This window comes from Sapajus apella, unplaced genomic scaffold (assembly GCF_009761245.1).
Source record: "Sapajus apella isolate SASKATOON/1434 unplaced genomic scaffold, GSC_monkey_1.0 scaffold14, whole genome shotgun sequence".
NCBI classification, from domain to species: domain Eukaryota; kingdom Metazoa; phylum Chordata; class Mammalia; order Primates; family Cebidae; genus Sapajus; species Sapajus apella.
This window is the reverse complement of record NW_022436954.1, coordinates 13,584,010-13,656,098: the sequence shown is the minus strand read 5'-3', so window position 1 is coordinate 13,656,098 and position 72,089 is coordinate 13,584,010. Positions and strand designations below refer to the sequence as shown.

At 45.8% G+C, this 72,089-nt stretch overlaps 1 protein-coding gene across 2 annotated transcripts; it reads left to right on the top strand.

Moving 5' to 3' along the window:
• The first annotated feature begins 32,181 nt into the window (after window positions 1–32,181).
• On the top strand, window positions 32,182–43,527 carry LRRC55 (leucine rich repeat containing 55). Of its 2 annotated transcripts, none has more exons than XM_032283403.1 (3): window positions 32,182–32,553; window positions 33,435–34,935; window positions 39,138–43,527. In XM_032283403.1, the coding sequence occupies exons 2-3, from the start codon at window positions 34,236–34,238 to the stop codon at window positions 39,371–39,373; spliced, it is 936 nt and encodes a 311-aa protein (XP_032139294.1). In that variant the 5' UTR covers window positions 32,182–32,553; window positions 33,435–34,235; the 3' UTR covers window positions 39,374–43,527. The 2 variants fall into 2 exon arrangements, with proteins under 2 accessions (XP_032139294.1, XP_032139295.1); XM_032283404.1 differs by lacking the exon at window positions 32,182–32,553 and adding an exon at window positions 32,575–32,721.
• The last annotated feature ends 28,562 nt before the right edge of the window (window positions 43,528–72,089 follow it).

The window sequence follows — 72,089 nt, the reverse complement described above, 5'->3', positions numbered from 1 at the left end:
CATCCTTCCACATTTAGGACGGTAGTTCCTAATCAGGGGTTATTTTGCCCCCCTCGGGGAAACGTTTGACGATGTTAGGAGACATTTGTGGTTGTCTCAACTTGGGAGGCTGCGTAGTTAGAAGAGAACGATGTTGCTAAGTATCCCACCATGCGTACGGCAGTCCTCTAGAGCAAAGGCTTATCCAACCCAAGGTGTTCACAGTGCCATGGCTGAGCAACCCTGATTTAGAAGCACTGCCACGGGGGCCTGTAGCTACCAACACATCACATGCCCTTTACAACTGAAGTCAGGACAAAATGTATTGGTACACTGGCTCCCATAGGGTCCTATGCGGTCCAGTGATTCCTAAGGAAGATAATTCCTGGCATTTCCCTACTTCTGTGCCTTTGCTTGAGCGGACCTCCTCTGAATGGGACGCTCCCCCGGGCCCTGCTTATGCCACTCTCACTCATCCTTCCCACGCTGTTTGGTGTCACTGCCTCCAGGAAGGCAGCCCTGGTTTCTCCTGCTGGGAGTCATCTCTCATCTCTGAACTCCAGGAGCACTTCAGCAGTACCTCTTCTGACACTTACAAGAGTTCACCTTGCATTAGAGGTAAGAGGTAGTGTAAGTCTATATTAAGTTTGTGGGCTCTGGAGTCTGAAGCCCTGAGTTCAAATCCCAGCTATCCTACTTCCTACATGTGTGACTCCAAACAAGTTACTTAACCACTCTAAGCCTCATAATCCTTGTCTGTAAAATGGGAGTGAGGATGGTAATAGCACCTATCTCATAGGATAGTTAGGAAAATATCATTAATTAATCCATGTAAAAGGAAGTGCTTAATGCAGTCTCTGACACATGGGTTGGTGTGCAATAAATGTGAGCGATCATCATAATTATCTAAGAAATAGTCTTGGCTGAACTACAGCATGGTCTCTTTCAACAAAGGACCCTGGAGTCCCACATCATTGTCATTTTACCTAAAACATGACCCTGCAAACTATGGAGTTTTTTTTTTTTAATGAAGGCAGATGAAAAGTGGCAAGAGCAATGGCCCCTAATCCAGCTAGATCATGGTCACACACATGACACAGGACCTCCTTCACGTCCAGCCTCCCTCAGTGCCTTTACGAAGCTACCTTGACCCACACTGACAAAAAGAAAAAAGAAAAAAAAAATGCCGATGCATCTCCCACCTCGTCTGATCACTAGGACACAAGCACCCATTTGAGTTTTGAGGGGGTCAAGTCTCTCTGATGATGTGACAATTTTGAGCAAGAAGTTTTTTCATTTTTCCCAGCTTATAATGTCAACTAAACCAGGTCTTTATAAAAATAAAGGAAAAATTGTATGCTATCTATATGCTTTCACACAGGTTTAAAGGCTTCTACATCTGTAGAAAATAAAAGCACAACATGTTTTCAAAAAACAAAAAAAAAAAAAAAATGATAACCGTAGCAAGATCTCTCAACCTCATCACATTTGGGGCTGGATAATTGTATGCTGTGGGCGCTCTCCTGTGCATTGTAGGATTCTTGGCACTAAATGTCAGTAGCACTGCCCTTTGCCTGCATACGCACGTAAAAAAGCCTCCAGATATTGCCAAATGCCCCCTGGAAGGCAAAATCACCCCAATTTGAGAGCCACTTGTCTAAGCCATACATTCTCAATGGAGGCAAAAATTCGTTCTTGGTGGGCAAAAAAAAAAATCTTATCATCTCTATATATAAAGCATAGATATATGTATAGTACACAAACAGATATACAGAATATTTGTGGTAATAAAAATCCAGGGGGCAGCAGACTAAAGGAGAGGAATGTGTAAAAATGTTCCTGGAGGAATGATGATCATGGAATAATAATGAGAAAAGGCTGAAAGCACTGTTCTATGCAAGTCATCCTTTGTGGAAAGTCATAAACTGATCAAACCACACATTGCTAAATGACTAATAATATCTCCCAACCTCCGTGCTAGGCTCTATGCTCACAATGTCATTACCTCTGCACCTGCTGTTTACAGGTGAAGGTCCTAAGGATTAGAAATGTCCTTTCACGGCCAGCCGCAGTGGCTCACACCTGTAATGCCAGCACTTTGGAAGGCCGAGGCGGGCGGATCACAAGGTCAGGAGATCAAGACTATCCTGGCCAACACGGTGAAACACCATCTCTACCAAAATACAGAAAATTAGTTGGGCGTGGTGGCGTGCACCTGTAGTCTCAGCTATTCAGGAGGCTGAGGCAGGGGAATTGCTTGAACCCAGGAGGCAGAGGCTGCAGTGAGCCAAGATTACGCCATTGCACCCCAGACTGGGTGACAGAGTGAGACTCCATCTCAACAAAATAATTAAATAAAATAAAACAAAAAGAAATGTCCTTTCATAAGACCTAAGTACCACTGCTGTGAAAAGACAGGACCCAAGGCAGGTCTGTCTGACCCCAAAGAGCTTGTGCTTGCCTGCTAGGCCACTGTGCCTGTCATCTCAGCATTGCTGGTTGCTGTACTCCTCAGTTACGGAGCCTTTCCCAGATCCCCACCCCACTTGTTCATGTGCACCCAAGCCTTGCCTTGGGACCACCTGCGGTCTACAGGACTTTGAGAAGACAGCAATGACTAATCATCGCTGGCTAGGTACCTGCATGACCTCATGCTGTCCTCCCAGCAACCCTGTAAGATGGATACTGTTGTTGCTGACTTTCTCCAGACAACGAAGCAGAGACCCACACAGATGTAGTTACTTGTCCCAGACAGAGCTGGGCATTGAATCCTAGCAGGATGGTTCCAGTGTCTGCAGCATGGCCGTCATACCACAGGCCTCCCTACCTTCCCCACACCTACAGCACAGGCATCCGAGGATCCAGAGGACCTTGGAATTCCTCAAAATAATGTTAGTGTGTTGCACTCCAGGCTCCAAAGGGCAGTGAAGAGCCTTGCCTGTCTGTCCACACACACCCTGGTTAGGGAGGCAGAAAAAGCAAGAAGGTAGGAAGGAAATGCAGAAAGGGGAGGAAGGAAGAGGGGCCTGTGGAGGAGAAGAGGAAGGAGAACAAATGAGGGAAAGGGGCAGGGGAGGGGCAAGGCCCTGACGACCTGCAATGAAGGAAAAAGAAGTTAACAGAAAGGTAGCAGGGACCAGGAGCAGGAGCTCAGATGCTGGATGAGAGGGGGAGGAGGGAGCCGCATTGCTGAGCTATTTTTATGAACCTGAGAGTGGCTGATTTACATCTTTAGCGTCTCTTTCCATATTGAGGTCAGAAGGTCTCAACTTCTCATGTGAGAAGGAATAAAAATTCATTAGTGTAGCCTTCTGGAAAGTTCTTCAAGCACATTGCGTCTGGTTCTTCCCATACAGAGCAAAGGGAAGGGGAGGAGGAGAGCCAACGACCAGGCATCAAGGGTATCTTGCAAGGGTATCTCTGGAACACACGTGTGTGCCAGAGGAGGCGGCACTGCAGTCAGAGTTAGTGTCAGCAGGACCCCAGGGCCACTACCTCCTCACGACATCTCCCTGAGCAGGTCACTGAGCCTCTGCGGCCTCGGTTTCCTCATCCACAAAAGGAAGGAAAGTGGACTAGAGGCCTGGAAGGAGCAGACTCAGATTAAGCAAATCACTCCATGAATTAATTCATAGGACAAGGTCATATCTCTAAGGCAGTTAGAGAGGAAAGTGACTAACTTCTTTTTCCTTCATTGCAGGTCATCAGGGCCTTGCTCCTCCCCTGCCCCTTTCCCTCATTTATTCTCCTTCCTCTTCTCCTCCACAGGCTCCTCTTCCTTCCTCCCCTTTCTGCATTTCCTACCTACCTTCTTGCTTTTTCTGCCTCCCTAACCAGGGTGTGTGTGGACAGACAGGCCAGGCTGTTCACTGCCCTTCGGAGCCTGAAGGCATTCCAGATACCTTCCCCTTTGTCCTGAACCTTTGACTACAAAAAAAGAAGGGAGGAACGGAGAGAAGGAAGGAGGGAAGAGAGGAGGGAGAAAGGGAGGGGGCAGGGGTGGGTGGAGGAAAGGGGTAGGGAGACAGGGAAGGAGGGAAGGGGGAAGGGGGAGACGGAGGGAGGGCGGGAAACCGGAAAACCTTGGGAAGCCTTCCCAAGCTAACCTGTGCACTTGTCACTTCATTATCCTCAAGCTGTCCTATGAAGTACTCATAAAATCCCCATTTACAGATGAGAAAACCGCGGCTTACTTGGTTAGGTTACTTGCCCATACTCACGGTCTTAGGGACAAAACAGCTGTGATTTGAACCCAGTGCAATCTGAGACCATAGTTCACACTCCCAGCTATTGCACTTTGCTAACTGTGCTAACCAGGCAAGCACACAAAGATGGGCAACGACGGAGAGCTTGGGCACATAGAATGGGAAGAGGAATGTGAAAAATCTCTCATTAGCCACACCGTCCCTCCCCATTCCCTGCATATCTGCCCCCTTAGCCTGGAGCAGATCAGTCTTGGAGGTTACTTGAGGCTCCTCTGCACTCTTCAAAACCTGCGGTTTGACACAGTTTTGATTTATCATGGCAGGAACTCTGACCCTAATTCTATGTGACCTCTGAGTTCAAGCCCCTCCATCAACTAACTGACTTAGTTCCGTTCGTTCAGTTCCAGTTCTCCAGAGACAGGATGCGATTTGCCTAGCCCAGCCTGTGGACTGGTTCTCCTTGGGTGGCCTTTCAGATGTCCACTCCTGCTTTTCCTACGTGTGGCCTGGAGGCACAAGGACAAAGTGTACGAACAGGAGAATTAGAGGCCACAGGCATACCGGGAGGGGTGGAAGAGATGTGGCAGGTGGAGGCTTGATTTTCTGGTCTTCGGATCAAGCCACCGGGTGGCTTCTCCAGGGGGATCACTCTTAAAGCCTTCTGCTCAGGGCCACCTTTGCTAGAATGGGGGTCACAGCATCTGAGTTTAAGCATGGCTGAAGAAGAGAATACACAGTGGAGACAGAAAAAGTTCAACAAAAAGAGCAAGTGACTGCCCGCATGGGAAGACAGGAAAAGCACTCAGGGTCCCTGTCAGAAAATGTCTGCCTAGCGCCTGAAGATCTACCATTAGATATTCCTGCAGAATCTCATTCAGGTCCTTTAAGCTCCCGCTGTGTGAAAACATGAAGACGTTTTGCTCTGAGGAGAGAGTAGAAAGATTATTGGGTGGTCGTGGGTATACACGTGAAGCTCCAAGCAGAAACTGATGATTATCTCCCTGGTATCTACTCTCCCTTTCTTCTATAAACAGGTATCTTATCTGGACACACAGCCACCCAGCTAACTGCTATCTTTCCTAATCTTCCTTGCAGCTAGCTGTGGCCAAATGTTTGCATTGAGGCTAATGAGTTATGAACAGAAGCCATGGGTCAGGCCTAAAAGGAAAGAAGCATGCTCTCCCCTCCCGATAGCTCCTGCTTGCTGGACAGAGCCCCGTGGTAGTGGGAGCTGAATCAGCATCTCAGCCTCTAGATGGAATGTGCATTTGGAGGATAGCAAAGAAACGGGATAGAAAGAGTCAGCTGCCCAGGACCACTGAGCCAGGTTCTCAGCCCTGGGCTGACATGGATGAGACCTAAACTTCCTTCTTATAAGCCAGGATTATCCGACTCTTAATATAGCAATCAATGTCTTTCCCCACCTCAGGTAAAGGCATCCCTGGTGCCCACTGCCATGCCATTTGGTAAGCACAGCTTGGTGTCTTTCACAGAGAGGGAAGGGAGCACCTGGGCCAGGTAGCCAGAGGTCAGCTCTGATCCCAGCTCAGAGCCACACCCCTCAAAGCCCTCTGCTGCTTCACTGTGGAGGCTTGATTTTCTGGTCTTCAGATCAGGCTACATAGTCTGAGAAAGGGTTTGGAGGTATCTTTTGAGAACAAGGAGCCCTCTTCTATTTTTTTTTTTTTTTTTTGGAACACTTTTAATTTACACTGTTAGTGGAAGTGTAAATTAGTTCATCCATTGTGGAAGACAGTGTGGCGATTCCTCAAGGATCGCCAGAAATATTTGACCCAGCAATCCCATTACTGGGTATACACCCAAAGGATTATAAATCATTCTACTATAAAGACACATGCACATGTATGTTTATTGCAGCACTATTTACAATAGCAAAGACGTGGAACCAACCCAAATGCCCATCAGCGACAGGCTGGATAAAGAAAATGTGGCGCATATATACCATGGAACAAGGAGCATTCTAAGGCATATAGCTTCGATGCTAAAATGTTGGTATTTCTGGGACATTTCAAACAAGTATAGGAACACTAGCTATGTTAGATGCTGGGTTGCAGTCAAAAACCCAGGCTCTCCAATACTTTGTTTAGGAGAAGCCTACACTCCCCACTGGCCTAACCTTCCTCTTTTCTTCACTCCACTACCTCACGTATTTAAGGCACCTATCTGGACCAAGAAGGTATGAAGATACACCCTTTTTTGTGAATAAATCAAAGTAGAAAGTGGCCTCAAGGGAGAATCTAGGAATCCGAGCATAGACTTCCCCATGAGATACCCAGTTCAGTCTTCAAAGACAGATTCGCCAACCATCTCTACACCCACAGTCATAGACTAAATACTTTAAAACCCAGAAAAGAAGTATCCACTTGCCCGGGTTTAGACACACGCCTTCTCTTGGCTTTTCCTAAGACTGGGAAAGAAGTAACTGGTCCTCCTTGGCTCCCCTAGGAATCAGAGGTGAGCACTGGGAATCATCTTCCCACCAAATCTCACAGATATAATGGTAGCAGATTCCTATACCACAGAGATTTGGAGAAAGCAATGAATGCCAACCAGTCAAGAAATGGAAAAATGACCACTAGATTTACCATACCCTCTCAAGAAAGGAAAGTAAAATCAAATCAAACAAGAGAAGAGTGGGGCTCCAGAGAGAAACTCTAAAACCAAGGGAATTTCCTTTCCCACTGAGATGTATTAGCAGTGGCATAATTTGATTTTCTAACAATGCCTGTGATTCAGAAAAGAAGGAGTCAACACTGTTAGGAACACAAGCTGCAGGAGAATATCATCTGGACATGACCGCATCACCATCCTCCAGAGGAAAGCTTGCAAAAGGGAGGTGGCAGTAAATTCCCAGGTGTCACAGCTAAGGCAAGGAAAGGACTACCTAGGGAACAGGACTGGGTGCAATGGTGTGGGTTTTTTTTTTTTTGCTATTTTCCTAGGCATACTGTCTGGTGAGATTCCATGGCGCCACCTTCTTCCACCTGGATCCAAGATGATGTCTCTAGAAATGTAGTTTATCTCATTACATACCTGAATGCCACTCAGTTGTTCTTGTAGATGATAGAAGGGACCGTGTTTCCTTCCATTACCATCTGGCCACCTGCTATGCTTCACAGTAACGCCTCCTAAAAATACTCTTCTCCAGTATCCCCTGTGAATTTGACAAAATAAAGAAAAAAATCAAAGTTAGTCTGTTCAGATTGGCTTTCCATTGAGGAATACTTTTATGATGTGCAATTGAGTAGGAAAGCAGAAGACTTAGAGACAGACAGGTTTGGATTAAAATAATGACAATTTTTTAATTATACCTAATAGGTATTACCACGTGCTGGCCACTGTTCTATTCACTTTTTGTAGATTACCTCATTTAATCTTCTCAATAACTGTCTGAATTAAGCAACATTATTATCCCCATTTTATAGATAAGAAAACTGACACATAAGTGACTTGGCCAATGGCATTCAGCAAGAAAACAGCAGGGTGGGTCTGACTCCAGAACCAAGCTTGCAATCCCTCTGCAAAAAAGCCTCTGATTAAATAGTTGTCTGTTCCCCATCTCTCAGATCCTTGGTTCAGACCAACTTAGGCATGAAGCAACTAGACCAGTGGAAAAGGGAAGAAAGATACTTCTCTCCGAGGACAGAGGGATGGGAAACACAGTCTGGTCGTCTTGAGGACAGTCAAATAACATGAAGCACATGAACAGGTCTGGGAAGCCACCGGTATTCAGGAAGAGCCTATAAGGCAGCAGATGGTCCCTTAAATGAACGGTTCCCAGCATCATGGCTCTGGACACTAACAAGGGTCAGACAGAGTGGCAAGTTATAAGAAATTTAGGAATGGATGCAATCCCAGCATAAGTAGATAGGTAGGTAGGTGGGTGATAGATAGGTACATACATACATATACACATACATAGATGATAAAGACATAGATGATTGATAGATAAATAGATTAGATAAGTGGAACATAGATAATAGATGATGGAGAGATTAGATAGGTGATAGATACAGAGATAATGGAAGATAGATAAGATAGATTGATAGATAATAGTAGATAAATAATTGATAGATGATAGAAGATAGTAGATAATAGATGACAGAAATTAGATAAGTGATAGAGATATATAGATAGATGGAATATAGATAGATGATAGATTATGATATATAATATGATATGATGATATGATATTGGACCAGAATGATCTACCAGATGCTTAGTCACAGAGACAGAATAATCTATGTAGAGGTAGGCACATAGATGACATGGGCGGGTACAGTATTAAGTATTACCAGGCACCAGACACCTGGCAGAGAGTGGGCTGAGGCAGCTGATACACTCCCTTATCTGTTCAGGATGGCCTCTAAACTTGGATTGGGCTGAACCTCCTGACAGGTGCACGGATGACTTCAGCCAACAGGATTTAGCTAATTTGAGATTCTACCTTCCTACGTCTTCCCACTTCTGTGCACAGCAATGTGGGGATCCCCATCACCTCTCCAATCATACAGATCATCACTATTGTCATCATTGGCATCTATTGAGCCTTTATTTTCTAGAAGGCATGGTTTGAAATGCCTCACATCTGATTCCTCATTAAACTATCACAGTAGGCATATGCAGTCAAATGTAATTTTAGGGTCTTGTGTTGCAAATAGCAAACACATCACCTTCCTTCACTGTCTCTTTCCTTAACACAGCCTCCTTGGAGGCCACATATGAGACAGAAAAGGTAAAAAATGTCCCAACCTCTTTGGAATTTAAGAAAGTGAGAAATAGGCCAGGTTCAATGGCTCATGACTGTAATCCCAGCACTTTGGGAGGCCAAGGTGGGCAGATCACCTGAGGTCAGGAGTTCAAGACCAGCCTAGCCAAATGGCAAAATCCTGCCTCTGCTCAAAATACAAAATATTAGCCAGGTACAGTGGCACATGCCTGTAGTCCCAGCTACTTAGGAGGCTGAGGCAGAAGAATTGCTTGAACCCGGGAAGCAGAGGTTGCAGTGAGCAGAGATCACGCCACTGCACTTTAGCATGGGCAACAAAGCAAGATTCCCATTTCAAGGAAAAAAAGAAAAGAAAAAAGAAAGTGAGAAATAAACTTTTATTGTATAAAGGCACTGATGACTCAGGGTTAATTTGTTATTGCATCTTTGCCTGACTAATCCACCACTTTCACATAAATTTGCTGTGAGAATTGAGTTAATGCGTGCAAATGATATAAATCTTGCCTAATATATACTCACTTACCTAATACGTGAGCACGCCATAAATATTGCCTACTATTGCTCTATAGAATCTTGTCCAATATGTAGTAAGCACTCCATAAATGCCAGCTGTTGTTAATATCATTCCTGGATGACTGGATATAGACACTGATCCCCAAAGGGCTTAAGACCTTACCATTGTTGACATTTATTGCAACAAAATGAATATCCCCTGAGCTCCTGTTCATAACAGCATAGAGCTGGGGCTGGAAGCGTATCATATTTGCAAAGGGTTTTATTCGTTTCTTTAAGAATTATGTAACAACCGCAGATTCTTGGAGCTGGAAAGGATCTTAAAGGTCATCTTGCCTATCCCCCACCTGAGGCTTAACTCTCTTCTTCCCTCTCCTTTTCCCTCATCTGAACACCTTATCTTGAGCCTGCTCGAGAGCTCTTGCTCCAGGAAAGTTCTTCCTTATGCTTGCCTGGATCTATTCCCAGCCCCCACACGGGCCAGTACACCTGCCCAGCACATCCATCCTCAGTGCACCCACTGGCCACAAACACATGGGCCAATTTGTCTAATTCATTCAGCAAACAGGCATTGAACTCCTAGCTCCTGCCTTGCTTATTGCCCACTGTGACTTCAGGCAAGTTACCTACCCTCTCTGAGCTTCCAATGTCTCATCTTTCAAATGACAGTCATACTGACACCTAATTCCCAGAGTTGTTGTCAGATTAAATGAGGCAGCATACACAGGGCATGTATCACAGATCCTGGCACATAGTGAGTGTCCAGTGAATATTAGTCTTCACTGTTACCTTTGTTGTGGTTTTGGTGTATTGGAAAAAATAGAAGTCGAGTGAGTATTTGCAAGTCTGATAAGTACTGCAAAAGAGAAAGTATGGAGTGTTACAGAAATACTGAATGAATTTGAATTGGGCTGAATAGTTCCATATGAAGAGACCTCTTTCCCAATGTAGGGACATGCAGTTGGTTAGCAGGGGGTCCTCAGACAGGCCTGGAAAACCAAGCTGAGAAAGCCACAGTAGAGAGGCTATTGGCTGTTCCTGGGATGGCAGCAGAACAAAGTTGGTGGCATCAGAGCCAAGAGAATAAGGGCCACTCAGGATATAGTTCAAAGGGTGACCCGGGAACCAGAGGTGATGAGGCCCAGAACCTGCTTTCATGTGGCATGGAGTAGTCCCGGCAGCTTACAGGAATTGGGCAGGAGGACTGCAATGGATGGAAAGCAGATGAGGTAGAAAAGCCTTACTTCACCTTACAGCTGCCTAACAAGGAAGTCGGCACAGCCCAGGGACTCAGGGCGACAGGAGAGATAAATTCCAGGCCCCTGGGTGCTGTCTGCAAACTAAATTCCGGCTTCTGAGCCAAAGCTTTAGGTCAACAGAGGAGACAGCTTAGGGTGGGGCAAAGGGTGGGGAACAGATGGAGCCAATGAGGAACCCCTGCCACCCTTGCCTCCACCTCCTCATCACTACCCAGCCCCACTATGAAGCCAGACCAGCCAAATGAAGCACACACAGGGGGAGGTGGTTGGCCCAGTCCTACCCAACATGCTTCCAGAGGCTGGTTTGTTATTCCTGTTGTTTTAGATGGTCGTTTTCTTTATGAGAAGAGCCCAGGAGAAAGGCTTTCTTCCCTCCCTATTCATGCTGCTTGCCTGCTGGTTCATTGATTGTCCTTCACATGTCCTGGCTGTAGCTAGGATGTAACCAAGGAGGGTAGGCAACCCAGGGTGGGGGCTGGCAGTTCCTCACCTGAGTCACAAAGGACATCTCCACCCCCACTTAATTCCCAATAAAACATAAAGCACTGGTTCTCCCTGGGAAACAGCAAAGAATCTTGCTAAACCCTACTTTAAAATAGGGTTGTTTATTTTTTTTTTCCTGTTTGGATTTTTAATGATCAGGAGGGAAAGACTCTTTTTTGCTTTAAGGAGGTAAATTGTCAACTGGTAGTCCCTGCCCCCATCAGAAGCAGGAACCCTGAGTGGGTTGGGAAGGAAGCAGAGGAGTGGGTGTGTTGGAGAAATTCTACCCATTGGGCCACACAAACTGGCACAACTTTCCAGGTGGCTCACTTCCAACATTGAGGCACAGGGCCAGGCCCCAGTTAGCTAATTACAGTGACAGACACTGACAGTCCCTATCAGGTAACCAGCATGGCTGGGCGCCTCCACCAAGCAGGGGTCATGGGAAAAGGCATGATGTGAGTTTGATTACCAGTTCCATGCTATACATTCTGTGTATACATGCTGTACATTTTGCATACATTCTATACAAATGTATAGCTGAAATGCTATACATTTCAGCAAGTCATACCACCTCTCTGAGCCTCAGTTTTCTCATCTGCAAAATGGAGCCAATAATAATGACCTAATAGGATTCCAGAGGAAGATTCCGTAAGATGAACACCTGTAAAAAGACCAACACAGTGCCGAGTCCATTGTAAATACTCCAAATTGGCATCTATTAAAATCTCTAGCTATCATGAACATGTCACTGGCTGTGGAAGGCTTCACCTTTCAAAAGGAAACAAGGGACCCAGGTGTGTGTCACTCTCTGAAGTGTGACGAACTCAGCCCCTAGAATTCTAAAGACTGCTTCCTAGAATGACACAGACTTAACAGAATAACTTCATGTTATTGATTCCTTAGACTTGAGACTCCTCACTCAAATCACGTTTGTATTCCCTTTACCACAACAATATTGAAAGCTGGTGAGGATCCCCACAAACATGGGCTGCAAAGTTGTGTTCTGGCAGATGCCCTTGCTTCCTAAGGGAGCAGAGGATGTAAGATAGATGGGTGTCATTGTGGCTGGGCTCCTGTGAATATACTTTAAAACTCAGTGGAGAGAGCACGTAGCATCTCAGCTGACATTTGCAGACAGAGCTAAATTGAGAGGTGTCACCTTCGCTGGCAAGGTCAGAGGACTCGTGCCTGCTAACCTAGAGAGGTGGGAATTGCAGGCAGCAAACAAAATCACACTGCCACTTGGAAATCTGCCAACTGCTACAATCAGGATAAAAATAATTGGAAAAGTAAGTCAGGTGCGAATCAGGTGCTCGGGCAACGTGTGGAGGTATGAACCACTGCTGTCTACTCCCTCCCTCTTCTTCCTGAGCCCCCTCCTGCCCTGGCTTCTAAAACATGGTTTCTACCCATCCCTGTCCCCTTCCCTGGATTCTTATTCTTTTTCCATCCCGTAGGTCTTGGTCCTTGGCACTATACTTCTCTGCTCTCATATTGTATTCCCTAGAGGATTCATCCTTCTCAGGACTCGTCTCCCCGACCCTGCCCAGCCTCACTGCAGATAACCACCAATCTAGAGCCTCCAGCCCAGAGCCCTCTCTGCCCCAAGTTTCTAATGGTTCACATGTCCTCTTCTCTTGGATACTCTGAGACAAGCCACTCATTCACTGGTTTACTCCATCGACAAATATTTAGTGAATAGATACCCCATCCCATGCCCTGAGCTAAGGTGCCAGAGATAGAGAGGTGAAACATGGCTGAAAATTCAACTGGAAAGGAAGAAAATTAAACACAACTTTCTAAATTGTAGAAAATGTAGAGAGAATATAACACAGCTGAAAATGGACAAAACTGAGGCTGAGAGCAGGAAAAAAAATCTATTTCTGATAAAGTAAGACCAAGCTGCATTCATGCTATTGAAGCCAATCTTTAAAGGTGGGCAGGACCTAGGGGTGGTAGAAGCATCGTTCCAGAAAGATGGAATCACATGAGGAAGGCTCTCAACAATCTCTTAACAAAATAATTTTATTTGTGTTGGGGATATAAAATGCAGGGTTCCCATTTTGCCAACAAGAAGAAGTTAAAAGCAGATAGTAGCACCATGATAAAAGATATCTATCAGCCAGACATCTAAATAATTACATAAATTTTTCCAGCCCTGACATTTACCACCAACCCTTCCCTTGGAGGTATGTAAGTAGGAAAATAATGAGAAGAAAGTTATTTTGTAATTACCCAGCATGAATTATGATTCTGAGAGGCTATTTCCAGGGGTACTTTAGAGTAATTTAGTTGAACATGATCAGAGTTTAATTTAGCATGACATTATCAGTGCAGAGAAACTCTGGAACCAGACTCAAAAGAACAGGATTTTTATTCTGCTGTTCCTCAGGCACTGACTGTGGATCCTAATCTCATGAAGCGTCAGTTGCCTTCTCTGTGACATGGGAATGATAATTCCTGCTTTACTAACCTCACAGGAGAGTCAGGAGAATCAAGGCAATGCGTGTAAACGTGTTTTACAAACTATACATGGGAGACACCATTCTTCATGCCTTTAATGGAGGTTGAAGGACCCCCTTTGGGTTGCAACTAACAAACAAAAACATATTAATAACTCAAATTGGTTTAAAGAAGGAAAAAAATACTAGCTATAATAATTAGAAAATCTAGTTAACAAGCTCTAGGTACAGTTTGATTCAATGGTTCAAATGACACCATCTGCACCCAGACCTCTCACCATCTCTCACTCTCTTCTTCTCCATATTGTTTTCTTCTTAGGTTTCTCTAAAACTATACCCTCCTGGGTTCAAATCTAGCAATAAAAAGAATACCTCTCTCTCAACAATTCAAGGAAATTCCTGAGCCTGATTTTCACTGACCCTCATAGAGTTATGAGACCATCCCTGCCCTGACGACTGGGTCCAGGGAATCAGAAGCCTCAGTAAGCCATGAGTATGTCCCATGCACAACTCCAAGTAAGAAGCACATGGACTGAACACTGGGGAAGAATGGATCCCTTGAGAAATCAAGAGAAAAATGAAAGGCAATTGGACAGCAGAAACAACAGATGTCCACTCCACCCCCATAGCTTAAATCCCTTCATGGAAAACTCCCAGGTCAATCTTCAGCATCTCAGGATCAGCAGTAACTAAAGACAAATATGATTACAGACTTGAAAATGGCACACAACCCTGCTTAAGAATTACGTCCTACATAAACTCAGTGTCGAGCCTCAGTATTCAGTTCTCAAAGTCCAACCTCTTCTCGAGCACCCCAACTTTCCTTTTAGATCCAGTTGCTTCTTCCCAGCCCAGACATTCCTACCAGGGGGAGATGGCCTATATTGTGAGTTTCATCTACCTCTGCAAGTCTTGGTTCCATCCATAAATCAACAATTCTATGTCTTTTCCAGCCCTGGCTTCTCTACTGCTCCACAACTTTTGTTTTTGTTTTTGCTTTTGTTTTCAAGTATCAGAGCAAGCAAAAGATGCAGCGTGCACATGTTTGGGAGATGTGGCAGGTCTTTGAGGGTGTTGGGGAGAGGGGAGCTGATGAGGAAAGCTTCACAAAGGGGAATGAAACTGAGCCTTAAGTAATGATTAGCAATTTTCTAGAACAAGAATGAAAGAAGGTCATTTCAGGCCTGAATCATTGGATCCAAAACTATTTTCATCTCATCTCTCTTTTGAAGAAAGAAAACTCTTTTCTCAACCCAGAAGTTGCAAACCAGTGGCCTGCAGATAGATCAGGCTGGCAGATGTGTTATACTTGGCCGTACAACATTTTGTAGAATTTAAAGTAGTTGCCAACATTTAAAAATGGTGAGATTTTTTTACATAAGGATCTGGATTTCCAGCTGCTCTTGAAAACTCAGAAGCTCTGACAGCCCTGGGCCTAAGCTTCTATTGGGGCAACAATTTACTGAGTTGAGTAGCACCTACCCTCTTCAGGGCTGTACGACCTCCTGACCTTGCTCCTTGTTCTATGTAATCTGCCTGGTCCCTGTTGGCATTGAATTGGTAACTCTGTCTCAACCCAAATGACTAACCATTGATGCTTCAGACCAAATCCCATTACTATCCTATTATATTATTATATTATATTGTATATATTATATTATATTATTACATCATGTTATATTATATAACAATCTAATCTGTTGCTATTACTCCCTTACTTTGAATCCCCAGTGATTCTCCAAATCAACAGAACAAAATCTAATGCAGACTGGGTTGACCTTAACCACCCCTCCTCTATTTTACCTACCAACCCCCCAGCCCCAAAACCCTCTATACCAAATGTTTGCCACTTCCTTATCCCATTCTTTCCCATGACTACATACTGTTAACATGTGCTATCCCCTCCACTGGTCAAATTTCCCTAGGTCTTCAATGTTCAATTCAGAGGTCAGGTCCTCAGTGTAGACCACTCTGATTCTTCCTCTGGGTAAAGCTGTCCCTCCCTCCCCAGGGCTCCCATCCAGCACCACATTTCTACCTTGGTTCCAGCACCTGCCGTGTTCCTCTCTAATTATCTGTTTACACGGCTGCCTCCTCCACACCCACCCCAAACTGAGATCCTTGAAAGCAAAAACCGTGACTGATTCATCTTTGTATATTCAGTGCCTTTCTGTATACCTTGGCAGATATCAGATACTCAATAAATTCTTGTTAAATGAATGAAGAAAGGAACAAACACACAGGGAACAAATTGGCATGTGTTCATGGAATGTCACACCTCAGCAATTGTAATGAAAGAAATCCTTCCCGCTGAAGCTTTTCTGTCTACTCTAGCCACACAGAATTGTTCCCTTCTCTGGATCCCTGTAGAAACAGTAGTTTATGACAGCTCCTGGGTGAGTTATGAGAGGAAGCTAATTAGAAGGAGGTCATATCCTTTGGGTATTGACAGATATAGAATTACAGAGAGAGAGAAAAAAAAAAAACTCAGTGCTAGTCTCTGACCTTTCTAGCCCCTGGCAGCTACAGGCACCAAAGTCCATGAAGCTGCAGTTCAGGTCCCAGCATCAACTCTAGTCCAGGCAGAGAGAAACTCCATAGCTGAGACATCCCAGACAGAAGTTCTAAGATAAGCTATTATTTTTCATTCAGCTCCAGACACACTTGGTGCCCTTGCAGTTCCTTGGGGATACCAAGCTCCCTCCCGTTTCAGAGCCTTTGCACTTTCTATTCCCTCTGCCTGGAATTCTCTTCCCCTGTGTATCTACAGGACTCACTCCCTTACTTTTTCAGACCTCAGATCACGTTTAACCTTAGTAGAAAAGCCTTCCCTGATCACCAATGCAAAAGTGTATCCCACAGCTTGCTACCCTCTGTTCTTCACTCTGCTTGAAGGAGGAGCGATAGGAACGAGGGCATTAATGACCAAAGAGAGCCAGGACTTGGTGTCACCAGGACTCTACTGCCTTTTCATCTCAGCTCCGTTTTTGTTTCTGCTTGGCTCCATTCTATTCTACCCAGGCAGGCTTTCTCCATGTGGAAAAAAAAAAAAAAAAAAAAAAAGCTATGAGTCACAGTCTCCAAACTCATAACCTAAAAGAGAAAGGAGTTTTCCCACCCACTCCAGTAAGAATCATCTCAGAAAAATCATCGGATTGGTCCAGCTCAGGTCACAAGCCTATCCCTGAGCCATTATTGCAGTGAGAGCCTGTGTGTTCTTACTGATCAGGTCTGGGTCCTGCCCCGGGATTGGCTTGGATAAGGCTTTTTTGGTTTTGAGTCATCTCTTAATCTATCACTGCAGCCAGAGGAAGACATGCTCACCTTGTCCAGACCTGCTCACACGCAGACTTGGAGCTGGAGCGGAGCAAGTCCCAACTGAACTATATGGTTAAGAATGAGGGAGTGGAAAATCAAGGTGAAATGTACCTTCAAGACAGAGGAGACACATGGGTACTAGGCAGACAGGTGTATTCATTACCCAATAGTGGCTTCACAGTTCCCAAAGCACATGCTCCCATCCTTCATTTATCTCCATTGAATTCTCACAGCAGATCTAAGTGAATGCCCAGACATTATTACCCCCAGGGGTATATTTCAATTGTTAAACAACCCCTATAGTTTGGGCACTTGCCAAGCAAAAGGGACTCCAGCTGTGAGCCACAGGGATGACCACCCTGGTCAACAGCAGTAGAACAACAGCCTGATTGCACCCATTGCACAGGTGAAGATGCTAAAGCCAGGAGAGATGTTCAGACTTGTTCTCAGGCACATAGCAAGTGGGTAAGAAGAACCTGAGACCCCTGATGCCAAGTATAGTCTCCTTTCCACTGTCCTAGACCACCCCTCTGTCCACACCCATCAGGGAGGTGAAGTGAGGCAGGATGGAGGGAACCAGAGGAGAGATGCTATTATGATCCCAACTACAGGGAGAAAGAAGCCAGCATGCTGTAGCTTGCAAGGAGGGCTGCTTAGTCGGTGCCACAAAAACCTGGAAAGCAGTGCCTGCCAGACGGCAGGGACAGGGAGCAGCCAATGAGATGGGAGTTTGCAGCCAGGATGGCAGATGCCAGGAAGGCTGCAGCTATTCTAGGATGCAGGCGGAGACTGCTCCATCACCCAGCCTTGCCATTCCCCATCTCCCGAGGGTAGTGGGGAGACCTCCATCCTCTCTCCAGCTCCTTATTGATGTAGGGTCTGAAAGCTGAGACTTTAGAGTCAGGCAGTCAGGCCAAAAGGAATCAGCCCCTTAAAGAAAACGGTGAAATATCCTCTCAACATGGCAAATGCTTAGTCATTGTCCTTATTACAACTCCACAGTCATCCAACCTATTCAGAACTCATCTGGTCCAAATGCCCCATGTTATTAGATGCAGAAACTGAGGCCAAGGGAGAGGATAGGATTTGCTCCACGGTCCCACAGCAAATTTGAAGGATAGCTGAACATTGCCTGATTTCTCAGTTCAGGACCCCTTCCCCTGGGGATTGGGAGGTAGGTGGAGTCTCATTTGGGGTCATGATCCTTCTATTTCATGGGGCTGGTGGAGCTTGGCCTTCCTCGGCTGGATCAACTCTTGACCTTTATGCCTCACATTCTCCCAGTCAAGGCCATGTTGCAGGGTCAGGTGCGGTGGCTCACGTCTGTAATCCCAGCACTTTGGGAGGCTGAGGCAAGCGGATCACCTGCAGTCAGGAGTTCAAGACCAGCCTGGCCAACATGTCTCTACTAAAAACACAAAAAAATAGCTGGGCATGGTGGTGGGCGCCTGTAATCCCAGCTACTCAGGAGGCTGAGGCAGGAGAATTGCTTGAACCCAGGAAGCAGAGGTTGCAGTGAGCTGAGACCACACCATTGCACTCCCGCCTGGGCAACAAGAGTGAAACTCTGTCTGAAAAAAAGGAGGGGGCATATTGTAGCTGCATGTGTAGATTCCTGCTACAGCCCCTCTTCCCTGCCCTCCTGTGCTGCTCTGAGGACTACGCAATGCACCCTCAGGCCCCCCTCTCTGTTCTGGATTCAGTGCCTGAACCAGCCCAAAGCATCCAGCCTTCGCTTCTCCATCGTGGTATAGTTCCTCTCAGCTCTCCATGCCAAAAGCATCTCTTGGGCAAAAACACCCTTGGCCCCAGAGTCTCTCCTGGAGAAAGGGAAAAACAAAAGAATGGATATGAAAGAAATTTCTCTTTTTCTGCTCCTAACCAGTACTAACCTTCTTTCCATTGCCTCTACCTTCTCAGCTTGGCTGGACAACAGAGTGTTTTACATAGGTCCATCATGTCTTTAAGGTACAGCTTTGTGGTTAGGGGCGCAAACTCTGGATATACCAGACAGACCAGAGTTAGAATCCGGCTCTGCCATGGACTACGTATGTGACCTGGAGACACCGTTTTTCCCCTGCCTGTTTTCTCATCTGTAAAATGGGGATATGATGGTGTCACCTCAAAGGGTTGGGAGGCTTGAGTGACAAAAAGGGTCTGGCTCTGTGTCTGGGATAGAGTCAGCGCTTGATGCCTGTTAGCAGTAGGAAGATGGTAACTGCCACGTGTTATGAAGCGGTCACCACACTGACCACTACCTTTCCTGCTCCTTTCAGCACCTCTCAAGCTCTCGTTCTGCCAAAGCCTTCCCTGATGACTCATCTCTCCATCAGCCTTTCTTTTCAGAAGCTGTACACCTCTATTTCCCATCCAGCTTAGTTCCAAATTGAGTTCCATGTCTAATAATTCTGACTTGGTGTCGTCCTTGTCCCCACCTAAAACCAGAAACTCCCATCAGGCAAGACCAATGGGTTTTCTTCTCCCCCTGGCAGTGAAGAGTCCAGGACCAGGCACATGGGAGGTGCAGGGAAAGTTAGTAGTTGAGTGATTGTACGATAGAAGTGAAGCTATCTCAGAATCTTCTGTATCTACTTCATCTCTTGCTCTTTCCATTGTGTGACACTTTGACACATCCACATCCCAGGGTACATCTTGAGATCCTGGAGCCAGACCTAGAAATGAGTCAAACAAGGGAACCCCAGCATGTCTCATTTATTACCCAAAGGAGAGAAATCAATATATGTATAAAGCACTCAGTAGTCTATAAAATGCTCTTAGCAATTCACTGCATGATGAAGTACCTTTTCCTACTTCCACAGAGGGATACCAAGCCTCAAGGGATTAAGACACTAGCCCAGCCTCACATAGCTGAAAAGGAACAGCCCAGACATTTCAGCCCAGTGCTGCTGGCCCTCGCTTGGGTCCTTTGTCCTCTGCACCAGCTGCCATGCAGGGGAGCCACATTAGTATCTCTCTGTATTAGTCTGTTCTCAGGCTGCTAATAAAGACATACCCAAAACTGGGTAATTTATGAAGGAAAGAGTTTTAATTGAATCACAGTTCCACATGGCTGGCATCATGGTGGAACGCAAAGGAGAAGCAAAGTCACATCTTACATGGTGGCAAGCAAGAGAGCATGTGCAGAACTCCCTTTTGTGAAACCATCAGATCTCAGCCAGGTACAGTGGCTTATGCCTGCAATCCTGGCACTTTGGGAGGCAAAGATGGGCAGATCACCTGAGGTCAGGAGTTCGAGACCAGCCTAGCCAACATGGTGAAATCCCATCTCTACGAAAAATACAAAAAAACTTAACTGAGCATGGCAGCAGGTACCTGTAATCCCAGCTCCTGGGGAGGCTGAGGCAGGAGAATAGCTGGAACCCAGGAGGTGGAGGTTGCAGTGAACTGAGATCGTACCACTGCACTGCAGCCTAGGTGATAAGAGTAAAACTCTGTCTCAAAAATAAATAAATAAATATCAGATCTCATGAGACTATCATGAGAACAGCATGGGAAAAACCTGCCCCATGATTCAATTACCTCCCACTGGGTCCCTCCCACTACATGTGAGGATTATTACAATTCATGGTGAGCTGTGGCTGGAGACACAAAGCCAAACCGTATCACTCTCCTTTTTGGCCACAGGTGGACTTGAAAAACCCTTTCCCTTAACCAAGCTGGAGCCCCAGTAGCTGCTTTGTTCAATGTCTGTTTCTCTAATGCCTCCTACTCTGGAATATTTAGAAAAACCCAACCTGGCTCAAAAAGATTATCCCTGTATCAAACCTCAGGGACTCTAATGTGACCCAACCTCTCCCAGTCCCTATAGGGATCTCCCTCAAACATCGGACTTGGGGCAGACCCAAGAGAAGAAAGGCGTGGCTGCAAGATGTTCTCCCTCACAGCCGTTTATCACAATGGGGCTCCCTTCCCCACAGAAGGGAAGGCTGAGTTTCAGAAAGATGGTTTGGACTTTGGAAGGAGAATGACTAAGCTAAAGTTCTTCCTCTGCCATTTACAATCTGTGTAACTTTACAAAACTTTCTTAATGTTTTTGCTTTTTAATTTCCTCATGTATAAAAGATGGGATTGTCATACTTAGGTTTCAGACTATTGCACACACCTGTAATTCCAGGACTTTGGGAGGCCGAGGTGGGCAGATCACTTGAGGTCAGGAGTTCAAGACCAGCCTGGCCAACATGACAAAACACCGTCTCTACTAAAAATACAAAAATTAGCCAGGCATGGTAGTGTAGGCCCGTAATCCCAGCTACTTGGGAGGCTGAGGCAGGAGAATCACTTGAACCTGAGAGGCGGAAGTTGCATTGAGCCAAGATCATGCTACTGCACTCCAGCCTGAGCAACAGAGTGAGACTCCATCTCAAAAACAAAAAAGGGACTATTGCAAAGATTTTAAAAGATGGCACAGGTACAACATTGAACACAAAGTGTTTCATGAGTGACAGTCATAAGCTCTTCCACCACCTAACTGCGTTACTTTTAGCAAATTGCCTAATTTATCTCTGCCTCAGTTGTTTTGTAATTCTTTTATAGGGGAAAAAAAAACACCTCCCTTCATAGACCTCCTATGAGAACAAGATACAATAATTGACATAAAGCACTTAACCTCTTGCCTGTCACAGAAAAGGTGTTCAACACCTGTTAGCTCTGCGTTGATGTCCCCAGGTTAGAGAGCCAGAAAAGGAGGGCTATAGCTCCAACCAGGGTCTTCTGGTTCCAACCCAGCAGCACCTGAGCAAGGGTGACAATGGTAAGGAAAAGAAGAAATAAGCAATAGTGGCCTCACAGACACAGGCAGGAATGAGTCACTCCCATGTGGCAGCTTTTCTGCGTCTGAACCAAGAGATAGGTGTTGCACCTTTACCCATGTGGACAGATAAGAAAGAGTAAAGGGCATAGGTCACAGAGGTGAGTATGGCCTCACTGCAGTGCCAGGATATTTCCAGGCAATTGGCAAGACTTATTGACAATCATCCAATAAATAGGATAAATAGGTCTTACTCCCCAAGTGCCTGGGAAGAGAGCTTGCAGCTTTTCCCAATTCCTGCCTCTCATCTCTTCCTCCTCAGACACTGCAGCTCTTCTTTTCTGGAAAATCTCAGGGCAGAATCTGAGCTCCTTCCCACTATCCTCTGACCAGAATTCTAAGGATGCCTGGGAGAAGGCAACTGTCCTGAACGAATGGGTCAGAGGCATGATTCCAAGTGGCCGGTTGGTAATTGGAAGAGCTCAGCAGTCTGGCTGGGGACATGAGAGCCTGCTAAGCACATCTGGACAGCATCAGAATCACAAATTGAAGAGAGCTGGGAAGGGCTCAGCACCAGCTGACATTCGCAAAGGAAGGAAAATGCAGGGAGACGACGGAAAGGAGTAAACAGGCTTATAACGAACACCATCTCACAGGTGTAAGAGAGAGCGCAGAACAGCCACACTCAGCTAGCACACAGCTTTCTCAGGGAGGTTGTCCTCTGCCAAATGAGAATAGTCCTGCTTTTTCACTTTTTAATTTTTATTAAAATTTTAATCAACAAATAAAAATTACATATATTGCCCAGGCACAGTGGCTCATGCCTGTAATCCCAGCACTTTGGGAGGCCAAGGCAGGAGGATCACTTGAGGCCAGGAGTTCAAGACCAGCCTGGACAACAGAGTGAGAGTCCATCAGTACAAAAGAAAAAATATTTAAGAAAAAATTGCATATATTTATGGTGTACAATGTGAAGTTTTGATATATGTATACATTGTGAAATGATTAAATCAACCTGATTAACATATCCATCATGCCACATGCTTAGATTTTTATGGTGAGAACATTTAAGATCTATCCCTTAGCAATTTTGAAGTATATGCTGTTGCCACCATGCTATACAATAGACCTCCAGAATTTATTCATCCTGTCCAGCTGAAACATTGTATCCTTTGACCAACATCTCCACACCTCGCCTACACACCCCCCAGCCCCTGGTAACCACTATTCTCTTTGCTTCTATGAGTTTGATTTGTTCTGATTCCACATATAAGTGGGATCATGCAATATATTTCTTTCTGTGTCTGGCTTATTTCACTTAGCAAAATGTCCCACTTAGCAAATTATCCATTTGTTACAAGTGACAGGCTCTCCCTCTTTTTTAAGACTGAATACTATTCTATTTTGTACCGAATAGTCTTCTATTTTGTACCACATTTCCTTCATCTGCTGCATTAGTCTGTTTCACAGTGCTGATAAAGACACACCCAAAACTGGGAACAAAAAGAGGTTTAATTAAACTTATAGTTCCACATGGCTGGGGAGGCCTCAGAATCACTGCAGGAGGTAAAAGGCACATCGTGGCAGCAAGAAAAAACAAGGAGGAAGCAACAGCAGAAGACCCTGATAAATCCATCAGATCTCATGAGACTTATTCACTATCATGAGAATAGCACAGGAAAGACCTGTCCCCATGATTCAATTATCTCCCCTTGGGTCCTTCCCACAACAAGTGGGAATTCTAGGAGATACAATTCAAGCTGGGATTTTGCTGGGGACACAGCCAAACTATCATTGTGCCCCTGGCCCCTTCGAATCTCATGTCAACTAAGGAAGCATCACCCTGTGGCCCCATGCTCTCTCCTGCTATAGTAAAACTGATCTTTCTCAATAGGACCTCAAAGCAATAACATCTGCTACTTCTACCTCTTATCACTGAGTGTTAATTTTGGTCTTTTAGTTCACCCCTTTACATCCACTTCTGTTTTGTCTAGCAACCTCCAGAAGCCTCTCTTTCCATTAGCAAGAGTGGCCAACAGTTGTGTCCCTAGAAAGATATTTAACCAGCCTGCCTCCGCCAGAGACGTTTTATAGGCTTCCAGCCAAAAGGACCCTTCAGCAGGTACTGCTGACCTGATGCTCAAGAGTGAATTCACTCATTCATGCAGCAAATACTTGTGAAGTTTCTGTGGTTATTATGTGCTAGACACTGGAGAAAAACATTCAAACAAAATACCTGTACCTGCCTACAAGACGCTGACAGCCTAGCAATGGAAACAGACAGGTAAGCAGACAATTACCTTGCGAACTCCTGACAGAAGCCAGAGAAGGGGGCAGGGAGTTGCAGTTCCTAACAGATTTTATTTTGTTCTCCCATTAACTTTTCAGGAAAACACACTTAATAAGCACTTGGCAACTCAGGTTGTATTTGTGGGGACAATTCTAAGCCTTATAGCTACCTTGGGATTGCACAATTACTGCAGGAAAGATTTGGCCAAGAGAGTACTGGGTGACAAGAGGAGCTACCCTGCACTCACCCTTCTCTTCCCATCTGGCCTTGCCTTCACTCTAGGTTGTTCTCCCTGCCAGGGAGGTGGTCACAGACTGGAGCCACCTTCTATTCACATTATATATGAATGCATGTTGTCTGACAACAGATCATCATTAGGTTTTACTGTTTATGCATCCAAATTAAACACCACATCCTCCCTTCTACACACACACATACACACACTGTGCGTGATGCACACACTCGTGCACACACATACATGCATGCACACACACACCCCTCCATGGTGTTCAGGAATCACGCAGATGTTGAATCATGTCAACATCTAATTACAAAAGGATGATGAGGAGGATCACTCAGGCAGGAGCATGAAGAACACGTCATAAAAGCCAAAAACTGGACCAGGGATGCAGAAACCAAGGAGCAGAAAGAACATGTGAGTTGATCACAGGTAAAAGGAGAGGCTGCAGCTGCTACCTAAAAACTAAGTGCTGTTATTTGAGGTATGGCTCCATATTCACCTCCACCAACTCCCCCCAAAATAATAATAATAGTTGTAGTTATGTTTTATTGAGAGTTGACAGATACTATACTACACATTTTTTTTTTTTTTTTTGAGACGGCGTTTCGCTCTTGTTACCCAGGCTGGAGTGCAATGGCGTAATCTTGGCTCACCACAACCTCCGCCTCCTGGGTTCAGGCCATTCTCCTGCCTCAGCCTCCTGAGTAGCTGGGATTACAGGCATGCGCCACCATGCCCAGCTGATTTTTTGTGTTATCAGTAGAGACAGGCCATGTTGACCAGGATGGTCTCGATCTCTTGACCTCGTGATCCACCCGCCTCGGCCTCCCAAAGTGCTGGGATTACAGGCTTGAGCCACCGCGCCCGGCCCCTATACTACACATTTTGCATGAATCATTTCATTAATGACCATGAGTCAGGTATTGTTATTACTATTATTATTATTATTAATTACACCAAAGCCTTCACTCCTAACGCTAAGTTACATAGCCTCCTATCATACAATGTTGCCTCCCAGGTTGAATCAAGAGATTTTAGAGTCAGGAACGGAAGTCATCCAATTCATTTTCTTTTTTTACATTTTTTTTTTTTAGAGCCAGGAACTCACTCTGTTGCCCAGGCTGGAGTGCAATGGCTCAGTCATAGCTCACTGCGGCCTCAATCCCTTGGGTTCAAGTGATCCTCCTGCCTCAGCCTCCCTAGTAGATGACCCCCACAGGTGCATGCCACCATGCCAGGCTGATTTTTTTTTTTATCTTTTATAGAGATAGGGTCTTGTTATGTTGTCCAGGCTGGTTTTAAGCCTTTAAAACTCCTGGCTTTAAGCATTCCTCCCACCTTGGTCTCCCAAAGTGCTAGGATTACAGGTGTGCGGCACTTCACCCAGCCCCATTTCATTTTCATATAATGATACTACTCATAATTGTTATAGTAATGGCCAATTCCTTGAGCTTCTGTAAAGGACTAAAGACTACGCCAGGTTCTACATTGACTGCCTCTGAAATCTCTCCGTGGTCCTGTGAGGTGCATCCTAAAATCATGCCCATTTTACATACAAGGAAATTGAACACAGTGAGATTAAGTCATTAGCCTAAGGGTACACAGCCAGTGAGTGGTGAAATATTAGTTAATTGTTGCTCAGCTTTATTCAGTTAACACGATTGTTCAGGCTTTCCAGGCAACAATATTGCCCATCAGGTGGCCACAATTAACACTGTTCAATTCGGTGTTTCTTTTTATTACAAGATGCTTGCTTAGCACCCTCTGTTGCTGAAGGCTGGCCATTCACATTACTTCCATCTTTTTCTTTATCATAAATGTTCCTGCTATGAATATTTTTGAATGAACTAATTTCTTGCTAATTGCAGGATCAAAGGGATAAGCAATTTCCTAAGTGGGCCTGAGCCAATTCCCAGCACCCCCAAAAAATGTCCATGTATCTGGTTCCCCCAAACCCAGCACATGGAGTTTTATGGGAGGATTTATTATTACTAGTTTAATGTGTTATCACTATATGGTTTTTATTTTTATGTCTTTCATTTTTAGCCAAACCATGCATCTTTCCACGTGACATTTATGTTACTTTTCTATTGCTGCATCACAAATTACCACAGACTTAGTAGATTAAAGCAATGCCCATTGATTAGCTCATAGCTCTGGGGGTCAGAAGTCCTGGAACAGCATAGCTGGGTTTTATACTCAGGGAATCACAAGACTGTAATCAAGGTACTGGCTGGCCTGCTACAGTCTTACCTGGAGCTTAAGGTTAATCGTCTTCTGACCGTGTTCAAGTTGGCAGAATTCAGGTTCTTGTGGGTACTGAAGTGAGGTTCCTGTCTTCTTGCTGACTGTTGGCAGCAATCAATCATAGCAACTGGAGTCCACTCTCAAGTTCTTTCCACATATTCCCCTCTATTCTCAGAGCTAGCAATGGAGAATAACTCTGAAGTCAAATACCCTTTCAGGAAGGCCTGGAAACTTAAAAGGGCTCGCCCGATTCGGTAAGGCCCACCTGGATAGTCGGCCTTTTGATTAACATGAGCTAACCTAATCACAGGAGTTTTAGCCCATTGTATACACAGATTCTACTTGAACTCCACCAGGAAGTGGTCAGCTTGATGGCTATGCTGGTTTCCTATTGCCGCTATAATAAATCGCCACACATGTAGTGGCTTACAGCCACATCCACTGATTAACTCATTGCTCTAGAGGCCGGAAGTCTACCATGGGTCACCAGGGCTGAATTCCTTCCGGAAGCTCTAGGAGAGAATCTGTTTCTTTGTTTTTTCTAGCTTATAGAGGCTGCCTGCCTTCCTTGACTCATTGTTCCTTCCTCTGTCTCCAAAGCTAGCAGTGTAACACCTTCATCTCTGCTTCCATCCTTACCTCTCCTCTGACTCTCCTACCTCCCTCTCTCCTTTCCAAGGATTCCTGTGATTATATTGGTCCCACCTGCATAATCCAGGCTACTCTTCCCATCTCAAGTCCCTTAAGATGACACGTTCCTGGGTTTTAAGGATGAGAAGATGGACTTTTGGGGGCCCATTTTTCTATCTACCACAAGGGCCATTTTAGAATCTTACCTATCACAATGTTATATTTTCTGTATCTGTATCAGAGTAATTTGTATATTACAGCAATTTATAAGAACTATATTTGCAGCAATTCTTTTTTTTTTTTTTTTTTTTTTTTTTTTTTTTTTTTTTGAGACAGAGTCTCGCTTCATCTCCAGGCTGGAGTGCAGTGGCACGATCCCGTCTCACTGCAATTTCCGTTTTCCGGTTTCAAGCAATGCTCTTGCCTCAGCCTCCCGAGTGGCTGGGACTACAGGCACAAGCCACCACTCCAGGCTAATTTTTTGTACTTTTTAGTAGAGACGAGGTTTCACCATGTTGGCCAGGATGGTCTCGATCTCTTGACCTTGTGATCCACCCGCCTCGGCCTCCCAAAGTGCAGGATTACAGGCGTGAGCCACCGCGCCTGGCCTGTAGCAATTCTTATTTTCCGTGTATTATGTCAAAAGATTTAAGTGTAAAATTTATTTTTGCCATTGACTGTCTTTCCTTTCTGATTTTGTTTTATCCTTTTTTGCTCAGCAAAACCCCATTGTCTTTTAATGTCATGTTTGAAAAATGACATTGTCTATTTCCTTCACATACAGAAAGAGATCGTTCTCGCCACAGCCAAGATAAATGCGCTATTCTGCTCTCTTCCTGATTTGTATGTTTTCTATTGCTTGTTTCTTTCTTTGGACCATTGGATTTTTTTTTTTCAGAGCAGAAAAATGAAGTATGGAGCTAGTATCACAATACGATTTCTTTCTCTGAGGTTGAGTCCAACATTGTAGTTTCCCATTTTTCATATTCTGTAGTCTGACAGTGAGAACCACTTCCAGAAATTATACTCTATCCTGTGGTCATTTTTCCAAGAATAAATGTTTTTTAACTTCTCAGTTCAGGGGTACACTGCAAGTTTGTTACATAGGTAAACTTGTGTCATGGGGGTTTGTTGTACAGATTATTTCAGCTCCCAGGTATTAAGCCTAGTACTCATTGTTATTTTTCCTGATCCTCTCCTCCTCCCCACTTCCACCCCCTTATAGGTCCCAGTGTGTGCTGCTCCCCTTTATATGTCCATGTGTTCTTATCACTTAGCTCTCACTTTTAAGTGAGAACACGCAGTATTTGGTTTTCTGTTCCTGCATTGGTTTGCTAAGCATAATGGCCTCCAGCTCCATCCATGTCCCTGTAAAGGACATGATCTCATTCTTTTTTGTGACTTCATAGCATTCCATAGCATATATGTACCACACTTTCTTTGTCCAGTTTATTGTTGATGGGCATTTAGGTTGATTTTATGTCTTTGCTATTGTGAATAGAAAGCACAAATATTTAGTAAGGTCATCAAGTGATTTTTAGTTTGCAAATTTTTTTTAATCTTTTAGTTAGATGAGTTCATCATCATTACTTTGAAGTACTTCCCATCATCATCATCAGCATCATCTTATTAACATGATCTGTGCATTCTTGCCAGTTCTTCCCCCAGATGTTTCTTATTACCAGTTTACCACATACTTTATTAAGCTATGATAATGAAGAAAGCAAAGTCATCTTTGTTATTTTTCCCCTTTCCCGGCAGCTAGAGAGATTAGCTTTTTCCATTTCTTCCTCTATATTCATTCTATTAAGATTTCATAATTTTCCTTGAATGAATTTCTTATGTGGTAGATTAAATTAATTCTCACGTATTTAAAGGTTTTCTGCCATTGTTACAACTAATTTAGCACATACTCGGGAAATCATAGTAATGAAAATTATTTTTCAACTCATTTCATTTGTACAACTTTTTGATTGATTTCTGTGTATTTTCCCAGTAGAATAAATCCTTGACAATCATGGATTGAACAATCACATTTTCAGTAACTTGCAAGAGACCCCAACAGGCCATGGTACATAATCATTTATCATTTTGCTGGGGCTCAAAATAGAATCACTCTCACTGCAAGAATGCAGTGCAGGAAAAAGTCATTTTGCAAGGGGAAACAGCCAACCACCCAGTATGGGTGTCTCAACGTGAATTCATTGAGTGAACTCATTGAATTTATTATCTTCATATCTAGTAACTTTCATAAAGTGATACACATTTTTTCTTTGTGTAAAAAAATATATAATGACCTCTATGAAAGCCAACTGCTATTACTAAAGATATTTAAGCAAGGGATAGTCTATAATAAATTTTAGTTTCATATTTCCGAAACCATGCTCACCAAAAACTGTTCCCAATATTAATGGTTCTGACAAAAAGAAGGAAGAGGAGGTAAAAGAACTGAGAATAGGGAGGAAGGGGAGAGGGAAACGCAACAGGGGAGGGAGAGCAGAAGATAAAAGAAAATTACAGATCCCAAATAAGTTTAGGAAATGCTGGATATTACATATCCCTATTCCCCAATGCTGTCACTTGTAGACTGGCCCTAACCATTTACACATTAAAGCCTCTGAGAAATCTTACAATAAATAAACTCGTTTCATTTCGTTTAACTCAGTGTTTCTCAAACTTATTTAAGAACCTCATGGCACATAGTGTACCTTGGGACACCAATTTGAAATTCATAAAATCCCATAATGATTCATAAAATGATTAAAGGTACAAAGTCATATAAAATATTTCTGTCTCATCGAACCTCACTTTTACAGAAGATACATGCAATGATAATGTTCTTGAATTAGGGGTTTCTGAAGGTTTTGCAACTCATTTGCACAAGAATACACTCAAATCACCCGCAAATGTAATATTTTCCTTTCTTGACTTTTTATTTGTTGAGCAATTTATTTGTTTTTCTTTCTGCATTACTATTTCAGAGATTTTATACTCTGCTATTTGTTTATTTTACTTTATTTGTGCATTTGATAAACCATCTGTACTGCTCACTGTATAGTGCTCTAAGTGTCTTATTTATAATAGCTCATACACCTAACAACCCTGTGACTTAGGTGCCATCATCCCTATGTCAAAGGTCAGAAAACTGAGTTGCAAATGGTGATGAAGTGTTCTTACCTAGATCCTATTTTTTTAAGGAAAACAGTCACTAATATTTTTCTTTAGTTATACTATTAATCCTAATTTTAAATATAAACTTCATATCATGTAAAGGAAGAAAATCTTCATAAGTCACCTTTAGTCAACACTAAAATTGAATTGTGCTGAATAGCCTTTTTAAGAAGAGGAGGTAAATGACCTGAGAATAGGGAGGAAGGGGAAATAATCCAACCAGATAATCATGTTTTCTACCATTTTTCAGTTAATATTAATAACATAGGTCCCTAGCTTTGCCTTCCGGAGGCCAACAGTCCGCAGTTAGAATAGATTACTTGTTTCATTGTGTTGCGTTTTCTGGGTTAAGATTAACATTTTCCTTCTAAACTTATAAATGAGATTGAACAAACACTGCCTTTTTAAAGCAGGGGGTGAAATCTCATTTACCTAAGTCAACTCGATATATAAATATGGAGTGGCTGCCACGTTACACTGTGTCAGAGACTAGAGAAGATGAAAGATTCAAAATGAGTATCTGAGAGAACACAGAGGGAACTGACGTTTACAGGCACATAGGAAAAAGAATCATGTTAGAGAAGACAACGACCGTGATTTGAAGAACTTTATAAATGCCCAGATTCTGTATAACTTCACACTTCTTGTTTCCTATTACTCCGTTTTGGTTCCCCCAAAGACCTAAGCTGTTACTTCAATGCAAGAAGCCCAGGTCAACCGAATGAAGCAGCACCATGAAGGAGGAGTCTATGTCCATCTTCTTGCCCACCATCTAGCCAAGTACCCAGCATAGAGTGAATACTTAATAAATATTTATTAAGCAAAGAATTAAGCCAGCTCTTTGAGAAAAACAACTGGTCAAGACAATTTTTAAAGTGCAGGACAGCTAGAGACTTGTTCCATGGGTCAGCGAGAAAAGGGAGACTGCACAAATTTCATCCTCATCTGAAGTTGCTCCAAGAAAGCTTGAAAGGATGGTAACAAGACAACAGACAGAATCCCTTGGGCCTGGAGAAAGAAGAAAGGATCACAAGCTTCCTTTCCCCTTGACAGATCCAAGTGCCTGTACAGCCCCAGGTGCTCCCACCTGGCCAAGAAGTTGGCCTTTTGGATTCCAAAGTTTCTCATACCCCAAGCCAAGGGGAAATGGATATACTCCAGCCAGGCCTCCTAGCCACAGAGAGCCCATGGGGTCAGGACTTAGGGACAATCATGGAACATAAAAAAGGTCTCTCCTGTGATAACGGCCCCTAACAAGCCCTGGTACCTGGAGCCCCAAATACATTCCAACCCAGGTTAAGTAGACTTTATGTGGCCACCACAAAGATATATCCCATCAACGAGCAAACTTGTCATATGCGCATGTCTTTTTTGTTTCCATGCTTATTCCTGTCTTCAATGCCCCCATTCTTCACTCCCCACCCACCCCACACATCCTCCACTAAGTCCCTTTCTCCTTTCACTGCAAGCCGTATTAGCTTTTCCTTCTGGGTCTAATGTCCTTAAGCTGTCCCTCCTCTGTCTCCAATTCCAGGTCCACGGCTTGCCCCTACTACAACCTCTCCCACTGGGCCTTTTAACCCTGTCTCCCTGCCTGCTCCTCTTTCTCTGCTCCCGTCCAGTTGCCCACCCTCATCTCCCCTTCTTCCCCTCGCCCTATCCTCAGGATCCTGTGGGAGGCTGTGAATTCTGCCGGGTGCTTCCTTCTCTCCTCTCTCTTCTTGGTGGGGTCCACAGCCAGTTCTCCTGTTGCTCAGAGATGTGGAGGCAGTTGCTAAGAGACAGTGAAACGTCAGTACCTGGCCCTCGAGGAAAAAAGGGGAGTGAAAAAGAGAGAGAAGAGGGGGAAGGAGGCAGGGAGGGAGAGGGAGAGGGCGGGAAGGGGGGAGGGAGGGGAAAGACCTGGCCCTGGCAGAAGCCTTATACCCCAGCAGCCTGGGCACTAGCTGAGTTTCAGAAAGGAGCATTTGGTTTCTGTGAACTTTCTTCCACGCATCCTTTCTCTGCGATTTTCCTTTGGGGTGAAAGAAGGGGCAAGGGGACCACAGGACGGGAAATCAAGGAAGATGCTGGCCAGGGATCCGGGAGACGAGGAGGAGGAGAGGCCGGGGGAGGGGAAGAGCTGGGGAGGCAATCTGTTCTGAAGCTAGCAGGGAGCGAGCGGGGATTCCAGGAGGAGGGAGGGAGACCCGCGCCTGCCTGCGGCAGATTGGTGGCTGCGTCCTTGGAACGGAGTGAGTAGGCTCAAGGGGCCTGTGGGAGTGCAGTGGGAGACCTGGGGCTCCGGAAAATGAGTCTGCATGAAGGGGAGCTGGGGTGATTTCCCGGTGGGCGGGATTGAGGCTCCAAGTGGTAGGAAAATAGCGCCAGACCGAGGGTGAGGGGAGGACCGAGCACAGCAGGTGGGCAGGGGAGGCACGAGAGGGCGCGGGGCACGGGCGCGAGGGCTGAGGCTCTGGGCGTGGCATCACTCTCGGTCGCTCTGCTGGGGGGTTCAGCGTGTGGAAAGGGGTGCTGCGATGAGGGGTGTGCGCTCAGGGGGGCGGGGGAGAGATGCTGGGGGTCGACTGGGGAGGGGTCTGCAGGATCGCCTGTTTAGAAGGAAGCTGGAGCGAAAACCGCCGGGCGTGAGCGCGGGGCCGGGCAAAATGTGGGGGAGTCACAGAAGAATGGTGTGTGCGCGCCTGTGTGTGTGTGTGTGTGTGTGTGTGTGTAAGAGGAGACAGGAGCGCTTAGAGTGTTTGAAAGGGGTGTGCAAACCCCCAGAGTGTGGATGCATGTTTTCCTTGGGGAGTTGTTCCAGGGTGGCCTGTTTGGTACTGATGGGGGCGGGGTTATAAGAAGAAGAAAATCCATTTAACCCAAGAAAGAAACCCAGAGGAGAAGGGCTGCAGGTTGGGTCAGGGAGGGCTCGTGGGTGACAGCAAATGTGAGCGTGGGGTATCAACCTGCCATGGCCCACACCTGAGAGACAGTCAGCAGAGAACTTTGTGGTTGGGGGACCAAAGAAGGGAGGAAAGAAAGAGACAGAGATAAGACAAGTGTCCTAGGTGAAGGGACAAGCGGGTGTGCAGGGCACAGGATTTCTCTGCCTGAGTGCTTTCCTTGTTGACAGAGGGAATTCGGCCTCCACCTGCTGAATACAGAGCTGTGCTGAGGAAGGCGCTGACTTGGAGAAGTTGCCAAACCAGCCTGCACCTTCAGGACTCATGGACTCTTCTGGCCCCGGAGGCCCAGACAGTGGGCATCACCAGGGGTCCTCCTCTCTTTGGGGAACAAAGAGGCTCCCTGGGGATTACAGCAGCCACTGAGGCTGAGGAGGCTCATGGAGACTCACTTCCTCCCAGGCTCTCTTCCCAAAACACCCACCCTGGGACCCCCTTGGACTCAAGCCCACCAGGCCACCAGGACAAATGGCCTCTGAGACCTTCAACATTGGAGACCCAGGTGCAGCCCTGGCTTCCTGATCAGTCCCAGACATGGGACAGGACTTAAGTTTTCTTAGAAGAAGTGCCAAGGATCTTTAAAGGGCACCTTTCATCTCCTTCAGCCCCTCCCTCCCAGACGCAGCACCAAGAGGGAACGTCCAGCAGGCATGGGTGAGAGGGACACAAAGCATCTGCAGGAACTCTTCCAGGGCCTGCTGGCAGCTGACCCAGCCCCATCCTGTCCCCTCCCTCTCTCAGGTTTTGATCATCATTCCAGACCCTGGGGGACCTCGATGGGGTTTCTTGCCCCCTAGGCTCCGGAAGGGGACCACCCGTGGATCTCAGGAAGCCCTCTGGTGCTCAGAGGCTCCTGGGAAAGTCTCTAGCCATGATACCACATGCTCAGAAGCCCCACCTTCGCAGACACCGGCCCCTGATGTAGCTGCCTTCCTGTGTCACAGACTCTCGATTCCGTGAACACGGTCCTCATGGGCTCCCTCCAGCACTGCTGTTGCCAGCTGCCTAAGATGGGTGACACTTGGGCCCAGCTTCCCTGGCCCGGGCCACCCCACCCAGCGATGCTGCTGATCTCTCTCCTCCTGGCAGCCGGGTTGATGCACTCGGATGCTGGCACCAGCTGCCCAGTCCTTTGCACATGCCGTAACCAGGTGGTGGATTGCAGCAGCCAGCGGCTATTCTCCGTGCCCCCAGACCTGCCAATGGACACCCGCAACCTCAGCCTGGCCCACAACCGCATCACAGCGGTGCCGCCTGGCTACCTCACATGCTACATGGAGCTCCGGGTGCTGGATTTGCGCAACAACTCCTTGATGGAGCTGCCCCGGGGCCTCTTCCTCCATGCCAAACGCTTGGCACACCTGGATCTGAGCTATAACAACTTCAGCCACGTGCCGGCCGACATGTTCCAGGAGGCTCATGGGCTGGTCCACATCGACCTGAGCCACAACCCCTGGCTGCGGAGGGTACACCCCCACGCCTTCCAAGGCCTCGTGCAGCTCCGAGACCTGGACCTCAGCTATGGGGGCCTGGCCTTCCTCAGCCTCGAGGCTCTTGAGGGTCTACCGGGGCTGGTGACCCTGCAGATCGGCGGCAATCCCTGGGTGTGCGGCTGCACCATGGAGCCTCTGCTGAAGTGGCTGCGAAACCGGATCCAGCGCTGTACAGCAGGTAATGGGGGTAGGGCAGGAGGGGGCAGTCAACAGGGAGGGCTTGCCTCAGTGGAAGCATAAGCTCCAAAGAAAGGGGAGGGATGTAGAGCCAGAAAGCACCTACTGTGTTTTGTAATGTGGGCCTGCCTCTTTGTATACCAGCTCCCTCAACAGGTTGTTTGTCGAATCCTTGCAATACATGGTGAGGCACTAAGGGTCCATTCATTCATGAAATAGATGTCCCTCACCGCTGCAGTGCTCACGACCTAATGAGGCAGACAGGTAGTAAACAGGTGGGAATAGCTCATCCGGGGTGGTTCTGATTGAGCTTTCACCGTGACCCAAGATCTTAGCACGCATGATCTTAGGGGACCCCCGTTTTTATTATACTCATTTCCAGGTGAATAAACTGAGGTTTAGAACAGTAAAAAGGCTTGACTAGAATCACGCACTTAGAAAGTGGCAGGGCCATGAAAAAAACAATACAAATATAAAAATCAAAAAGCGTCAGGACCATGAATAAAACCTAGATGTATCTGACTTCTAAGCCCTGTTCTATTCTACCACACTGCTTTTTTAGCATTCCATGTGTTGGAAAACTCTCGTATAAATAGTAATGGCTAACTCAATCTCAGCAGAGCTACAACTTCAGTCCCATGGAACCAACACATTCCAGGAGGAACCTGAGACCTTAGTACTTACTATTTACCAGGCCCTCTCTTAAGCACCTTTACCTATCTCTCCCTATCTTCAGAAGAACGCTAATGAGGTCCCTGCTCTACAGAGGAGGAAACGGGCACAGAGAGGTTCAGTAGCTCATTTGAAGGTACACAGCTGCTAAGTGTTGAAGCCAGGATTTGAGTCCTGGCAGTCTCCCCGACTGTATCCTGAAGAGTCAGGTTCTGGCCTACCAGAAGAGTCAGAGCCTGAGTCCTGGACTGGCCAAAGGGCTGCAGTAGAGTCCTAGGACCTCATGCAGCTTCAAGACCTGGACCTCAGCTATGAGAACCTGGCCTTCCCCAAATTCAAGGCTCTGAGCCGTGTAAACCGTGGACACAGGGTAGGGGGCTGAGAGGAACACTGCGATGAGGCAACTCAGCCAGCCAGTCCCAACCGGAGGGTGGACTGGGGCCTGAAGGAGCCCAAATCACGCAGGTTTTGATGGTTGTCTCAACCCAGTGGCATGTGAGCCTGACCCAGAGGCAGGCGACGTTCAGCTGCAGCCCTAGCCACCAGCTCTCCTGTGTGACAGCGCCAAGACTTGGCACAAGCACCAGAAGTAGTAGCTGAAGGCCCTACCCCAGGGCTTTCCCAGAACCTGAGCTCAGCACGTGCTGAGAAGAAGCAATGCCGAATGCGGTAACAGGGGGAGGAGGACTGAGTGGGGAGCCCAAGACCAAAATAGTTTGGGGAGGGCTGTGGGTCACGATTCCAGTGTTTCCACGGAGCTGTAGGAGGAAATTCTCTGGCACCAAAATAGCTGGGGACTGGGTTGGGGCGATGGTGGAGGGCAGGAGGGGGAGGCTGCCTGGAGCAGTATCCCCACTTGCTCAACTTCTGCAGGCCATGCCTTCCCTCTCTGTCCTGTGCTCTAATAACAGAAAGGGCACCGAAGCACTCAGCTTCCACCACACCCAGGGACTCCTTTTCTGTGATCTCTGAGGTCCCTGCTGCCCTGCAGAAGCTCAGACTCGCAGAAAACAGGAGAGGCATCCAAGATTGCATCAATGTAGTCTCACACATCGGTACAGGTGAGGAACCTGAGCTCCAGAGGGGGACAGTGGGTGTCCACAGGCTCATGATGACAAAGCAAGCAGGCCCAGCTGGAAACTCAGGTTCCCTGCTCCTCCACAGAACACACTTTACATCAGGCCATACTCACCAGGGTGCTTCTTCTTAGTGACAAAAACTTGCCAGTGTGGGCAGAACCAGGTGACGTTCCTCCCTTTAGTTCCTTTCAGCTGCTCCCTCCATTTTTCTTCGTGGAACTCCACTACTATCCATGGCTTTTGGAAAAATGGAGCAAAGAGGTCCATAAGCAAGCCCCCGGGATACAGCATGGCTTTAAGACTGGTGCCTTGACTTACCAGTGAGCTTTGTCAGCCTCCACGTTCCCATCCTGTGTCCTGTGTGGTCCCACCGATGACTGTCAGGGGCTCCTCTGGCTGGTCCATATGAGTATCGCCGCATTCCCCATCTCACTGTCTCAGCACTGCCAGCTTCACATACATAATAGACTTTAGAGTTCAGCCTCTTCAGATTTCCAGAGGAGAAGTCATGTGAGTCAACCCCAGACAGGATCCAGGCCTGAGCAGGGCACAGGTCCTGGAGTCACAGCCTCCAGGGACCACTCAACCTGGGATTTGGGGAAGATTGTGTTCTCCTTCCAAACCTGACTCCCCATTTCCAAGGATATTGATGCTGATTCAGTTCTCAAAAGGGTCAATCCAAATCCATCATTTGATTCCTTGCCCTCAAAAACTGCAGAATAAATACATAGCATTTATACAATGCATAACTTAGAAAATGTCTTCTTATTGACTCTCAGGAAATTTAGATTGGATTATCCCCTTCCTATAGAGGCCCCTTCTTATAGAGGCAGAGCATGAGAGCCAGAAATACCAAAAGAAAAAAGACTTACCCAAGGTAAGAGCTTAATTAATACTTATTCCACTGAACAAAGGAATGACTGGCTGCAGGAAAGCCAGTGCCTAGCGCTGCATGGCAGGAGTGCCACCTGCACACTACCCTTACTTCCCAGGCAGAGTGAGATAAGCCCATTAACAGCCATCGTGCATTCATAAAAGCAACCCCAGAAGGATGAGGTGAGATCATCAAGGGTGGAGATAACAGTAACCCCACCAGGAAAAAGCAGCCCCCTCCCTCAGAGGCCTGAGTGCAGACTATGACCCCCAATGATCTGTCTGGAGAAACTAACCAATATAATAATTTATATAATTGAAATATATGTTATATATCACATATATTACACTAATATATAACATATAACTCATCTATGTCAACTCACTGAACCCTCACTGCAAGCCTAAGAAGTAGATACTGTTATCCTCATTTGACAAATGAAGAAGCCAAGACACAGAGAGGTTAAAGAACTTACCCGTAACCGTGCAACTAGCAAGGGGTGAGAGGGGATTTGAAACCAGACCAATAGCTCCAGAATCCATACTTTTAACCCTATACTCTGTGTATCCAGAAAAGCCACATAAGTAGTAGAAAGACCCAATGCTTTGGAGTTGGGCAGAGTCTTGTATTCATGTTGTAAAGATTCATCAAGCACTTACTATAGAAAGGACACTATTTTCACGCTAAAGATTCCGTGGAGGAGCTTATATGAAAAGGGGAGGAGACAGGAAAGAAACCAATGAACTTTCAGGCAGTGATCAACACTACATAGAAAAATACTATAGAGGAGAGCAGCTAAGATTGGGAGCCCAGGGGGAGGTGAAGTGGGGGTGCTATTTAGAGTCATAAAGAGGGAAGGCCTCACTAATGATGTGGCATTGAGCCAAGTCACAAAGAAACTGGGGGGCTGAGCTGTGCAGAGGTCAAGGGGAGAAACTCCCTCCCAAAGGGACAAATGCAAAAGCATCCCTTCCCCACCTCTTGAGGGGACACTCTGGGGATGTGGAAGAATAACTAGGAGGTATATGTGTCTGGAGCAGAGTAAACGAGGAACAGAGTCGGAGAGCTGGGCAAGAGTCCCTGGAGCCCACGGGAGCACCTTGGCTTTTGCTTCATTCAAAGACGGGAAGCCAAGGAAGGGTTTCAAGTAGAGAAGACATGCCAGGACTTCAGGCTTGAAAGAACCACTCAGCCAACTATATTGAAATGGTTTGTCACCTGCTGGTGAGGTTCCAGGCTGCAGGTTGAGGGCAGACACCTTCAGAAGCCCAGAAAGCAGTCGGGAGGTTATGGTAAGAGACGATGGTGCCCCAGACCTACCACGGGTCAAAGCCATATGACTTTCAGCAAATTGCTGAACTCTTCAAACAGTGCTTTCCACATCTGTAGAAATAGACATAAAAATCCTTGCCTTGAGAGTTGTTGAGGGAACTAAAGAAGATTATAGGATTCTTGGCACACGGAAGAACTACAGTGAATGTCTTCCTTCCTTTTTCCAGGGAGCAGTTGGGGTTAAGGGGTTCTCCAATCCCCTCTCCCTCTCTGGGTACCTCACCCTCCCTGGCTTCTGTGTTACAGATTCTCAGCTGGCTGAGTGCCGGGGACCCCCTGAAGTTGAGGGCGCCCCACTCTTCTCACTCACCGAGGAGAGCTTCAAGGCCTGCCACCTGACCCTGACCCTGGATGATTACCTGTTCATTGCGTTCGTGGGCTTCGTGGTGTCCATCGCCTCTGTGGCCACCAACTTCCTCCTGGGCATCACCGCCAACTGCTGCCACCGCTGGAGCAAGGCCAGTGAAGAGGAAGAGATCTGACATGGCTGCCTCTCATCCCTCCATGCTGCTGACCGCCACAGCCGCTGACCACCAGACGCCCTCCCTGACTGCCCACTCTGGTTCCACATTGACCTGGCTGCCTCAGTCATGGCTCAAGCAAGGTGGGGACACTCACTTTGTATGCACGTCTGCTTTGGGCCAGCTGGTGCGCTAGGAACTGGGAACGTCAGATGAATTGACTCAGTCCCCGCCCTCAAGGCAATTACCTCTAGTCAAGGAGAGAGATCCAAAAACTATTTCCTTTAAGACTATATGTCAGGACTCTGAGCACATCATTATGGACGCCCAGTAGGAACCATCATCTGTATCTAGCCATGTCCATGAGAATTATAAGGGTGGAGTGATTTGTGAACTGGGTCACCAAGAAATGTCTACTTTGTCAGGTAGGCAACGAAGGGTGTCTGCAGATGGCAGAGGCCAGAGTATGCATAGTGCGTGGTGTTGAGAAGATGAGCAGTTCCTGGTCACAAACTTGTGTAGAGGGGGTGTGGCACAGAACTCAAACCTATTCCCCACCCTCTGACACCAAAACGGTCCGCTCTCGGCAATCAGCCACTGCCTCCGGGGAGTACGAACACCTCCATGCCAGCCCCTGGCCTCCTTCCACCAGCAGCTACCAGGTGAGACCACCTCCCAGTGACTGCCCCCATATGACCAAGTGTGGTGACACTGGTCTCAGGCAGCAGGCTGAGGATGGACACTTTCAGTGCCCTTTCTCCTGCCTCTTACTCATGATTGGCTTCAGAAGAGAGAGGCAGGAGGCCCAGCAACTGGGGCAGCAAGCGTCCCGGCATCCTGGGACCCTCATCATGTGACCATTCTTGCCACAGTGCTCATGCCACAGGGTCTCACCAGGAAAGTGCACTGTGGGCCAATGGCCCATGGCTTGGCAGTACCCAGAGCTTAAAGAGGACAAAAGCAGCACAGTTACGACCATATGAGGCTTTGCATTTTCTTCTAAGCAACTCACCCACATAAGCATAAGGGCGAGAGAGCTGTTAAATACTGACCCCTCGTCAGTGTCAGGCACTGTGAAAAGCTCTCTCCACAAACCATTCCCTTTAACACACACACAGATTGAGCTGAACGCTGTTGTTCCCATTTTACAGATGAGGCAATTAAGGCTCAGCGAGGTGAAAGTCACATGCCACTATGAGCAAGATAAAGTCTGTGCTGTTTGTACTGCCCCATCCAAGTTGGGGAACATCACCATTCCCTCTTGAGTTGTACAAATTCAAATTCAACTAGAGATGACAAAGCTTCTAATAAGGTCCAGGCACTCCTCTGGGCACTTTGATAGCTACTGACTTGCTTCTTTCAATTCTTCCAGCAACACTGCCTGGTGGTTTTTATTATCCCCATTTGACAGATGAATTAATCATGGAGAGTTGAGTGACTTACCCAAAGTTGTCTGGATGAGCCCTAGAAGGATGGTGGTAGGCAGCTCCATTCAGGGAAACTGCATCTAATCAGTCAGTCAAAAATCAAGTAACTTTACGAGCAAAGCACAATTACCATCACCGTTGTCTTCTTCGTCAGTTTCGTCAGCATCATTATCTTTCCTCTATTTGTTCAGCACCGGAGAGTTCATGAGTGTTTTCGCTTCGTCTCCGTGACTTTTCACAGCTCTGTGCAGGAGGTAAATCAAACATCAGTAATCTTGTTTTACAGATGGGAAAAACAGTCTCAAGGCTGGATATGACTTGTCTATGTGGCAAGGTTGGGACTCAACCCTACACGGTTCTGTTTCCAGTGCTTTCCCAAGTGCTTGGGGAAGAGAATGCCTCAGAGGGCTGGGTAATAGGGCCCTGGAATTCAGCAGCCGTGAATATGCTAGTAGGTCAGCTAAATAGAAGACAGTCAACCCATCTGCTGTACAGATTGAACTATGCTCCCAGTAGGGCAAATTACAGGCTCTGAAACAGAGATTACACAAATAACATCTGAATAGGAGACTCCTGCTTTACAACGGGTAGACAAAACATGAGCACTGGCGGCCATGGAGGCAGTCGCGTGAAAAATTAGATCTTTGGGAATCAAGAGAGGAAGCTGTGTTAACCCTTCCTACTCAAGCCCTGCTGTGTGTGTTGCAAGAGATACTAAAAGAGCAAGAAAGCTACAGGTGAGAGCCTCTGCAGTTTAGGAGAAAAGCATTAAGGCACAGTCAGACATGCTGATAAGTCTGGCCAGGAGGAGAATTAAAACAGGGGCTTTCCACCTCCCTTGCCCAAGCTCCAGTATTATTCCATCGTCCCATCCTCCTGGAAAGCCTCAAAGGAATGAAGGAGGATAACATGCCATCTTCCAGGAAGGCATCCCTGTGCTTGCCTGAGCTAGTCAACCAAAAGAATCTTCTAGAAACTCTGCTAGACCTGAGGTACTTGAACGTGTGTCCCCTGAATCTTGCTTACAACGTCTGATATCCGAAGCAGAACTGTGCCCTGCTGTCTTCTGTGATAACCAAGGATGGCGAACTCAAGCTGTTTTCTGACAAGCCAGGCTGACAGCCTAAATACCTGGAGAGGAACTTTTAGAAACTATAATCCTGACAAAATAGAAAAGCTGCCCATAGAGGGATACCATATACTATAATAGTCTCCTAGGAACTACTGTTTGCCAAAATATAGTTGATATATTTTAAGATAGATACTTTTTTTGCATAGGACTAGAACCAGAAAAGATACCAAATGCCCCCTTGACATCAACTGTCCTTTCTAGTGGGACAATCTGGTCTCCATTAATGCCAAACCTTTCTGAGCAGGATACATGGGTTTTAAAGGACAGATGTTTCTCCTGCTGCTAAAAGCGCCCCAGTTTACTAGAGCATAATGAGAAAAGTATTCAACCCACCTACTGCCAAGGAATTCCCTGCTTCTCCCCCACTGCCGTCAGCTTGTCCAAGCTATGAGAAGCAAGCTTCTAAAGATAATCTAGCAATCCTCATTGCAATTGCTCCCACATCCCTGGTAACCACAAGGCTTCATTCAAATTGTCCAAACTGGTTAATATGTATGCGATGGAGTATCTCTGCATCTGTATGTCTGTCTGTGAGGTTCCTTGTGTGTTGGTGGTCTGCTGACATAGGACAGATCTCTCTAGAATTTGGGTTCAGTTCTCTGACATCGTCCACTGAGCCATCTGCTTATTTAGGTTGGTGCAAAAGTAATTGTGGCTTTTGCCATTAAAAGTGATAGCAAAACCCGCAATTACTTTTGCACTAACCTAATATTACATTGCTTGACAGATTAAGATGGAACCCCACCAGGTTTAGGGTAGGACTGGATGCTCAGAAAATACAGAAGGAGAAAAATCTGTGGCAGGGTCATCCATATGAGAAGCTGACTTCTGGCTGCTTCCCTCTGTTCTCTCCTGCCCCTCAGAGAAGTCCTCATTGCAGAAGCTTCCTCTGTGCTCGACCAGAGGATATCAAAGTTTAGCTTGGTCAAGGTTTGGGCCAAGAAAATTCCTTTTTAGAAGAGCCCTTATATCTGAATCACACCACTTTGGACCAGTTATCTCTGGTCCCCCTTTAGACAAACCCTCATCTCTCTTTCCCCATTCCTAGAGGAATTCCTAGGGAACTTTGTAGAAATAGGAACCCAGAGTTGCTATAGAAGTTCATGGCTCCTTTCAGGGAGGTACATGTATGAAATTTGAACAGATCAAGACAGGTGTTTGTCTTCAACCCTAAGGGAAGACCTCCCAGCTTCCATTTCCCCCTATAGGTGTCTTTGCTGACATCCTTTCCAGCAGTAGAGGAGTAAAATGATACATCTTAATCCATTCCTCAAAAGGACATCTTCCTAAAGCCAGAGAAAATTGTCTGCTCTTCCCCACCCCAGGAAGAGGCAAAAGGGAAATGAAGGAGTCACACAGTCCTTTGTAAATCGCTATTGTGTTTGTCACAGCACTGGGTGGAGAGCTGGATCCACAGAGCTCTCAGTTTTTCTAAGCACTGTCCTGTAATGTGCTAATGTCTGGGGGTGGGGGGGGCGGGGGGGGGGGGGGGGGGTGGGGTTAGAGGGAAGATGCCAACCTTTGTATGGAGATGATTTTATAACCATGCACTTTTGTAACTGTGAAGAATTTTTCATAAATGTACATTAATAATAAAGAGTGTATAGTTTAACAAATTTTCCTAAAAGCTGTGAAGAGGAGGGAGAGGGAGGGACGTAGAGAAAGAAAGAGAGAAAGGAACTAGGCGGAACCAAGAAAATGTGTGCCAAAATATACACACAAAAGGTCTATGGGAGGGAGTAGATGGGAATAATTAGGAGATGTGCCAGCCATGGAGGGGCATGTGTGGGAGTTGAAGGAACATCACAGAAGTATATTTCTACCAGGCAAAAAAAGAATACGCATGTGTCTGTATGCACATACCCCTCTGTGTAGGCATATTTTGGTGCCTGAAATTACACAAAGAGAAGAGCATATGCCTTATACATGTTGATATTTGCAGCTTGGGTCGTCATAAAACATGCCAAGACAAGCGGGTGTGCCTGCCTGGTTAGCATCACTGAACGGTGTGTGATAGGGAGATGACACACACCAGCAGCATGAGCACAAGGACATTAACTCAGGCGTCCAGGTACATCAGGCATCTCAGTGCATGGAGTGGGGGCTGGATGAGGCCATCGCTTGTTTAAGTTCATCCTCGGTTCTCATGGGTTAATAAAGAAGGGAAAGGATTCTAAACCTGTTGGGTCTTGCAAGTGTTGCCCGTACACCATCAGAAGTGAGATGGCTAGGCAGTGGACCTTGAGAACAGGGACAGAAAAAGAAGGAAAGTGTTTTTCTCTAGGTACAGTGGCAGCTGCTTTTATCTTAGCATTCTAAGTAGGAAGTGGCTGGAAGGAAGCCAATCCAAGCAGGAAGTGGCTCTGATCAGAAAGTAGTTCCTTCCACCAATGGGGATGCTAACCTTCCTCTATTCCTCCCACTCCAATTGCCACAGGGTACAGACAAATACTGCACTCACAGCCTCTAAACAGAACATGGATACTTACTCAGAACACTCAGCTAGACAGAGAACATCTTCAACTGTAATCAGTGTTTCCTGGAGTTGATTAGAGGGAGGCAAAATCCTTCTCTTCAAATTAAGTATTTGATAGAGACTATGCTGAACAAGTACAAGATCAAAAATAAGGCTCCTGAAATAAGCAGACATCTCACAGAAGACCAAATCTTGTATATCTCATTCAGTGCTGTTTGTAGTGCCAAGCACATACCTAGCAACTGATGATGATGATGATAATGACAATGATGTTATAACATTTATTGAGCACTTACTATGTGCCAGCTGCTCTGCTAAGCACTATGTATTGATTAAATTACTTAATTTTCACAAAAACCCAAGATAAGTACTATTATTATATCCATTTTATGGAAACTGAGGCACAAACAAGCTAACACGTGCTTAAGGTCACATAGCTAGTAAGTAGTTGATCTGAGTTTAGACACTCAGTAATACTTGGTGACTGACTAATTTCAGAAAAAAAGAACAATGTGGGCCATAAGAGAAAATTCAGACTCAATCAAAAGTAGGGGTTTAGCCACAAAGGTCTTTATACTAGTTCATTTTTACATTACTGATAAAGACATACCTGAGACTGGGAAGAAAAAGGAAGTTTAATTGGACTTACAGTTCCACATGGCTGGTGAGGTCTCATAATCATGGTGGAGGGCGAAAGGCACTTCTTACATGGCAGCAGCAAAAGAGAATGAGAAAGAGGCAAAAGCAGAAACCTCTGATAAACCCATGAGATCTTGTTGTTCAATATCACCAGAATAGCATGGGAAAGACCAGCCTCCATGATTCAATTACCTCCCCCTGGGTCCTTCTCACAACATGTGGGAATTCTGGGAGATACAACTGAAGTTAAGGTTTAAATGAGGACACAGCCAAACCATATCAGCCTTCTACAATTATTTGGTGAAAAAAAATTGGAGGGTAGTAGGTAAAACCAACACATACCCTATATGTTTCAGTGCAAGTAGCTTTAATGGCTGCATTGAACAAGGTAGACTAATTGTGATAATAGGTGATTCCGAAATCTCAATAAAGATTTGCTTGCTAGATTATTTGACACAATTAATTCTTATTTCCTGCTCATGTCATTTTCCAAAGCATGTCAGAGCCTCTGCCTCACAAGATTATTCAGGGACCCAGGATTCTTCCATCTAGTATCTCTGCCATCCCTGAGGCCACAGAGCCCTCCACAGCATGGAGGATCTCAAGGACATTTGCAGGAGTCAAAAATAGAAGTATTGTACTTCAATTCCCACATATTCCATTGGCCAGAACTGAGTCCCATGACTCCATTTAACATCAAGGAAGTAGGCCTGCTCTGCACATAGAAGGCAAAGGAAACAGACTTTGATCAACTCCACCAGTCTCTAACATGGTCTGCTCTTCTTGTTACTAAATACCTGTTTCACTCTTCCTCCACACTTATCCTGTTACCACATCCAGGTCAAAGCTCAATGTTCCAGTACTCTCTATCATGTCTGTTGGTGGTCCAGTGACCTATGAGCTAAAAAGAAAAATCATCTGCCTCCAGATCCAGCCCCTACGCTACACAAACCCAATACATGATGGTGGCGGAGGGACAGAGTATCAGCAAATTAAAACCCTCGTTTGAAAAGGAGGAAAACATATCGGCCATTATGGTTCATAGTAATTCTGAAATGCTGCTTGGAGAGCATTATGAAGGCCTCAGACTAAGTTCTTATATTCAACCCTGATTCCGTTTTCTGAGAAGGACTCCTTTGTCGCTATCCTCTGTGATCTCTGACTCTTCCCTTTTGAAGGGTCTCCCTTTTCCATTATCCACCATGGCCATATCTACAGTGGATATTGAGGAGAATGCCACCTTTGGGGGTTACCCAGCTTCAATAGCCAGCCTTCTGGTGCAAGTATGGTGGCCTGAAACTGGTTTTAGGACTCAGTAATCGAAAACCCTTTGATTCCAGGTTCATGGTTTCACAGCAATTTACCTCATTTAAAAACTTAGTAGGTTTCTGTTCTATTTGCTTCCACTAAGTTCCACATTTCAGTACATATATTACGTTATTTCCCAAAAACTACCTTCAAGCCTGTCCTGATGCTTTGCTTTCTCTTCCTCCATGTCTTTCTCTTCCCTTAATGTGATCTTGCAATTATCTGAAACCAGAGAAGAGAAGGACACATTCTTATTCTTGTTCATTTCCACTTGGCTAAGTCACATGAACTGGATGTTTTTAGGGGACCTATTGCTCAAAGCCTTTTCCAATTTTGTCTTTTATCATTTAGGTCTAGAATCAGTCAGCTTTTTCCATTTATTAGTGCTCCTCATTTTTCACTTTTTTTCTCTTTCTTTCCATTTCTAATTTCAAACTCCTTTGGAACTAAGTAAGGGCATTTAGAAATCTGGTTTGGATCAGTCTGGACTGAGACCAAAAATGCTTGAAACGTATGAACAGTTAGGCAACGTGAACGTCACAAAGGGACTGAAACTCCTCGTGGGAAATGGTCATTGGGATGAGAAGGAAGGAAACTGAGAAGAAAAAAAAATGCTACCAAGCTAGAGAGTTCACCAATACCATTCAGATTTCAGAAAGTGCCAGAAATCACTACAGCAGGGATAGGTCTGCTGAGTTGATGGGGAAAAGCTACTGCTCATGGATAGTGGTAAAGAGGCTATCTAAAGAGAAAATGTTGTCTATGTTGTATTGCTGGTGATTTACAGCAATACCTCCTTTACATGGAAGGCAGATATCACAAGGAAATACGAATGCCGCTGTAACACAGTTACAAGAAAAAGAATTATGTTATGTGCCCCCCTTCTCCACCCAGCTTTACACCTATCTCATGGAATCATTCAGGAGTATACTGCATGACATTCTTGAAAATACAAAGTAATGTGGCTGATTTTTACAAAGCTAAGGATTCTATTTCTGTAGCTGAGCCAGTATTCAAAAGAAATCCCTGGATCTGCAAATTAAAAGCCAAAGCTGGGCTGGGCGCAGTGGCTCACACCTGTAATCCCAGCACTTTGGGAGGCAGAGGTAGGTAATCACCTGAGGTCAGGAGTTCGAGACCAGCCCGGCCAAAATGGTGAAACCCCGTCTCTACTAAAACTACAAAAAAATTAGCCGAGCGTAGTGGTGCACACCTGTAGTCCCAGCTACTCGAGAGGCTGAGGCAGGAGAATCACTTGAACCCAAGAGGGAGAGGTTGCTGTGAGATCATGCCATTGCACTCCAGCCTGGGTGACAAGAGCAAAACTCCGTCTCAAATAAATAAATAAGCCAAAGCTATGAAAATGGTTGATATAAGAAGACTACCAGCCAAGAGGTAGATTCCCATATAAAGAAGCAGTTTATGCCTCCATTCGTTCAAAACTACGAATCCCACACCTCTGCATGCTAGGCACATATTTCAAGTGCTGGGTGTATGGTGCTGAACAAACTCACATTTCTGCCCCTGCCCCTGCCCCTTGGTGTCTTTCTATGCAGGGGTTGGGGTGAGAGGGTTGGGAATGGTGGTAGGTCAGACAGTAAACAAGAAAAATAAAAAGTTCCAGGTAGTGGTAAGTGCTGCAAATAAAATACAGCAGGAAGAGGGTGATGGGGTGAGATTACAGAGGTAGGCCTAGGTCTCACCCAACAAGTAGGTCCTTGTGGGCTCTGGTCAGACCTTAAATTTTATGTAAATGCAATGGAAGAACCGCTGGAGGGGTTTCAGCAGGGAAGGACATGATCTGACACTATTTTCCAAGACCATTCTAGATGCTGTATGGAAAATGTTCAAATGGTGGGAAAGAATATGTAAGCTGTGACATCGGGGAGGGGCCTTGTCCATGCGTGCAGGGGAAAGGTGTTCTAAAGGGACACCAGGGCTGGTGGTGGATCAGGGAGCAACCTGAGGATAACTTGTGAAGGCAGAACCAATGGGACTTGCTGATGTGTTGGATGTGGGGAGAGAGGACAAAAGAAAAATCAAAAATAACTCCTAATCTTTTTTTTTTTTCACATCAGCTGCAGCAATGCTCAGCCAGGCCTAAGTAGCAGAAAGACTGTCTTAATTCTATTAAAAAACATACACACACAACAGACAGTCAACAATCAGTAAGTCAGAAAACCCTGATGAGTAAGTTGGAAGGGAGAGGGAGGAAGCAGATAGAAAAACAGACTCATATGTCAGGAAACAGCCCCAGCCTGAGGGCCTGGAGATGGGAGGAGAAAAATATGAACATCAAGAGCTGGTTTCAATAGTTCGCAATATCATTCGGAGTGTCCCAGTGGATCTTAAATAGAGCAATGAGGCCTTGGGAAAAGGAGTTCAAGTCTAATCATCAGCAGCATCTTCAGTAGAGATAGATTTGTAGCCACAGTGATGTGCTAGAGGCAGAGCATCAATCTACAGCTGTTTCCTAAAAGGAGAGTCTTAGACTCCCTTGGCTGTATACCAGGAAGCAAACCCAAGAAACAAATTATATTTGAGATGGACCCAAATATGAAATGGGAATATTGCAAAGAATCACATAAAGAAAAACGGGAATGAACAGCTTGTACTCACTCAACCAAGAAATGAAAGGCAATTGTGACAAACTAGGCATCTCAGGATGGTGCTAATACTGAGAATATCCAAAACCATTATGATTATTATGCATTTACAATGTATTACACACTGCACCAATTTACTTGCAATATCCCACTGATGTCTCACGATTTTCGTGGAAGCTAACACAGAGCTTGATTAAAAACACAGACTAGGAAACCACAATGTCTGGTTTCAAATCCTAATACTGCCACCTTGGGCAGGGGACATCACCTCTTTGAATCTCAGTTTCTCTGCCTGTAAATTTTAGAGGGTAATAGTAGCTACTTCACAGGACCTCTGAGAAGATTAAATAAGTTCATGTAAATAAAGTGCTTAGAACAGTGCCTGGGACAGGGTGACACTCAATTAGTAATAGCGACTATTACTATCATCCCTTTTTTACAGGGAAAGAATTATAACCTAAGAGATGCTTCAGTAATCTGTCTAAAGTCACAGGGCTGAAATGTGACAAAGCCAGGATTTTAATTGCCTCTGTTCTTCAGACCCAGTATACTATCAGATTCCAGATAGGTCACACTGGCAAGCCGTGAAGGCAAGTCTCCAAACTTGGGAACCTGGGAGCAGGTGAACCATGCCCTCAAAATTCATGTCCTTGGGTAATCCACTCCCACACTGAATCTGCACTGGCCCTGTGACTTGATTTAACCAACAAAAGGTGGCAGAAGTGATGCTGTGCCTGGCAGCTTCTGCTTTTGTGCTCTTGGAAGCCCTGAGCTACCATGGATTAAGTCTGATCCATGGAGAGTGATGGACAGTTCATATGGAGAGACCACGTGGAGAGAAAAGAGGCTCAGCCTTTCCAGCATGCCAGCTGAGCCCATCTTTCTAGCTATTCCCCCAAGGCACCAGATATATTAGTGGATACATATTGAACATTTCAGCCCCAACTACCCTCTGACTGCATCCCCATGGGAAACCCAAGCAAGACCAGCAAAACAACTCCCCAGCTAAGCTACACTGGTGACAATTTAAGCCTCTATGTTCGGGACTATTTGTTATGCAACAATATACAACTGAAACACTAATCTATAAGAAAAAGACTTATTGGGACAAAAATGTGTCAGCAACATAAGGCTAAAAAGCAGAGTGACTGTTCCATCCCAGAAGCAAGCTGTGCAGAAAGTAATCACCCATGCTCTGGAGTCCTGCTAATGAACATATAATAGGGCCAGCCACAGCGTAAGAAATCAACAAAAAATTAGCTGCTTTTTTTATTACTAAGAAGAATACACTTATTCTAGATGCAATTTAACGCAATGCAAGGAATAGATAAAAATCCTTAGTTCTTGCTTCTAACTTCTCCAGGAATAATGCTGCGGGAAATTTGTATCACCTTCCTTTGCTTTAGGAAATTTCAGTATTGTAAAGATGTGAGTATTAAAAGGTTTGACAAGGACAATAAAAGTTAATAAACAGAAGATGATCACAACTGGTCTTATACTGCTCATTAAGAGTAGTGACTTCCCGGCCGGGCACGGTGGCTCGTGCCTATAATCCAAGCACTTTGGGAGGCCGAGGCAGGTGGATCACCTGAGGTCAGGAGTTCAAGACCAGCCCGGCCAGCAGTGACCCCATCTCTACTAAAAATACGATAATTAGCTGGGCATGGTGGCAGCCGCCTATAATCCCAGCTACTCGGAAGACTGAGGCAGGAGGATCGCTTGAACCTGGGAGGCGGAGTTTGCAGAGAGCCAAGACCAGGCCATTGCATTCCAGCCTGGACAGCAAAATCGAAACTCTGTCTCAAAAAAAAAAAAAAAAATAGTGACTTCCCAAGTTACTACTGCAAAATAACATTGTTACAGAGCAATGTATTATGATAGACAGTTTTCCCCCAAAAAGAAAAGTCATTTCCCAGTTTAGACACAAAGTAGTATGAGACTTTGTCTATGCAAAGAAATGTAAAACCCTGTCTCACTCCACAATGGTGGAAGAATACTGAATTCCCAGAAATAAAGCAGCAGTCAAGAGCAGTGCAGACACAGACTCTGAGCCCATGAGTGCAGCTGTACTGCATTCATCATTCTGATGAATAAATAGATAAGGGAAAAGCAAGGCCTTCCTTTGAAATAAAGGTTATCTCTGTAGATTACTTTAAATGTATAATAAAGTCCTTCGAGGAAAAAAACAGACATTCCAGCAGAGCTCTCAGGGGTCAGGAACAACATGAAATATCCAGAAAACAGTCTAGATTGAACAGAATAGAATCATCAGCCACAGAAATGAGAACAATCACCTGACCTTTGGTGGAGGTGGAGCCGAGCACTGATCTTTGGACTTGTTATACATCCTGTATTGCTTCATCAAAGCAATGGTATAGTCCAGAGGTCCTTGACCCCCAGGCCACGGAGGGATACTGGTCTGTGGCCTGATAGGAATCAGGCAGCACAGCAGGTGGTGAGCAGCAGGCGAGCGAGTGAGCAAAGATGCCTCTGTATTTAAAGCTTCCCCCATCATTCACATTGCTGCCTGAGCTCTGCCTCCTGTCAGATCAGCAGGAGCATTAGATTCTCATGGCAGCGCCAACCCTAGTGTGAACTGCGCATGCGAGGGATCTAGGTTGCATGCTCCTTAGGAGAATCTAATGCCTGATGATCTGACACTGTCTCCCATCACCCCCAGATAGAACCGTCTAGTTGCAGGTAAACAAGCTCAGGGCTCCCACTGATTCTACGTGACGGTGAGTTGTGTAATTATTTCATTATTTTTTACAATGTAATAATGATGAAGTGCACAATAAATGTAATGCACTTGAATCATCCCCAAACCATTCCACACCCCAGGTCTATGGAAAAATTGTCTTCCATGAAACCAGTCCCCGGTGACAAAAAGGTTGGGGACCGCTGGTTTAGTCCATTGGAAATCATTCCCTGTTTTGGTAAAGACCCTCCTCTTCTACCATTTGTGATATATGGATTTCTGGACTCCATGAGCCCTATCTCATTATTAGAGTCTTGGGATTTGTCAAGAGTTGGCAAAAACAACCATGCAGCCTACTCTCTGATTTCCTCCTTAAAGAACTTATTTATTTCTGTCTGAAAGTGCTACCATGTACTCCAGGAGGCTGGTAATTATAGAAGGCAGCTGTAGTAATGTAGAAGAGGCCCTAGGCTTTAATTCAAGAGACGTATTCCCTCAACAAACACTTGCCAAGGCCCTGGCGTGAGGCAAGGCAATGTTTAGGTACATGAAGAATGACTAGAAACCAAAGAGACGAGAAATTATTGATTCATATTCTATCCACCATGCCAGCGCAGGGCTGGGTATGTAGCAGGTTTTCAATAAATGTTTGTTAAACCAAATTAATCTTGACACTAGTTAGCAAATCAATTTCCCTCTCTGCGGTTGGTATTTCAACCTTCTATTTTAAAATTTAAAAAATGTAAGTGGGTTACAGCCGTGCCTCTTAAAATTGTACAGGCATAACAATTTCCTAGGGGTCCTGTTAAGGTGCAGATTCCAAATCAGTAGGCTGGGAAGGAAGGCCTGGAAGTTGTATTTCTAACAGACCTCCACATTGCTGGTTCGTGGACCACACTTTGAGTAACAACAGGGCAAATGATCTCTCAGGGAGAAATTCTGGGTACAACGAGGGGTCCTCCAGTTCTACGTTGTTTAAGTGTGGAAAAACAGAACATACTCTAACTGTGGAAACAAGAAGAGGAGAGGGGCCTGGGCATGGTGCCTGGGATGAATCCAGGAGGCTGGTAGAGGTTTCTCCTGGGGGCCAGCAGGAAAGGCTCACTCTTCATCACAACGCGCAAACAAGTTCTTTTTGGTGCCTGCAAAAAGAATCAGCAATAATTTCGCTGGCTTGGAAGGCTCTGCCTCTTAATGATTCTTCCTGTTTTTCTCAGCCTGATCCAAGAGAATGAGAAAACAGCCTTAGTGAAGGTCAGCGGAGGTCAGAGACGTCCCTGGAGAGGGCTGCTTTCAGGCAAGTGGAGCAGATAGAGGCCCACCTCTTCTGCCCACCCCCGCCTCTGCCTACCTCTAGTGCTGCTCCTTGACCAATCTAGCCCAATGCCAGTGTATCAGTACTCAGCCCCAAGTCGATTCCATTCAATTAGACATTCGTTACTATTGATGTGTGTGCCAATGTGCTAGATGCTCCAGATGATGCCAGGATGTGACAGGGCCAGGGTCCTCCAGTTGCCCATGGCCTAAAGGGGAGGAGTTGCACAGTCACAAGAAGAGGTGCTACAATGCAGAATGTAATCAAGGGCATGAGAAAGAGATATGCAAGAACAATATGAATTTAGAGACGTGATAGGTCAAAATTTACAGAGAAGGGGACATCCTAATTTAAAGATGGATACAGGCTCCTCAGTAAAGACGGAAATGAGCCATTCCAGGTGGAGGGAAAGCAGAAGAGATGGTACAGAGGGGGAGGAAGAGTGGATGCTCACGACAGAATCCAGGGTGACTGGAACAGAGGATATTTTGAAAGAAGAACCTGTGATGGAGGGGCTAGGAGGTCCAGGGGGGATTTTCATCTTCAGGGTCTTAGTCCTCTCTTTCCCATCTTTAGAGTCTGATAGTTGACCTTCCCTCCAACATGCATACACTTCCCTGACCCATCTTTAGAATCGTACCTGCAAAAACTATTCAAGATTATCCACCGCAATTCATTTATTCCACAGTCTTTTACCGAAACCCTAAGACGTGTGAGGCACTGTGCAAGCATAGGAAGTACAGCCAGAGATGAGACAGGCAAGTTCCTGAGCACTGGACAAACCATCAGTAAAGCGAGAGGGCAGAAAGAACGTACAAACAGGAAAGTCCTGGGTGCAAACATATGCTGCGTGTCATGAACAAAAGATTTCATATCTCTGAACCCCGGTTTCCACCTCCCTGATGGGGATAACTATACTTATTCCACAGGGTTATTATAGAAATGAACCTGTGGGGAAAGAGCTTCACACTGTGTTGGGTACACTGTAACATTCAGTACCCGTGTATTCTTTATTCAGCCAGAAAGAGAGGCGCCTGGAATACCAAATCTCCAGGGTCCCTTTCAGCTCTGGTATTTGTCTTGGGCAGTTCTAAGACACTGCGGCACCTGTAACTATGCCACTGACCAGGGTCCTGGCACATCCCAAGGAGTGAGGCTCCATCCCTCCCTGGGCAAGAAGCCTCCCCCAGGGTGGCCTGAGATGAGGCCAATGGATCAGGCAGCCATTAATCAGGCAGCCGCCCTCCTTGGCTGTGGCGCCGGCAGGCCAGGCAGCATTCTGGCTGCCTAGCTTCCCTGACTGGCTTCCACAGACCCGTTGCCATGACAGTGAACCCCAAGGGGCACCCAGGAGTGGCCAGAGCTGGAGAGGAAGTTTCCATTGATCGAAATCCATCTGACAGCCTTGGTTGATTTCAGGATCCTAGAGTGAGAACAAACAATTACAATTTAAATCTACTGAGTGTTTTTTCGATGCAGACAAACTGTTAAGTGTGTTTTTCTGATTCTCTCATTTCATACTCACAATGGTAATGTGAAACAGGAACTCTCCTTTCCACTTAACAAAATAAGAAACTGGGGGTCAGAGAGGAAAATACCAATGTCACCCATGAAGTAAGTGGTAACACCAGGACACAACTGTGGCCCCCGGCCCCAGCCCCAGACCCAGGGATGTATCACTCCAAAGATCCTGTGCTTTTTCACAAACCACAGTCTTCCCAGACACCTGAGCCTCCAGGAAAGTTGATGCCACTTTCCCCCCTTGCCTGAGTATTCCTCAGAGAATCGAGGGGGCCAACAGGGGCAGCTCTGTAGAGCGAGGTGTCTTAGTGATTCCTCAGGGACAAGGCCAGATCACCCAGATGATGGGCTACTCAGATATCTGCCAAAAATATGTTCTGGGATTTTCCAGTGCAATCCCAATTTCAAACATTCTGCTTGTTTTTCTAAAGAACAAAAATTTCAACATTTTGCCACCAAACCAATACATCTCTCAAATGAGCCGTTACATCTGGAAACAGCACAATATTTGACATCTGTCAGACCCTGTCACAACATTTGATTCTAAAGAGCAGGGTCCAAGCACAGTCCCTGTATTTTGATGCAAGGTAGCAACTCACGAGCTCTGGCCCTGGATATCCTTCTCTGCCCCGCCAGAAGGAGGATATCCAGGGACAAGAGGACATCAGCCCTTTGTCTAACCTCAGCAGCTGGGGAACTTGCAGAAAGAACAGCTTAGCATTCCTTCCCTGCCTCTCACCCTGCTTCCTATGGCTGCTGAACTATTGAGCCCAAAGTCTGGGAACCCGTGACATGGGAAAATCCAGCTGGTCTCTGTGGCCCAGACATCTGGATTCCCTAACCCCAGGCAGCCAGCTGAGAGAGGAGGCAGCAATGCAAGGATGCTTGGGAAAGCCTTTGGAGGGACCTCTGCCAAGTCGTCTCCCTCCTGAACAAACACATGTCCCACTATCTAGGGTTCAGCAGAGCCATGTTTATATATGCTCAGACCATTCAATGGATTAATTAATTAGCTCCCTGGGTGGCCTTTGGCCACTAAAGCTTCATCCCTGGGGGCCTCAGTTTCCTTATCTATAAAATATAAGAATTAACCAAGTTGATGTCTAAGGTTACTTCCTCCCTACGATTTCAGCATTCTACTGTAAAAGAACAGGATGAGCATGGACAGGATTTGGCTCTAATGCTGTCCCTGCTCTGCCAGCATGGGAAAGTCCCTTCCCATTTCTAAGCCTTAGTTTCCTTGGGGAGTCCAGAGCTGTGTTATCTCAGAAACGGAGCACATCTTAACACGCCCTCTCCCTGATCATCTGCATTCACCATAACCCAGCAGACCCCCTCCCGGCAGCTCCATTGCCACCTACTCAATCCGGCTGCCTGCTCTCACCTGGACCCACTGCAATAGCCTCCTAACTGGTCCAGCAACATGCACCGCCCCTCCCCCATCCCTACCCTGGCGATTACCAGGGTGAAGTTCCTTTTCAAAACACAAATCACCCAGCACAATGGCTCATGCCTGGAATCAATCCCAGCACTTTAAGAGGCTGAAGAAGGAGGATTCCTTGAGCCTAGGACTTTGAGATCAGCTGGGACAACATAGCTGGTTGTAGAGATCCCATTTCAACAACAACAAAAAAAAATTTTTTTAATTAGCCAGGCACGGTGGTGCTTGCGTGTAGTCTTGGCTGCTCAAGAGGCTGAGGCAGGAGGATGACTTGAGCCCAGGAGGTCAAGGCTGCAGTGAGTCATGCTCATGCCACTGCACTCCAGCCTGAGCAACAGAGTGAGACCCTATCTCAAAAAAAAAAAAAAAAAAAAAAAGACATAAGATCATATTAGCCTGCTGCTGGTATGGGTTTCCATTGCTTTTAGGGTAAACAACAGTGCAGGCTATGAGACCCTCACGGCTAACCCAGCCCACCCCTCAGCACCCTCAGTCTCCTTCCTTGGGACAAACTTCCCAAGCCCCAATCTTTGTTCATGCTATTTCTTTGTCTAGAATGCTAAATTGCTCCCTCTCTGTCCCCTTCCTTCTTCAACTTGTCCATTTTTTCCCTTCCTTTAGATTTTGCCTCAGGCATCCCTGCTCAGAAATCCTCCTGGGAACTCACCAGCCTAGCTCAGATTCCCTGGGTAGACTTTCCCATCAGACTGTAGCCTTCCCTACAGAGCATTCCCATCCATTTCTGAGGACATTCAGGGATGACGTTGTTTTCTCTCATGCCTGCTCATCCCATAGTCTACATGCAATAAACCTTTTCAAGATGAGCAGACAGAGCTGAATGTTCTGCCTTAGGAAAGCCCTAGGGGGAGGATGGCATCTTTTCCGACAACCCCTGGCAGAGACCAGGACGAAAACAGGCCTGATCTAAGACTTTCAGGCTCCCGAGGAGACATCATCCTGCTGACAGCTGGAAAGCTCTACCCAAGGCAAGCTTCAGACTCAGTCAGTTGTTGGCTGTGCTCAGAGTTCATTCCAGCAGAGGGTGCTCAGAAGTCCACCCTACAAGCCTCTGAGCTGGCTGCCCTCCCAGCCAGCAGGCAGCCCAGGGGGACGGCTCCAGAGCATCAGACTGGGAGGAGAGCCGAAGGCTGTACTGTGGAAAGGCAAGATGCCTAGTTACATTCTTCTTTGGAAATGTCTTAAAGTGCCCTTTCCTCCACCTTCTCCACCCACTGACTTGTGCGGATCCTTTATGTGTGCATAGGCCTCCTCCTTCAGGAAGCCTTCCTGCACCACCCTTGCTGGACAAAGGTCCCTACATCTGCGTTTCTATGCCTCCTGGGCATCCCACTGGACACTACACTGAGAGAACGTGTTTCCACACCTGTCTCCCCAGCCAGGCTGAGGGCTGCCTGTGGGAAGCAACCTAGTCTCTTTCATCTTTTATCACCAGCAGCCAGTGCCTAGAACACAACTATCACTTGGGAAAACTCTGTCATTTTATAGATGAGGAAACCAAGTTCCAGGAGAAAGAATGACTTGTCCCCCAGGGTCACACGAGTCACTCACTGGCACGGCCAGGAATCTAACCCACGTCTACTACTTCAAGCTGACACCTTCCAGTTGCATCCCTGCCTTCATGAAGGGATGGGAATGAATTTACAATGGAATTCATTTATGATTCTGTGGACAAGAGGTTCCAGTGACTCTCTGGGTATGCCTAATCATCCCTTTCTTTATAAGGAAGGCTCCAAGAGCAAGATCCCAGACTCGCCCATGGGGAGAGCACCTGTAGCCTGTTGCGTCGCCTGCTCGGCAGCTGGAGAAGCTGACCCTATTCAGTACTGAGATTAATGAAGAATCCAGCCTCAGTTCCAGCAGGAGACGAGCACACAATGGCAATCCCTCCCTTCTCTGCATGCAGAAAGTTCATCTTCCAGGAAGTGGAGAGTTACGGTTCCTCCCCGCTCCCTACCCCGTGCTGATGCTTTCTGAGAGTCAACCAGCTTTTACTAAATGTGCCATCCCATTCGGTCATTCAAACCCAGACCATAAGTTTCTTGAAATCAGGAAGTGTCTTAACTTTGGATCACAGAATGTATTATTCTAAAGGCCCTTTAGGATTCACCTGGTTCCAGCTTCTGTGTCTACACCTAGGAAATAGGGTCCAGAGGGTGAAAGGGACTTGCCATGCGAATGACTGCAGAGCCAGGGTCTGGGTTTCACACTGCTCCCTGGTGTTTCACACTGATCTCTCTGCTCCGTGTCTCTGGACTCTGGCCCTGACAAGAAGCCTCCTTGGATCCCTTCCAGGCCCAAGAGCAGGGCAGGTTCCTGTGAAGCTGTGTCTGTCCATTAACGGGAAAGAGCATGTCAAGATTCAAACCGCAACGCTGATCACCTCACTTCCCTGTTGAAGGGCTTCAGTGGCTTCACCCCACCCTTCATATGGAGTTTATCCTTCCAGATGGGTCCTCGGAGACCCTGGCTCCTGATGTCCTCTCCAGGCACAGGCCCTGTCACTCTGAGCCGCAGCTCCTCACCCAGCACTTCCCAGCTTCTTCTTACCTTACCAGCTCATCCGGGGCTGTTTCCCACCTCCTCACCTGGTCCACTCCTGCTCTTCCTTCAGCTGAATGCCCAGCCACCTCCTCCATGAAGCCTTCCCTGGTGCTCTCCCACCCCTCACACAACCTCCAAAGCACCCTGGACTTTCAGATTTCCATTCAGCTCACTGCGCTTGCTTATCCTCTCTCTCTCTCCTCCACCCAACCACAGACTCTCCTGGCCTGGGACAGTCTCTCTCTCCCCATCATCGATGTACTTGCACAGTCAGGCTCTGTCATCAGCACTCAGAGGATGTTCAACAAATATTGTAAGGGTGTTTGACTGACAAGTGGAGACCACGTCCCTTTATGTGTCCTGCTCCTTGACTCAGTGGAACCACAGAGACCACTAAGCATAGACCCAGGAGATAGCTCCTGCTAAGTCAGGGGCAGTGATGGAACAGGAGCAGCTCATGGAGAAGCCTCTAACCATCTGCCCCACAGGAGTGTCTGTCCAAGAGAGCTGATGTTCGTCTCCATATCAGTCCAGGATGCATGTAGAGGGGGAAGTCTTCATCTTCCTCTGATCCCCGGCTGCTTCTTCCTGAACCTCCTTAGGGCTAAGGGGCCAGCGGGCGGGCGGTGGGGCTGCCACACGCCCCCACTCCCAGCACATATCCTGTCGCTACCTCTTCTGGCAGGATGTTATTGCAGAGTCCGGGGCTGTTATTGTCAGGAGATGGGCTTTCCTGAGCTCATTAAAGGGCCTCTGTCCTTTCTCCAGGACCAACCCCCCCTTTTCCTCTGTCCCCAATCAACACTGAGAGAAAGGGGCCCTGGGGCAACTCCAGGTAGAACATCACAGCTCCCCTTCCTCCCGCTCCTTCTCTCCTTGGCTTGCTGATGACTATGATCACAGATGGCCACGGTTCCTATTTGAATGTCTTTACGTGCCTAGGCATTAACAGCCATTGACTAATTCAGCCCTCACAGCACTCATTTTTCATTTTGTTCTCATTTATACAGTACACATATACAGTACTCATATATACAGCATACACATATTATTCTTTTATACAGTAGAACAAGCTGGGGCTCAGAGAGGTTAAATGATGTGGCCAGACTCACATAGCAAGAAGGAAAAGGAACAGCAATTCCAATACAGTTCTTCCTGATTCCATCACCCTTTCTCTTGCACCACCCAGCTACTGCCATGAGCTGGTTTTCGTTCCATGGAAGTGGAGAATTGCAGTGAACTAGGGGGGAAAAGGCCTTCCCAGGAGCCAGCATTTCCCTATAGAGAAACTAGAGGTCACGGGATCTTCCTCATCCTCGGGAAAGAACTAGAACTAAGATGTAAGAGAGGGATAACTCCCATCATCTTGTGTTTGCTCAGGTCTAACAAAATCAAAGCACTTCCACCCCTGAAGGAGAGAAGCCATTGGCTCTTCATCATCCATGGGACAAGCCACAAGAAGGATGAATATAATTTAAAACTGGAAATAATAAGCTGAATTTCTCTTAAGTGATTTTGTGTTGACGGGAGCCGAAATGTAGCGGCTAAGAGAAGGCAGCTTGGTTACTACTCGCTGGGTAATCCTGATATAGCACACCTACTGGGGACCTCATTTTCCTAATCTGGGAATCAGGGATAAGTACCCCCACCATGCAGAGTTTATTATGTGAATCCAATACTCCATGTCCACGAAAGTGCTTTATAACATGAAGCATGCAATCCCTGCCTCACAGATTTGCTGAAAAGATTAAACACATCGATAAATAAAGCACTTAGCACAGTGTTTGGAATTCAAGTGCTCAGTAAATCAATGGTATCTGCTACTTTGTCACAAGTTATCATTTCCATTAGTGCATTTGTTGTTCTGCTGAAGTCATATTTTCAGTCCTGCAGCACAGCAGACTCTGGGTGAGGAGGCAGACTGGGCCTGCCCGGTGAACAGCAAGAACCCTCCTGGCTTCCACACCCAATAGCTAGAGCCATGCGCCATGAAGGAGCAAAACCAGCACCTCCCTATCACCTAATAAAACATAGAGATGGGTCAGGCACAGTGGCTCACACCTGTAATACTATCACTCTGGGAGACTGAGGCAGGAGGGGCACCTGAGCCCAGGAGTTCAAGACCAGCCTGGGCAACACAGCGAGACCCTGTCTCTACAAAAAATAAATAAATAATTAGGCAGGTATGGCAGCACATGCCTGTAGTCCCAGCTACTCAAGAGGCTGAAGCAGGAGGGTCACTTGAGCCCATGAAGCGTAGGCTGCATTGAACTATGATCACATTACTGCAGCCTCGAAGAAAGAGTGAGACACTGTCAGAAAGAGAAGAGAGAGAGAGAGAGAAAGAGAGAAAAAGAAAGAAAGAAAGACAAAAGATTCTCTTGGAATACAGAGGTGATGGGAAGAACAGAGCTGCCTGCAGTGGCATTCTCTTCGTTACCACCAGAGAGTTTACTTCTGGACACTTATCTGATGCCTAAAGAACCAAAAGTCTTTACCTACGTTATCTCAATCAATCACTACCACATCCCTAGGAGATCAACTTTGAGAAGTTTAGTGACTTGCGCAAGCTCACTTAGCGGTGTTAGTGAACCTTGAAATGACTCCAAAGCCTACTTTCTTAAATACTCAAACCAGACCCAAAGACCAGTCCATAGCTTACTGGCTGTGCTTCTCAGCTTTGCATCAATTTCCATTTTCCTTGCCTATGACGTAAGTACAGTTAAAACTCGCCTTGTAGGACTGCTGTGGCCATTAGGGTCTTGTGGCCACAGCCCCAACACAATGCCAGACCAAACTGGTGCCTGGTTCTTCTCATCTTTAGGCTACATCAAATTTTCCCAAACATGCTTGACCACAAGAATTACTTGGTATGCTGAATAAAAACAGATTCCTGAGACCTGCTCCAGACCTGCTGAATTAGAATTCTTAGAAGATGGTTCCCAAGAATCTGTATTTTTTTAGAAGTCTCTCATGTTCCTAATTCTTTTTCTCTTTTTACTTTATTTTTTATATTATACTTTAAGTTCTGGGGTACATGTGCAGAATATGCAGGTTTGTTACATAGGTATACACGTGCCATGGTGGTTTGCTACATCCATCACCCTGTCATCTACATTAGATATTTCTCCTAACGCTATCCCTCCCCTAGCCCCCCACCCTCTGCTATTCCTCCCCTAACCCCCCACCCCCTGCTATCCCTCCCCTAGCCCCCACCCCCTGACAGGCCCCAGTGTGTGATGTTCCCCTCCTTGTGTCCATGTGTTCTCTCTGTTCAACACCCACTTATGAGTGAGAACATGCAGCATTTGGTTTTCTGTTTTTGTGTTAGTTTGCTGAAAATGATGATTTCCAGCTTTATCCATGTCCCTGCAAAGGACATGAACTCACTCTTTTTTATGGCTGCATAGTATTCCATGGTGTATATGTGCCACATTTTCTTTATCCAGTCTATCATTGATGGGCATTTGGGTTGGTTCCAAGTCTTTGCTATTGTGAGTGCCGCAATCAACATACATGTGCACGAGATAAGCTTGAGACTCATTGGACCAGTGCTGGCTACACATTAGAATCACCTGGGAGAACTTCTGAAAAATCCCAATGACAGACCTCACTCAAGACCCATTGACTTAGACTCTTGGAGGTGAGCCCAGCCAGGCATCAGGACTTTTCCAAAGTTTCCAGATGATACCAATGTACAGCCACAGGGAAGAACCACTGCGTTAAGCCAATGCTGTTCACAAGAATTTTGTGCAATGATGGAACTGTCCCATGTGGTAAGTACCAGCCACATGTGGCAATAGAGCCCTTGCCATGTGGCCAGTGCCGCTGAAGAACTAAAATTTTAATTTTATTTAATTTAAAATAATATAAATTTGAATTTGCATAGCTACCTGTGGCTATTGGCTACTACATTGGACCACTGCAGCTCTAGACCCAGGAGGTACGCTGCCCTCTAGGTCACAGGCAGGGACTGAAGAACGAAGAATGAAAATGAGGGGCTCTCGTCACTCCATAAAAGTGGTGGGAGGCATGTTAAGACATTTCCTTGGAAATCAAAATGTTTTTGTGGGCTCTGAGATAACAATTGGTCCTGATGGCCTGTTCCATTTGGTGAATTCCCACCTGGCCCCTTACTTGGCTCAACTGAAGAAGGAAAACACCCATCTCCAGGACGCTTCCAACAGGAGCCTTGAAGTTGCAGGAAAAGCCAGGGGGCAGGCTGAGGAGGTTAGCTTCTATTTTAAAGACGTCTTCCTCTTTGGAATAAGCTCCATCCTCCAACGGTGCAGACAGGGCAAAGGTTGTGACTGACATTGTGTTGCTGGACATTAAACAGCCTCCGAGGTCACCCGGCAGCTGGTGGGCACGTCCTGATGGACGGCTCTTAATCGGGCTCACCCCTGCCCCTGGAAACATTGAGGTCCTGGGGGTGGGGGGATAAGAGGGAGGCCAGCTGTTGGTGATCACCAGTTGCTTTTCCCCTCCCCCTCCACCTTCCCTGCCCCACTGTGTCACCTCATCCTGCAATGCCCTGCGATGATGGATGTTTGTGAGTTAAATGGATAGGCAGGCAGCAGACCACCCGGGCAACAACCCAGGAAGCTCTGCTGGGTTTCTTCTCCTTGGTGTGAGCTCGTTCCTGGATGACAAGCTGTGATTTCCAACCAAATGTTTTCTTACAGTCACCACACCTATTGGTTTTCTCTCCCCTGGGAATATCCTCAGTGGGGCTTCAGAGGGGTCATCTTACTTAAGCTCCATTATGGTGATGAGCCTTCAAGACCAGGGTACAGAGTCAGAGAGGTAATACACAACTGCAGAGGAAGGCCCTCAAGCCTCTAAGCCCAGTAGCTTCACCTGTAACGTGAGATAGCAACACCCACTTAACATGGTAGTTGTGAAAATAAAACCAGATGATGATTAATAGATGAATGTCACTGGCAAGCGGCAGGGGTACTCAAGGCGGTTCACCCTCGAATAACACAGCCTGCCTCTCCTGCCTCCCGTTCCACCTCCTCCACCTCTTCTGCCTCTGCCATCCTCAAGACAGCAAAATCAGCCCCTCTTTGCCTCCTTCTTTCTCCTAAGAATGTCCACTCTTTCAGCTTCCCTGAGTCACGCTGGAAGAAGAATTTGTCTTGGACCACACATAAAATACACTAACTGGGTTGGGCGAGGTGGCTCACGCCTGTAATCCCAGCACTTTGGGAGGCCGAGGCAGGTGAATCACCTGAGGTCAGGAGTTTGAGACCAGCCTGGCCAACGTGGTAAAACCCCGTCTCTACTAAAAACACAAAAATTAGCCGGGCATGATGGTGGGCGCCTATAATCTCAGCTACTTGGGAGGCTGAAACAGGGGAATCACTTGAACCTGGGAGGGCAGAGGTTACAGTGAGCCAAGATGGCGCCATTGCACTGCAGCCTGGGTAACAAGAGCAAAACTCTGTCTCAAAAAAAATAAATAAATCAAGAAAATGCACTAACACTAACAATAGCTGATGGGCTTTTTTAAAAATCACAAAAAACTCTTATAATGTTTTAAGAAAGTTTATGAATTTGTGTTCGGCCTCATTCGAAGCTGTCCCAGGCCACATGGAGCCACAGGCCCCAGGTTGGACAAGCTTGCTCTATTTGATGAGAAGCCAACCAGAATAAAGACTTTGATGATGATCCGCTTACACTTAATGAAGAGTAAACATATTTTATTTCCTTATGGTTTTCTTAGTAACATTTTCTTTTCTCTAGCTTCCTTGATTGTAAGAATATGGTATATAATATTTATAACATACAACTATGTGTGAACGTATATGTTATCCATAAGGCTTACCATCACCAATAGAGTGTTAGTAGTTTTCGGGGAATACAAAGTTATACACGGATTTTTGACAACACATTGTTTAAGGGTCTACGGTAGTTTAAAGTCTGAGCTTCCCTAACTCTGTTCACTAGGATTTCTTTGCTTCACCTTGCCCTTTTTCCTAAATTTTCTCTTAATATTTCTCAACCCTAAGCTGTGACCTTTGACCCCTGTGGATTTGTTACCCTAAGAAAATCCCCCAAACACCCTAACAAGCCCCAGGCCGGAATGGAGCACACACAATGGGAATGGATTCCCCACCTAGACTTAGCCAGCCATCCAGCACCATTTTCTCTACAAACCTTAAGTTCCACTCAAGAAGCATCTGACATGTGTTACTGGTTTGGTGGCTGAACCTCACACATGGGGTGGGACAGAAAGAAGGCCATAAAGTCGGTAAGACACGTACCCTACATTCAAAGAACTCCTACCGGTGACAAAACCTCACAACACCAATTGGCACCACCAGGTTTTAAAGTACTGTTCTGACTACTAGCTCTTAACCCAATGAAGAGCATGTGGAGATTATGACAATTCCCCTGTTCCAGAGGAAGAAATTGAAGTTCACAACGTTGAAATGTTTTGTTTAACTTCACAAGTAGCTGATGTACAACTAGTCAGATTTTTTACTTCAAGTGATAATTTGCATGCAAAGCATTCATAAGAGGAGCTGAATTATTGATGAGCATGTTTCATTATTGTTTATCCAAATTCCATGCCCTTTCCCACAGAAGGGAACGAGTGTGCATTTTAAAAACAAATAGGCTGTGATTAATTACAAACAGAGGTGTTTAAAGAAATCAGATATTAATATACACTTATAAGCCAAGTAACTATATTCATGTTTTTGTTTTTTTTTTGAGACACAGTCTCACTCTGTTGCCAGGCTGGTGTGCAGTGGTGCAATCTCGGCTCACTACAATCTCCACCTCCCAGGTTCAAGAGATTCTCCTGCCTCAGCCTCCCGAGTGGCTGGGACTACAGGCATGCGCCACCACGTCCAGCTAATTTTTGTATTTTTAATAGAGATGGGGTTTCACCGTGTTGGCCAGGCTGATCTTGAACTCCTGACCTTGAGTGATCTGCCCGCCTCAGCCTCCAAAGTGCTGGCTCACAGAAGTGAGCCACCGTGCCCAGCCACTATATTCATCTTTTAAGGACCTTGGTAATGAATGTGGGATGGGAAAGCTTTTGGAGACTTGATAGTTTGAAAAAGGGTACGACTTGTATGGGAAAAGAGAAGAATAAGGGCCTTCCAGACAGGGGGTCCTGAAGTTAGCATGCACATTTTACCAATTTATACAAGCCAGCCGCGAGGCCAAGTATTGAAGATGCAGAAATAAATAAGACAAGGTTGCTGCCCTGGAGGAAATTACAGTACAAAGCTGATGCTGTTCTATGGGACTGTCGGGGGGGGGGGGTATCCAGGAAAGTGGGCAACTCGTGCTCAGATACTGAAAGGGCCTTGAACGGCAGTCCAGGAAATTTGGAGTTTATCCTGCAGGCAACGGGTTGTGAGGAGAACTTTTCCTCCAACCCCTTTGTCCTGGTCTTGGACAAAGGGCCCGCACACGACACAGCCTCACTGTCCTCCTTTAGCTACCTCATCCCCCTACCCTCACCCCCAAAGCTCATTATTCTCTAATCAGTTCAGAAAACCACAAGGCGAGGCAGATAAATCTGGTCCTTGGTGCCACTTCTCCTTCCCCTCCCCCAAGCCTTTGTTCCTCCCTTTGTCTGGAGACGAAGCCTCCCACCCACCCACCGGCTGGAGCTCCCAGGTCCCTCCCTTCCCAGCCCCTCCTCCCTCTCAAGCCCCCCTGCAAGTAGGGTTTATGGTTTCCATGGAAACCAGAGATGCCCAGCAGCCAGGGGGTCTTTCACAAAAACACTGTTTGTGCCACCATTTGGGGTGGAGGAGACAGCGTGAAAGTGGGAAAACAGCTTATAAATGCCTTGCCCATCAAGCTCTCGATCTGGTTTGAGGGGAGAGAGGAACTGAGCTCATTTCCACTTCAAAGGGCTTTGCTGGGTTAAGTCCAAACTCGGCCTGGCAGCCCTAAAGGAACACACATATGCACATGCACATGCGAGTGGGCGCGCACGCACACACACTCATATACATACACACAAAATCACACACAAAAACATACACACACACTCATATACATACCCACACAGCCACACTCACACAAACACAAACATACACACACACTCATACGTATCCACACAGCCACACTCACACAAACATATACACACCCACATAGCCACCCTCACACAAACACAAACATACACACACACATATACACACCCACACAGCCACACTAACACATACACACACACACTCACGTACATACCCACACAACCACACTCACACAAACACAAACATACACACACACTCATATACAAACCTACACAGCCACACTCAAACACATACACACACATTCATATACGTACCCACACAACCGCACTCACACAAACATACACACACACTTATATACATATCCACACAGCCACACCCAAATACAAACATACACAGACACTTTCACACATACACAAATCCACACTCACCAGCCCCGACTTTCCCAGTACGGCTGGGCTCAGTCCACTAAGAAAACACACCTCCCATAAGATAGCCCTGCACTTAGAACACCCTCTGTACATTCCCAGGATGCAAAAGCCCTTCCAATGACCACACCCTCAGGAGCCCCCAATCCCTTGTGCCTCAGCCGCATGGTCTTAAAACTGACAGTTGAAAACTTGCTTCTGGCCTCTTTTAACACCTGGTGACATGAGAGTGACAGATGCTGCAGACTGGAAGTCCCCCACCCTTGTCGGCTTTCCCATGTGATCCCAGCAGAAGCCATCAATCCTGCTTAAAAAGACAAAGGATGGTGGGCACGTGATAAATGAGGACGGGAGAGAAACATTTCATTTCCCACTTTGATGGGTGCCAGCCTGAAGATTCAGACCCTGGGAGTGCATTCGGGTTGGAAAGGCACCCTCCAAGTACCAGTCATATTTTCAGGGTTCTGCAGATGCTGCACAAGGCAAAGCGGTGCAGGGGAATGAAAGTGTGCAGCCTCTACCTTTGTAATAAGTAACAGCATTCCAGATCATACTCATCATTGCAAGGCAGTCTGGAATTCTGGTGGCCGGTTCTGTTGTTCCAGCTTAATTTTTCAGTAAATAAAATAATCTAGGAATCAGTTCTCATCCAGCACAGTCTGCTTGGGAGACCAGATATTTCTCAGCATCAGGGGGTCGTTGGTGGAGAAACACAGAGGCCACACCCCTTGAGTCTGTGCTTTATGTAGGCCCCACCCAAAGTCCTTGCTTAGTTCACTCCTTACCTCTAGTTTGCATTAATTATTTACCCCTCAAAGGAAAAATGAGACCCCCCCTCCTCTTCCTCTGCCTAGGTCTCACCCCTGCATGTGGAGTGGAATTTAAATCTGGTCCTGTCTCTGTTTAAATCATTTATCCACCACCTGAGAGGGAACTTGGTGTAGCAGATTTGGGTTCCAACTCTTCTGGGTCCCTAACCTGACTCTTTCCATTACAATACTGCCTTAGCAAAGTTCATTTGACTCTAAACTTATTTTTAATCAATACATAACTTTTGTACATAATTACGGTGTACATGTGCTATTGGGCTACATGGAAAGAACATGTAAAGGCTAAGTCGGGCTATTTAGGGTCTCCATCACCTTGAGTGTTTATCCTTTCTGTGTGTGGGGGACATTTCAAGTCTTCTCTTCTAGCTATTTTGAAATATAAAATATACTGTCATTAACTATAATCACCCTACCCTGCTCCCAAGCATTGGAATTTGTTCCTTCTATTTAACTGTACATTTTCACCCATTAACCAACCTCCCCTCACCGCCCCTCCCACCCTCACACCCTTCCCAGACTCTGGTACCTATCATTGTACTCTCTACCTTCACGGGATCAACTATCTTAGCTACCACATATTAGTGAGAACGCTGTATTTGTCTTTCTGTATTTGGCTTATTTCACTTCACATAATGACCCTCTACATTGCTGTATTTTGTTGTTGTTGTTGTTGTTGTTTGTTGTTTTGAGACGGAGTCTTACTCTGTCGCTCAGGCAGGAGTGCAGTGGCGTAATCTCTGCCTCCCGGGTTCAAGCAATTCTCCTGCCTCAGCCTCCCGAGTAGCTGGGAATACAGGCGCCCGCCACCATGCCTGGCTAATTTTTGTATTTTTAGTAGAGACAGGGTTTCGCCATGTTGGCCAGGCCAGTCTCGAACTCCTGATCTCAGGTGATCTACCCACCTCAGTCCCCCAAAGTGCTGGGATTACAGGTGTGAGGTACTGAGCCCAGCCTATGTTGCTGTACATGACAAGAATTCCTTTTTTTACACATGGACACATGTAGAGGAACAACACACACTGGGGCCTGTCAGAGGGTGGGGGGTAAGAGGGAGAGCACCAGGGAGAATAACAAGTGGATGCTGGGCTTAATACCTGGGTGATGGGCTGAGCTGTGCAGCAAACCACCATGCACATGTTTACCCATGTAACAAACATGTACCCCTCAACTTAAAAGTTGGAAATAAAAAATAAAAATAAAAAAATAAAGATTTCATTTTTATGGCCAAATAGTATTCCATTGTGTATATACACCATACTTTCTTTATTCATCCATTGATGGACACTTAGGTTGATTTCATATCTTTGCTATGGTGAATTGCTCTACAATAAACATGACAGTACAGGTATCATCTGATATACTAATTTCCTTTTTTTTTTTTTTTATAAATACCCAGCAGTGGGATTGCTTGGATCAAATGACAATTCTATTTTTAGTTTTCTAAGAAATCGCCAGTTTTCCATGGTAGCTGTACTAATTTATATCCCCACCAACAGTGTATAAGAGTTCCCTTTTCCCCACGTCCTTGCCAGCAGCTGCGACTCTAAATTTAATCTGCAAAACAGATAAAATAACATAGGACCCTCTCCTCAAGACAGTTGCAGGGATGGTAAGATAACAATACGAAAATGCCCAGCACAGGTGTGGTCAAAGCACACCACTTCTCTTCAGTGTGCTGCCCAGACGTGAAGCAACGTTAGTGATGTTCTCTCTTGCCAGGTTGTTTATCTCAAGGAGGCAGGGGATCTCATATATGCACATTAATGCCTGGTCTCTCTACACCAGTCCCTCATTACCCATAAAAATTCATTTTGAACCAATCAATGTGGAGTGCCTAATGTGTGTTCTCAGTACAAAGATCCACGCAAAACTGTAAAGTGCAAAAAAGAAAAATGTCATTGCTACTTATATACAATTTACTGAGCAATTTGACCCCACAAACCAAGTGCTGCAGATAACCAGGGGGTGAGTAAAACGCAATCACTTCCAACCAAATGGTACAATATTATAGTTGAGAAATCCTCAGGCCCTGGATCCCATCCGCCCTCGTTCAAATCCCAGCTATCCCTTGCTCGCTATCATTTCACGTTTGGCAGGTTGTATCATCCTTCTGAACATCGGTTTACTCAGCTGTATAATGGAGCTGATCACAATAGCCCCTGTGCCTCCCGGAATTAAATGGAAGTAAAGCCCAGGACATACTCTAGCTGAAGAAGCGCTCAGCTTGGAAAGTGCTCAGTTGACTTTGCTGCTGGTGCTGCCGATGTTGCTGTTATTATTGTTAGCAATGCCACCTAAGTCTAGAACAATTAGTCCACAAAATAACATCGTAGAACAGAGAAGGATAGCAAGGATAGTGAAGAGTCCAGGGCACCCTGGGAAACTCACTTGCCCTTTCCAGGTCTCTGTTACATAAAGCTAAATGGAGCAGTGAGACCCAATGATCCTTCATCACTCAATGACTTCAAGAAGTACTCAAGAAGTAAGGGCCACAAACAAACAACAGACACAAAAACTACCAAGGAACCCACAAAGCTGACAGTTCAGCTGGAGTCCTCCCACTCATCTTGGTTCTCTGCTGCCAAATTTTTTTCCGGAAAGCTCCAATTGCTCCTCCCTGTGCCTTTCTGCCACTTTCCTCCTCCTGGGGAAGCAGAAGTTCCTGAGGGCCAGAGAGGAGGTCAGAGATCTCCACCGGTCTGGCCAAGAGCCACCGGGCGGCTTCCTGCCAGCAGCCTCCAGTACGGGGCTGCCCACCCCAGGGAAACCCAAATAAAGTCACCTCTCCACACGAGAGCATTTTGCCCTTTAAGGAAAGATTGTATTTGGATCCCAGAATATATTTATGGCTTCATGAAGATTTCATCCAACCTTTTACGGACAGAGTCAGCATCAAAGGGGCCCAGCCAGGCCCATTTGCTACCACTTTCATAGGCAGACCTGGGCTAGGATCCTGAATACATTGTGAAGTCACTGAACTTGGTTTCTGATATGCCCTTTTTTGTTCTTTCTTCTCTTTTCTGCCTCCAATCCCACCCAAGGCTTCCACACTATGGCCAAGAACCCTTACAATCTAACCCCATTCAGTCTTTGCAAAGATAAGGCTCCAAGTAATTATTCCAAATGACTATCTAATACAGCTTAATACATTTCCACCCTAGAAAAGTTTTAAAAAGATACCTAATAACCATTTGTGTGTCCAGAATTTTACAGACATCTCATTTTATTCTCACAAGAGCCTGTAAGTAGGTACAACTGCCACCTCTACTTGGCTGACACTGAGGCTCAAAGGTGTTCTCTAACTCATCCATGGCCTCAATTGCTGGTAAGGGAAGAGCTGACAATTCAGCTGAGGTCTCTGTGAGTCCAAAGCCATATGCATCTCACGATACCACAACAGACCAAAAGACAGAGGAATTTCTGGCATCACTGGGTGTCTAAAGGGATCCACAGGGACAGACACAAGTTTGAGAAATCTCCCTTAAAGAACTAAAGGTAGATCTACCATTTGATCCATCAATCCCATGAATGCATATCTACTCAAAGGAAAAGAAGTCATTATATGAAACAGGTACTTGCACATGCATGTTTACAGCAGCACAATTCGCAATTGCAAAAATATGTGACCAGCCCAAATGCCCATCAACCAACAAGCAAATAAAGAAAATAAAGAAATTGTGGCACATATATACATATGTGTGTGTGTGTGTGTGTGTGTGTGTGTGTGTACATATATAATGGAATACTACTCAGTCATAAAAAGGAACAAAGTTGCAATTTTTGCTGATAAAATAGATTTCAAAGCAATAAAGATCAAAAGAAGCAAAGAAGGATATTACATAAAGAAAAAAGGATCAATGTAACAAGAAGAGCTAAAGATCCTAAACATATATGCACCCAATACAGAAATACCCAGATATATAAGACTTACAAAGAGACTTGGACCCCCACACAATAATAGCGGGAGACTTCAACATCAATATTAGATAGATCAATGAGACAGAATGTTAACATCGATATCCAGGACTTGAACTCAGATCTGGAACAAGTAGACTTAATTAACATTCATAGAACTCTCCACTTTAAATACACAAAATATACACTCTTATCAGTACTACATCACACGTATTTACAGGTTTAAATGAAATATTGGTTGGCTGCTTGTTAATTATTTTATTCCCTCATTTTTTTTTATGTCTCTATTATTAAACACAATTACAGGCATACCCAGTTTTAGACTGCATTCTAGCCCGGGCAATAAAGCAACACCCCTGTTCTCTCTCCCTCTTCCTCTTCCTCTTTCTTCCTTTCCTGTATTCTTTTTCTTTTTTTTTTTTTTTAATTCTTTTTCTTC

Coding starts and splice junctions, on each gene's coding strand:
- LRRC55 (XM_032283403.1), top strand. CDS start 34,236: ATGGGCTCCCTCCAGCACTGCTGTTGCCAGCTGCCTAAGATGGGTGAC. Junction 34,936..39,137: donor GATCCAGCGCTGTACAGCAG/GTAATGGGGGTA, acceptor TCTGTGTTACAG/ATTCTCAGCTGGCTGAGTGC.